Below are 56969 nucleotides of genomic sequence, written 5' to 3' on the forward strand. Positions count from 1 at the left end.
CCCTTGGCACCGTGCCAAAGACGACATAATGCCTTATTTCAATGACATCGCCCCTAAAGAGAGCGACATCACCTTTTATTTCCAATATTTTCCCCTTGGCAGCGTGCCAAGGACGACGTAATGCCTTATTCGAATGACATCGCCCCTAAAGAGGGCGACATCACCTTTTATTTCCAATATTTTCACCTTGGCACCGTGCCAAGGACGACGTAATGCCTTATTCCAATGATATCGCCCATAAAGAGGGCGACATCACCTTTTATTTCCAATATTTCCGACATCAATTAGCCATAGTTGACCCCTATGAGAATTCTCAGTAATGCTTCCTCAGTAAGTCTTCCTCATTTTATTTATTGACTCATCATAAATACAGGTTTCACATTACTTTTTTTTCATGATCTTCCTGTATATTAACATGAAAGAAGGTTTTTGCAAAAGTTCAATAGTCCTAGACATGGTTGTGATGAATCTTTTCCACGCAGCCTGGCCTATGCACTCTTTCCATGCTCAAGAGACAAACAGTGCATCAACCCCTTTATCCCTGTCCTGGGTGAGCAAAAGAGCTCCTGTGTTTCTTCCCCTCGTCCAAATACATTTCTATCCCTTTGAAATCCTTTCCTCTGGAAGAGAAACGGGGGGAAAATAGTCCCAAACAAGTCCCAAATGCATTCTACAGGGATTTCCAGCTCAACAATCTTGTTTCTGGGATCAGGTGAACGTCAGAAGGGATCCACAGGGGAAAGAATCTCTAGGTCCCATGAAATGTTTTTTCCTTTCCTTCGTCATCCAGTCCCAAAACCGGTCTCCTGTCCGTGTCTTGGCATTGCTCAGCGTTTGCGGATCAAAATATCCCAGCTATCCTTCCAGCGTAGAGCTTGTAACTCAGCTTTTGAGAGCGCCGGCTTGCCAAAGGTGAGGGGGCAGAAGGTGTGGTACGTAAGGTAGACGGACGATAGCCAGGCTGCCACTAAAGCGCTGTGCATGCTTTTCGAAAGCCTGGACCTGTGTGGAGGAAGAAGGAGAGAAGCGTAAAAAGAGATGCCGAGACTCTAAAACGAAGGCAAGAGAAAAGCAACAAGGATGATTAGGCTAAAGCATCCGAAGAAGGGCTGCAGGAATGGGGTATGTCTAGTTTAATGAAAAGATGGGCGAGGGGGGACATGATAGCAGCGTTCCAACATTTGAGGGGCTGCCCCAAAGAAGAGGGAGTCAAGCTATTCTCCAAAGCACCAGAAGGCAGGACAAGAAGCAACGGATGGAATCTAATAAAAAAAAAAGAGAAGCAACCTGGAATTAAGGAGAAACTTCCTAACAGTGAGGACAATTAATCGGTGGAAGGGCTGGCTGCTCCAGCACTGGAGGTTTTTGAGAAGAGACTGGACCGCCTGCTTGGGCAAAGGGTTGGACTAGAAGACCTCCAGGGTCCCTTTCAACTCTTGTTATTTTTGTTAGACGTGCTAAATCAAACATGAAATTAAACTTGCTTTGCGTGAAGCACAACCTCTCTGTGCCTTAAGACCTCTTTTTCTCTCCTGAGAAATGTCTTGATCAAATGCAAGCCGTCCTTGACTTACAACCACAACGGAGGCCAAAATTTCCATTGACAGTTGTTAAGTCAGCTTTGCCCCGTTTTACGACCTTTCAGTTGTTAACTGAACCAATGCAGTTGTTAACTTAAGTCGCAGGGCTGTTAAGTCAACCTGGCTTTGCTTGTCAGCGGGACGCCAAAGGGACACTGTGACCGTCATAAATACGAGTCAGTTGCCAAGGGTCTGAATTTTGACCATGCCACCTTGGGGATGCTGCAACGGTCGTTAAGTGTGAAAAACAACTGTAAGTCATTTTTTTTTAGTGCCGTTGTAAGTTCTAACGGTCACTAAACGAATGGCGGTGAGTATTTTGAGTTTTCTTCCTTTTTTTTGCTTTTCTTATCGTGTGTTTAAAAAAAAAGAAGAGAAAAAAGAAATACGGAAACGAAGAAAGAAGAGGTTGGCTCACCTGCACAGGAAGTCGCTCGTGTGCTGCAGAACGACGGGAATCAGGAGTATTTGGAAAGTAACGGCCGGCAGATAGTGGTAAAGGAAGAGGGTCTTCTCCATCAGGAAGAAAGGTAGGTAGTTCACAGCCCATCCGCCCACAAAAACCCCTCCGGCCAGAAGCCACTGCTGCCAGGTCTCTGCAGAGAAAGAGATGGGGTGGGGAAGCAGGCACATCTCTTTCTCGCCCTTGGAAAAGGCCAGAAGGGGACTTGGGGGCCAGCGGAGGCTGCCCTGGTGAGAAGGCAAAAACTCTTGCAGGAGAGAAAAACACAACAGCACAAGGCTGAAATCCCTTGGATATAAGCCCATTCTCAGCAGGGGCAGAAGGCCTCCATGAGGCGCCTACAACTGGCCTCCCCCAACTCAATTAAGGGGTCTCGGGTGGAAGGTTTGGCACCTTCAGGGATATCCTGGATATTCCGATGTCGACGTAGCAGGTACCCCAGGAACAAAACCAGGTAGACCACGGTGGCTACGTTGGCCGATGTCCAGCTGACCACGTTGCCCAGGAGGTGAATTTGAGCCTGGCCAGGAAAGATCAAGGAGATGTTTTGAGTTGTGACCAGAAAGCAAAGCCTGCTTAAGTTCTTCCTTGCTTGGCAAGGAAGAACTTGGGAATTACTAGTTATCCACATGACAGCCTTTCCATGGAAATGCCATTTGAGGGCTTACAGAAAGACGTGGTGAATTAACGCTCTGCGTGTTCTCCATTCCACAGACCATGGAATGGAGTCCTCAACTCACAACCATTCGTTTAGTGATCGTTTGACGCTTCAACGGCGCTGAAAATGTGACTTACGACTGTTTTTTCAGCCTTCTCTAGAGTCATGTCATCAAAATTCAGACGCTTGCTAGCTGACTCATATCTACGACGGTCGCAGCATCCCGGGGTCGTGTGATACCCTTTTGTGACCTTCTGCCAAGCAAAGTCAATGGGGGAAGCCAGATTCGCTTAACAACCGTGTGACTAACTTAACAACTGCAGGGATTCCCTTAACCAAAGTGGCAAGGAAGGTCGCAAAATGAGGCAAAACTCAAGCACGTTGTGTAAGTCCCGCCTGCCGGTTTCACAACTTGGAATTGTAGACTTCAGGAGACATTTTGAATTAAGGGTGGGGGGCTATAATACTTGCTTAGGAACAAAAATTTCAGGTTCAGTTGAGGACTGCCTGTATGGCTAAAAAGGCAACTGGATATGCCAAATTCTCTCTGGAACAAAGGGAGATCTGGAGATTGCCCCCATGTATTCCAGGAAACATGATTCGCCCACCTAAAAATAAAGTAAAATTACCCCTGAGCTGGAATGGAACCAGTAAGCAATGTTGGTCTCCAGAGTGATCCAATCCAATGGGGATGAGCTGTATTTATGTTCTGTGTCCTCGTTCTTCAGGGTAAGGATCTTCCACTAGAACGAAACAGAGGAATTGGGTTTCCTGAATATCAGTGCAAGCTACAGCCCCTAATTCAAAATATCCCAAGTTGTGAAACCAGTTGGCGGGATTAACAGCACAACGTGCTTAACAGTCTGATTTGTTTAGGAGCTGTATCACCCGTAGCTTGCTGTCAGTTCTTCCTGGTACATATTGGTGCCTCATAGGCATCAAGGGCTAGAAGCGAGGGAGGGGGGGAGGAAGATGGAAGGGCAATAAAGCTGAGAATTCTGGGAACTGAAGTCCACCGTATGACTTTCTCAAAGGCTGACTTTCTGGCCCCTTTCTTTCACCTGCAGTTCGGTGAACTTGGCAACGAAGGTGAGGTTCTGGCTGATGTTGATCTGAGTAGGCAGGTGCAATTCTACCTCTCTCTCTTTCTGTTCATGGCCTGGAAAAGATTAAAACCAAAGAGACTAAAAAAAAAAACCGGGCTGTTCTCACTTAGCAACATAACTCAATTGTGGTCATTAAGCCAAGGACTTCCTGCACAGGAGTGGGACTTTTAGAAAAAGTCTTTCCAGAACTTTGCAGGGAAAAAAACACCCTGGATTAATGTCCAAAGACTTCTTAAGTTTCTTAAAGACTAACTTTTTCCATATCGGTGTTCCTCCACGTTCCACAGCATGCTTTGATGGTACCCCTTGGAGATCTTCTCGCCAATCACCTCCAGTTGTCGGTACCCCCACTCAGGGAGGGAAGCTCCGCTGAGCTAGCGGTGAGAAAGAACAGAAGGGTTAAAAACAAAACAAGGAAAGAGGCTTAAAATGCCAATCAGGATTCAACAGGTTGAAGGATCTGGGAAGCCCCATCTATCTGAATCAGTGGGGTGGTGCTACATCAGCCCTTCGAGGTAGTCCAGACAAGATACACAACCGTAAATGCTAATACTTTATTGTAAGATTACATTAACAGAATCTCTCCCCTCCTTCTCTTATATTCTCTGGAAAACTAGGGGGGGTCCCTTCTGAGATGCTTCCCACACCCCTTTTCCTTCTGTGGGCTGAGCCGGGGGTTGGACTGGAAGACTTCCACGGTACCCTACATCCACCATCGGCTACAAGAAAGAGGCTGAGACCCCGAGCCCACTCACCTTTAACACGGCCGACGTGTTGACGTGGACCAGTCTGACTTCGGACAGGATCGTTTTCCAAATCTCACTATCCGAGTCGCGATTCACAATTTCCTGTGGGATTGAAAGACACGCTTCCGGATGCTGCCGTTTGGCTAATGCGCTGCCTTGGTTGTTCCTGCCACTACGAAGCGGTATATTGCTATGTTTATTTATTTTATAGTTCAGTCCAACTTTTATCAATCCCTTTAAATTCTTCAGCCTGGCACTTACCACTCTCCAGAGATTCTGAGCGGGCATGGAAATGTTGTAATCGATGTAACAGGATATTTCTTGGGCGTGTGGGCTGAGGGGCGCAGCCACGTCATGCCTGCAGCATGGAGAAAGCAACGGAAGAGAATATTTGCAGCTCTTTGGGCTTGGTGGTTTTCTTACAGACGTTTCATTACCCAACTAGATAACATCATCAGTGCTAGAAAGGAGGGAATGTATTTATTTATTTATTTATTTATTTATTTATTTTATTACATTTATATACCGCCCTTTCCCGAAGGACTCAGGGCGGTTTACAGGGTGATTAAAAAACCAAGATACAAAAGTTAAAAACAAATTTAAAAAAATTATTTAAGGCGAGGTCTTCCAGAAGACACAGAAGAAACAGCTTACGTGTTAAGGTAACGGGTGGTGATGCCATGGACCAGTTGCACAATGTTGCCGTGTCGCACAGGCCGCGGTGGGTTGCTAGCTACCAGCTGCTGCCTGTTTGGGAGAGACAGAAAAACAGAGGCAAAATGAACCAACAAAATCAAACCCATAAAAATGTTATTATTTATTCCTTTTATTATCTTCATTACTTCCCCCTTTTATTGGTGGTATTGTTGTTATTATTATTATTATTATTATTATTATCATCATCATCATCATCATCATCATCTCTGTTGCTTTGCAAATAGACTGAGTGCTTCTGTGCTGGACAAATTCCTTGGGTGTCTAATCACCCTTGGCCAAATAAAGTACACTAGTCCTTGACCAAGATTGAGCCCAAAATTCACGTTGCTAAGTGAATTCTGCCCCATTTGACGACCTTGCTTGCCACAAGACTTCCTTGTAACTTTGAACGTTCGCTAAATGAACTGTCGTAAAGCGAGGACTACCTGAAGAGGCTTACCTTCCAGGATCCTTCACGATCCACCAGTTATTCACATCCTTAAAAGGATAGCAGGTCACCTGCTGTTGATGGGAACTTCCCCGTCCATTTTCGTACCTGGGGAAGACATGGAGGAAATGGGACACAGCCACCTTGGCAGAAACGAAGGGTTCTTTTTAGGTCACAGAAAAGAGTTCTGTTTTCTCCATTTAATAGGAGAAGACACGAGATCTCAGCCCTTTGAGGGCAGCTAGAAGACAAAGAAATAGGGGTCCTTGGTGACCTCTGAGCTTGGTGGGGTTTGGCCTCAATCCCTGGGAGCCTGGCACACTTCCAAATTGGCCATCAACAGGCACAGAGACATAAACAACCTCTACATATCATTCAGAAAAAGACAGCAGAATGAGCCAAAATTATCATCACGATTAACATTAGACTAACAACCAAGAAGCAAAGCATATCCTCAATCAAGGAACTGCCAAACAAGCTAATAGTAAATTTGGTAAAATAGTAAAAATAAAGTTTGGCCATTTCTCCTCAGCACTGTGCTCTTGTCTGGCAAAAATTCTACGCCAAAGAAAACGGCATCTCCTGGAGATGGGATCCATTGTGGGACAGGCCAGGGTTGTACACCATATCTCGTGTGCCAAAAATTAAGCCCTCCCCTTCTCACCTGATGGGGTAGGTATTACGGTGAGAATGAAGCCAACACGGCAAGGGTTTGCCCAAGATATTCCTCAAAGTAATCTGGGAACCATAAGCCACTTCCAAGGGCTGGCCCTGAGTGATGCGAGAAAGTCCTCCCTAAAATAATAATAATAATAAAAAAATACACAGAGTGTTGGTTACACAATCCGGAAGCATAAAACCATCAGCCTAATTTTTTTAAATGTTTGCAGATTCTAGTGATAGCCACATCAAGAGATGATAAAATTACGACTATTATGACAATTCTGGGAAAAGGTTATTTACAACTCTTGTGATGTTCCCACAACTGCAGTGATTCGCCTAACAACGGTGGCAAGGTAAAACCCAATAAATTATAATAATAATTTAAAAAGAAAAAGAAAAGAAAGAGCAGATCTTAAAGTCCAGCAGAGGGTTGAAATAAATCAGCATTCAGCCAGCCAATGAACATTTAGAGATAAAGAACAAAAGCAGAAGTTTGAAAAGTGTGTGTGTGTGTGTGTGTGTGTGTGTGTGTGTGTGTGTGTGTGTGAAATCTTCACCCACCACAAATTCTCCCTTTTTGACCAAGATTCAGTTCGCTCTCACCTCTAAGCTAGCTTGAAAAGCGCTGCTCATGATTTGGTCGTGAGGCCCAGATCGGTATAGCAAAACCAGGTGGATGTAGAAAAAGGAGAGGTACAGCGCGACGGGAATGATCAAAAGAGCCACTCCTCGGGCTGTGAAGTGCCACACCAGGGAGAGCTGAAAAGGAAAAACCAAAGGGATTCACTTTTGCTTCTAAAACTAAAGATTGCCAGATGGGGGCTGCATCTAGCTGGGTTACAACTGTAAAGCCTAAAACTGTAATAAAGTGTGCCTCTGCGTGTCGGAGAGATTAGAATCACGGTTCCTTTTTTAAATCAACGTTTCCAACATCATTAAAATTAAATCTAGCTATCTATCATCTCCACCCATCCATCACCTACCTACCTACCTACCTATCTACCTATCTATCTATCTATCTATCTATCTATCTATCTATCTATCTATCTATCTATCTATCTATCATCTATCCATTTATCATTTATGGATAGGTCAGAGCCTCGCATCTAACTTACCAATATTTCCAATTTTACCATCAAACGGGTATGGAAAAACACACTTGTTCCAACTTTGACTGATTACGTTCCAACAAAAACTGCTGTGTCGAACCAAAACCCACAGATTCTGAAATCCAAAGTTCTCCAGAAGTCCTGGAGATCAACTCCCATCATCACCCAGAGCGACTTGACCCTCCGACTTACGTTGGACAAGGAGCGATCACCAACCAGCTGCCAGGAATGGATTCCTGCCAGGCTGAGAAGGAGGAGGTAAGTGAAGAGGCCCATGTATTTCACCCTGCGAAGCAAGCAGGAAAAGCCAGCTATATCAGGCCCATTGGAAGGAGAAGCTGGCTGCATTCGCATGTCACCTCCATTGGGGTTTAAGGTAAGCAGGAGAACACATAGAAAACCCCGGATGGGCCCAGAAAGGACAGGGGGGGCCACCAGAAGATCTAAGCAGGAGAGTCCAACCTTAGTAAGACTTGTGGACTTCAACTCCCAGGATTCCTCAGCCAGCATGGGGAATTCTGGGAGTTCAAGTCCACAAGTTTGGACATTGCCAAGACCGGACACCCATGTTCTAAGAGACCTTAGCAGACCATCAAGAGGTAAGCTTACCCAACGGCACAAGAACAGGAGATCCCAGTTAGCAACAGCCAGAGCCACCACCTTGCAGAAAAAGGGCTAAAAAAAAAAGTTAAACATATCAATCATAAAGCCAGCCTTAGACCATGCCAGACAAATGGCTGTCCAATCTCTTCTTGAAAACCTCCATCCACAACTTCTGGAGGCAAGTCGTTCCACTGATTAATTGTCAGGAAGTTCTCCTTAGTTCCAGGTTGCTTCTCTCCTTGGTTAGTTTCCATCTGTTGCTTCTTGTCCTGCCTTCAGGCGCTTTGGAGAAGAGGTTGGCCCTGTTCTCCCTTGCCTGTGGCAGGAACGGTCATAAAATGGGGCAAAATTCACCTAACAATTGTGGTCATGACCTATGATTAACCTGTATATTACATATTACAAAAAAAATCACACAAACTTTTTAAGGCCGTTTTGATTGCAGAATCCATCTCTGGCTGGTTTTGGCTATGCCCTATCACCATTTATAAATCATGTTAGGTCACAGCCACCCCTTAGCGTAAATGCAAAGACATGTTATTGCTTGGTTTGATTTGGGGGACTTCATGTTTTATTCCAAAACCAAAGGTGGAAAAATCAAAGAAATATTTTACCTTTGCTTCTGCGAGTTGTGAAACTTCAGATAAGATAAAACAGCCAACAGGATGAAAAAAATTAAAATCGACTCCAGCAACATCAACCTGGATTGAGTAATTAGTGAGTTTTCTGTTAAGACACAAAGACGAAATGAGAATTGTTTTGACTGTCTATTCCTACAGTGGTCCTATGAGCTTTTTACAGCAACTTTTACACAACTTTGGCAACTTTACATCTTGTGGACTTCAATTGCCAGAATTCCTCAGCCTGTCATGTTGCCAAGGTTGGAGACCCTGTTACAGCAAGCAATATAAAGATTTTTGCAATCAACCAATAGGGATTGGCCAGAACAAGTATTTAAAAGCTGGGGGGGAAATGTTCCAACTTCTAAAGTTGTAGCTTTTTGCTACAACTCTTCAAATGTTCTCTTCACTGCCTAACTTTATTTTATTATGAATTGGATGTATCTATGAAACAAGCAGACACACAGCAACTCATAATATCCATTCAGTACAAAGTAATAAAAAGCCTGTGGAGGGGGAAAACAGACAAATAAAATAAGGTAACATAGAAAATCTTATGCTAATATTTTTTAACAGTTGCAATCCTAGAAGCTTTGCTTGAGGACTATTTTTGTGGACAGCCTAACAACTCACAAACGTTCCTTTCAGGGATGAGATTTTAACAGGACCGCTTTGAGTGCCTTCTGCAGTTTTTCTCAAACCAAGAAAACGATATTGGAATGCATAAAAACTATCTTATGGTTTTCCAAGGAATCTCCTGTTTACCAGCAGTAAAGAAATAGATTAGCTCTGCTAAAAAAGAATTCCTCTTTCCTTTTTCTTGTTTTGACTGTATGGATCAGTTAGCAACCTAAAACAGAAGACCAACAGAATAATTTTTTACAAAAGGCTGCTCTGGGTTAAAAATATGGCTTGAGAAATAAGAATAGTGAAATATCTCAGAAAGATTCCGCTCAACGACATGACAGTGATGGCACCGATGGAGAATTTGAAAGAAACGATATCTTATTTACCGAATAAAATCAGGATTGCAGCACCCAGGGCAACAAAATGGGTGAAATGTAGTTCAGTTAATATCTGATATGCCAAGGGAACGCATAAGCCACCAGCTGTTGCAGGTATAAGCCGCAAAGCCCAAATTGGCACATTGGAGCTGTATTCTAAGACAAAATAAGAGAAAAATCAGCACAAATTATGCATGAATTGCAACTTGCTTATCTATGTCTCTGGTCAACTACAGCTTGTATCTTTAGTCTGTTGCAGCTATTTTATCTATATCTCTAGTCAATTACACCTCACTTATCTGTACAAGAAAGCCTGGACTTATAATCTTTGGTTTAGTGACCATTCAAAATTACAACAGCACTGAAAAAAGTGACTTATGACAATATATTACACTAACAACCATTGAGGCATCTGCCTGTTTATCTGTATCTCTATTGCAGCTTGCTTATCTCCTTTCTCTCTCCATTTTAGCTTGCTTTTCTACATCTCTCATCAACCCTTAGGAATAACACAAGAACAAAGATTTATATAAAATGCAGGAAGTTTCCTTTATTTCCACCCCCCCTCTAGTTTTTCCAGTTGAACAGGTGGCCAGGTCCTTGTCAATAATTAGCTGAAGGGTGAATCAGAAATCGTTTTACCTGCTCCTATCCTGTTCCATAAGAAATTTCCATCAAATCCCCCTAAATAACCTGTAAAGGAAGAGAAGAGAAGGATACGTTTTCCAGGTCACAAAACCTAAACTTAAAGTGGGATGCTGGCAAAACATCTGGATGTTAGGGAGCACCTGCTGCCGGCATCAACTTCCCTCCGCCCTGTGCGTTCCCACAGAGAGGGCCTCCTCAGGGTGCCACCGGTCAGAGAATGCCGATTGGTGGCCCCCAGGGGGAGGTCTTTCTCTGTGGGCGCCCCGGAGCTATGGAACCAGTTACCAGTTGAGCTCCGGACGGCACCCGATCTCCGCTCCTTTCGCCGCGATCTAAAAACATACTTGTTCGAACAAGCCGGCCTGGCCTGAGGGGGGATTGGGGGGGGGTTTACTGTCATTTTATTGGGGTTTTTATTATGTATTAACTGTTTTTAATGGGCATGTATTTAATTACTTTTTAACTTTTGTAATTCTGTGTTTTATTCTTGCCCTGTACACCGCCCTGAGTCCTTCGGGAGAAGGGCGGTATAGAAATATTAATAAATTAAATTAAATTAAATGTATCTATATGGTTTCCTCAGCAATACATGGATTCCCCCCCCACCCCACCCCAATTTCTCCATCTACGGTAGATACTAACAGAGTTGGAAGGTCTTCTAGTCCAACCCCCTGCTCCGGCAGGAAACCCTATACCGTTTCAGACAAATGGTTGTCCAGCCTCTTCCAGTGTTCAACTCTTTGTTATCTGAATTTAAATGTAGACTAGATGTTCAACCGCCGTGGATTTTGGGCAGCATACAACAAAACAAAAATCCATAAAAACAGCTGAAATACCACACAAACACTTCAGAGTAAAAATGACCTAACGTAAATCAAATTGAAACAAGGGTCCTAAAATATAAGAATACATCAATCTTCAGCCCAGCAGCAAAGCCAAGTCCACAAATTGTGAAATTCAGGTATTATGACTAATAAAACGGAGAGGGGAAAATAACCCTGAAGGAAAGAACAGAGTTCAATTACATAAAACAATTATGGCAGGAATGTCATGGCCTCAGGGGCTAAAGTTTTGACTATATCCTTCCTTCTGGATTGCAGCTAAGAAAATAAACTTCAAGAATCTGCAAACAAAGTAAAATCAAGGATTTTTTAAAAAAAGTATTCTGCCTGTAAGAAGGAAAAGGCTCTGCTCAGCTATTAAAAATATATGTAATTAAGCGCCCATGTTGTGCATTCAAGTGGCACCCTTTTTCCAGTTTTCTCCTTTGTGTGCAAAGGAAATTTGTGCTTAGTTTTTCCCAACATTTATTTTCATTTTTTAAATTTTATTTATTGATTTCCATCCTGCCTTTATTGTTTTTAGAAATAGCTCGAGGCGGTGAACGTATTTAATACTCCATCCTCCTCATTTTCCCCACAACAACAATCCTGCAAGGTGGGTTGGCCTAAGAGAAGGTTTGCTCCAAAGACATCCAGTCGGCTTGCGTGCCTAAGGCGGGACTAGAATTCACCGTCTCTCGGTGATCGGCCCAAAGTCACCCAGTGCAACACAGGATGAATTATTTGAAAATTTGCATACCTCCCAAAGCGAAAAGCATGTGGCCGAACGGAGGCCCGCTGTCATCTACGAAAAAGATCCGCTTCATGTACAAGGAGAGGAACTGGCCGTAGTAAACTTCATCAAAGCTGGAATAGTGCAATAAAATAAAATAAATAAAACAAAATAATGAATACAATAATAAATAAAATAATCAAATAAATAAAAAAAATAATAAAATAAAATAATAAAATTAAAATAATAATAATAAATAAAATAAATAAAAAGCTGGACTGAAGAATAGTTTATGTGTCTGGAATACAAGCTTGTAAAATGCAATGTTGGGGTTTTCCGCCAACGGTCTTTATAATATAGCAGAGAGAAAAGTTTATTTTTAATCCACGGAAGAGTCATTGTCGATATGGATACTTTAAATCTACTAAATCTTTGGCACACACTTATATGATTTACTCACACTACAGCTCTGGGATAGGACAGTGCCCACAGCCGGCTGATTAATCCAATCACAGTTAAAACCACCAGGTTTACATTGATTTCCACTGAAAAGACAATTGGCTGCTTTAAGAATCCAAGCATTTTTCAGAATGATCTGGTGGCAACTAAAAAAAAAAAGGAAAATTGGTCTCATTCAAAAATAAATAAATTCTGGCATGCTCTCAAACTGTTGGAAAACTTATGTTATTCAGACCTGTCAGCTATTATTCAGACACAGAGAGATAAACCACAGGTCCACACCATTCAAAAGACACAATAAAAAGCGAAGAAGGAAATAAAAAGAGGATTTTACATCCTCTCCAAGGCTCAGATAAGCAGAGATTAACTCCGGACAATCAAGCATATTATTATTATATTATTATTATTATATTATCCTAATTGAGGAGAAAATTCACACCCCTCCCACAATGGCAGGACAAGCTGCCGTGTATAAACAGAGAGCAAAGCCCACACTCATTGGAGCTGACGATGTAACGTCTGCAAGCTCAGAGAGCACCAAGGAGCCCCCAGTGTAACCCTGTGTGTGACCAAAATGCCAAATGCAGCCCAAACATCTGGCTGAAGCTGTGCTACAAAACCATAATAACCCTCAGCATTGGCCTTGCAAAAAGGGCAGCTGGACCTGGAATAGCTTACATCGTGTGACAATGCCTTAAACACATCAAACATCAACATTTGAGCGTGCAAACTTTCTCCAGTATTTATTCTCTTTGCTTCCACGCCCATCCATATGTTGCACCAACCCGGGTTTTTTTTTTTTTTTTTTTTTTGCACACCCTCCGTCCGTCCCGAAACGGGATATGCACGCCAGAAAATGTCTAAATCTTATAAATAATACCCGGGCTCTGCTTTAACTTTCTTTCCAATTATTTCGAGAAACTCACCCAATTCCCTCTGCTTCTCGCTCGCCCGCTTCAAATCTCCGTATTTCTCCCCCCCCCTTTTCGTGGAATGCGCTCGCCTTCGTGCCGTTGTTCAGGCGGCAGAGATGGGACGTACCAATTACAAAAAGGGAGAGAAAGGAGGAGGCGAGCATAGGATCCGTGGAGAAGGCAGGACCGACCGGAGGTGACATCACGGACCCGGACAGTTGCCATGGGAACAAAAAAAAACATAGAGGAGTCCATGTGCTATTTTTTTCCCCTCCAAACTCGCGACATCACGTGATATCGCGCAACGTATCGGAGCTTTTTCTCCCATTTCCGGAAATGGGGTGGGCGCGGTTTTGGGAATGACACGTCCGGCCCGCGGGCCGGAAGTTTGGCACTCCTGCTGGCAAACCGGTTGCTTTCCTGGGAAACTACAGTTCCCAGAATTCCTAACCAGGTGGACAGTCATTTGTCTGAAATGGTATAGGGTTTCCTGCCTTAGCAGGGGGTTGGACTAGATGACCTCCAAGGTCCCTTCCAACTTTATTTATTATTATTATTATTATTGTTGTTGTTGTTGTTATTATTATGTGCTGTGCCAATCCTTCTGGTTTAGACAACCGAAGCCACCAAAGTCATCAGTGACTTCTTGCAATATCTCGGGGCCAAAGCACCCGAAAGCAGGAGAAGAAGCCACGGAGCTTCTAAGTAAGGAGAGAAGCAAGCCTGGAACTAAGGAGGGATTTCCTGACGGTCAGTGGAACTCCTTGCCTCCAGAAGCGGTGAATGCTCCAACACTGGAAGTTTTTAAGAAGAGACTGGACAGCCGTTGGTCTGGAATGGTAGAGGGGGGCTGGACTAGAAGACCTCCAAGGTCCCTTCCAACTTTATTATTGATCATCGGACAGTCAGCCAGATGTTCAGACTGGATTTGGCATTTTTGTCTACCTATCGAGCTCTTACTGAGGAATCAGGCAAATGTTGCCAGATGTTTTACACTACATCTCCGTCTTTTGCCATTCTCCACCGCAAATCTATTTTAATTAGCCAATTTCTGTAGTTAGGCTGAGCAAATGCTCGCCTAATCAAGTGGCCCAAATTAAAATTATTTTTTCTTATGCAGGTATCACATTCACCCTAGTGAAAGCTTGCTTTATGACTAGCAAATTGCCAATTAGAGTAAAATAGGACTAGGGCACACTCAGCCCTTGAGTGGACTAGGATTCCCACCCCCACCCCCAAAAAAAAACCATTGCATTTTTTCAAAATCTCCCTTCTAGAATGAGTATGTTTGAGAAACTGGGTTAGAGTATTAATATTAATACTATTAATTCTAATGATAAATAGAAAAGCCCTTGCCTTCTAAATTTCCGTTGCTAAGTGAGACAATTAAGCAAGTTTTGTCCCATTTTTACAACCTTTCTTGCCAGTTAATCACGGTTGGCATATTTCACCTGCCTCTCTCCAAATCACATTTTTAACTCCTGCCTCTGCAAATCTGGGCAAAGAAAAGAGACAAAATAGCCTCGCTTTTATTTATTTTTTTTAATTTAAATAAGGATAATTCTTTCATATGGAAAGAGCTAATACAATCACATATTTGAAAGGAGAAACCATACAAACTGGGGGAGAAAAACAAAAACGAAATGAAAACAAACCAACAAAAAAGAGACAACCCCATAAAAGGGTGAGAGAGAACGGTCTTTTACAGGCTTCGACAGTTCTCCGAAAGATTTAAAACGTGTTGCGTGTCTGCAAGTTTATTCACTGTTCGCCCTTTCAAATATCTGCTCTACATGAAAAGACAAACACATGAGAAGCCCCCCCAAAACAAAACCAAAAAAGATTTTACTGTACAGGTTTGCAAGATTAAAACATGAACAGGTACAATACCATCTTAAAAAAAAAAAGAATGTGATTTATACAGGACGAGAGAAGAATTTTTGCTATGAACAACATCTTATTCAGCTGCTTTTGATCATCCTTGACCGACTTTAAGCAGTTTAGCCTTGTGTCAAAGACCAAGTATGTGTTAGTGCTTACGATACCCACAATTTTCAGTCTGACATCTCTGGCGAAAAATGCTCGTAAAAGCCACAAGACAAATTGAAGCAAAGCACTTTGAATCTGGCTTAGCCGTTTCAGCTCCCCCTCGGATGAAGACTAAATTTTTAAGAAAAGAAAAGTTACCTCCCACACTTTGAAGTGACATGGAAAGAGAATTTTTGCATCACACCGAAAGCTAAAGGACACCAAGAAAGAAAGAAAAATCAAATGGCATGCAAGAAAGGTCTTGTGGCTTTAAGCTGATGGTCTTTTCCATCTATAACCCTCTGAAGAAAAATAAACAAGCCAGAAAATGGTTTTTTTGCAGAAGGCAAGAAGGGAAAAGATCCATGTTAACAAAGATCAAATGTGTGTCAGTTCATCTTTAAAACTTTAGCCACCCCACTTTTCTCTCTTTCACATCCAACCCTTCAACTTCAGTTTTTAACGGGGGGGGGGGGGGGGATAGTCCAGCTTCGAAATGCGACAAGAGGACGCGGTGAAAGGCAGAATTAAAATTCTATTTACCGTAAATGCATCTGTTGCTGAGCAAAAAAACACCAGTGCAGCTGAATCCGCCGCTTTAAAAACTACAGTTTTAGAAAAAAAAAATTAAGAAGTGCTTAGCTTGTTCCTGATTTATAAATGGACTACTGTTCTTTCATTCTTCCCCCCCCCCCCCAAAACAAAACACTTCATGTGCAGAGCTGAATTGGACAGGCACAATCTTGAGAAGCAATGTGATCTCCTTTCTTTTCGGTGGGAGAAAAAAAATAAAAGTACAGCCCCTTTCGGCATTTACAAGGTTCACGCAGGAGAAAACTCCTCCTTCTCAGACACGTTGGTCGAGCACAAAATCACAGCAGCTGCATCCAGAAATAAGGTCCGAAAAGTTTTTGCTTGCATATCAAGATTCACATGTACTCCTTCACTGAAACACACACACACACACACACACAAATCTGTGGAGTTTGTAGTGAAGGAAACAGAGATGGATTTAATTTTCTTTCAGGAGTGTCACAATGTTGTGTGCTGCCGCGTTTTGGTTCCAGCAGACAGCAATAAAGCGAGAAGATTTAGCCCAAAGTTAAAAAGCCACATTTAAATGGCTCTAGGAAAAGCTTCAGAACTGAAAGTGAGTTTTGATAAACAGAAAAATCTATGGACTCTTTCTTGACCTGACCTGTGCAGAATAAATCCAGACATTATATAAATAGATCAGTGAAGTATTTTAATTCTTTTCACCTACAACATCAAATACGTATAAATAAATTCTAGTGTTTGTTTTTTTTCAAATTTTGCTGGAGTGGAGGAAAATGGCTGAAAGGCAGAACAAATTGATAATCTCTATCCTAGGAGTTGCAGTTCTGATTTAAATCCCCACCGGAAGGTTTTTATCATGCTGTTTTGCATCTATCAATCAATCTAGTTGGCTCAACAACTGAAAGACAAAATGCCACAGACTGGCCAGACAAGAAAAATAATATAAAAATATAAACCATCCCAGACGCAAAGCAGTTACGCCACTAAAGAACAAGATTGCAATCTGTTAATCTTAGCACGGAGGAAGGAAAAACTAAAGGGAAATGACAAAAATAAAAACCACTATGGGCACAAAGCAATTACGCCAGTGATGAACAAGATTGTAACCTGTTAATTTTTCCAGGGAGCTGTTCTGGGCCAAATCAACATGTTTTCAAGGCAGTTTGCGTGAAAAATTCAGCAGCTTGCAGTATTTTTTTTTTCAAGCAGAGGCATAGAAGGAAGCAAAAAAGGGAGAATTTTAGTGGGTAAAATCAAGGTTAAAAAATACACAGAAATGTTGGCAGAGTTCAGAAGGCAAATATCCAAGAATTACTAAATTCCAAGCGACTAAAACGACTACAAGCAGTAGAGTTCTGTCCCACCCCAAATTAAAATTCCATTTAAAAAAATGCCCCCTCTCCCGAGCAAAGTTTTTATTTTATTTAAAAGCCCCTCAATTTTAAACCCCTGGAAGGAATCTCGAATGCACGCCGACAAAGGGAAAGAGCATTTGCAGGAGGAAAAAAAAATATTGAAGTCCATTTTGACAGCGAGTGGAATTCGAAATTCGAACTCGCCTCTTTTTGAGAGCACCCGAGTCCAAGCCTGCCTGCTTTTGAAGTGCATTACGTTTTTGTTTTCAAAATGTGGTCTTTGGGAACTGCCAAGAGGCTGCTGGGACACCTTAGCTAAAACAGCAGATTGCAATTTTTAAAGTTGATCGAACTGTCAGCCAAAGGGAGGGTCTTGTGTGTGTTTTGACCAAACCTGTCGAGACAGGAAGACATTTGGAAGATATTAAGTTTACCAAAGATTCCAGCATCTTTTCCAACCCCCCCCTCTCTCCCAAAATGGGGAATTCCCCTATTAATCTATTTTCCAACAATGATCATGCAAAGAAGAGGGTTTGTCATTTTCAGCTTTGTAAAGCATCAGGTGTGGAAGGGGAGAGAAGTAAAATGTCAAAAGCTCTCTGCATGCTATGGTTTATTATTATTATTATTTTAAATTATCTTTGCAGGGATTTTAAAAAAAACTCCTCTATTTTTACCTCCTCTGGGTTACTACCACTCTGCAAAAACTGATTGCTGAATGCCAAACAGGAAGGGAGGGGTGAAAGTGAACTTAGAAAGAAAAACAGAATTAGCTACAGCAAGGGGAAGAATGCAGAGTAAGGATGAACTGAGGGAGGAGGAGGAGGAGGCAGGGGAGAAGTAAAATGGGAAGGAAGGAAAGAGAAAGTAGCATTTCCCCCCCCCCCATTTACTTTGGGGTTTCTCAACCTCACCAACTTTTAAGATGTGTGGATTTCAATTCCCCAACCAGCCTGCTTTAAGACGTGCAGACTTCAACTCCCAGAATTCATGCTGAAAAGCAAAGCTTTGGAAGAGAAGTACGCTGGGAACTGAAGCCCACCCCTCTTAAAGCGGTTAAGATTGAAAATCACAAAGCGCTATTTTTTAAAAAAAAAAAATCTGAGAAACTTATTTTCCCACACTTCTTGTCTGAAAATGTCACAAAAATAAATCACCTATAGAAATAAAAATGACTGCAAAACGGAGGTTTGGGGACGAGGTAAAGGGGAAATAGTTGTTCTGATTTTTCTTCTGGCTCGGCTTATTTCGAAAGCTCGGGGCTTTAGGGTAAAAAGGGGAAAAGTGTGGTTGAAAAAGCTTTCAGGTGCAGAGCTGAGGTGATCCAGGCTTGATGGAACGCCACTGTAGAAGGTAAGACACGGATGGAGATCTAGCCGAGAAGGAAATCCATCCAAAGACATGATTTTGGGGTTTGGCAAATATTTCCTTTCCAAGTGAGTAAATCAGAAGTAGGAAGAAGAAATCTAACGGAAAAATGAAGGATACAGCATTCCTGGGGGTTGCTTAGAAAAAGGAGGAGGGAATTGTTACGGTACAAAGGGAAGGGAAGAGAGAGAAGAGAGGAACAGAGGAGAAAGAGAAAGAAAGAGTGGAAGAGGAAGGAAGGAAGGAAGGGGAAACCTAGGAGGAGCAGAGCAGATAAGCTAGCATTTCCACTATGCAATGGGAAACGCTTAATGCTTTCTGCTATTTTCAGGTGGAGAAAACGAACAAACGAACAAACAAATTGGCTGTAGCCACTCCAGAATCCAAAAATTCAATAGGGAACTTTGGGTGGTTGCTGCTGAGTTTCGACGGAGCTGTCGGTCGGTCTTCTTTCAAAAAAGCAAGCAGGCCAAGGATGAAAAGAAAAAGGGGAAAGGGAAAAAAGAAAAAAAAAACACCCCATGGCGCAAGAAAACATCTCAGCGTAAAGCATCTCGGAGCATCCAGCCACAGGGAGGCTGTCCAGCGGAAGGATGTAGGTTGCAAAGCCTCTCTCTCTCTCTTTCCCCCCCCCCTTCATTCTCTTGAGCAGAAGGATTGACAGGCGGGGTGGGGTGGGGGGGGCGTGTTTCCAGAGCTCAGGCCTTGCTCTCCTCCACCTTGACCGCTTGAGGCTTGATGGCGCCTGTGCGGACCGGCTTCATCTGACCAGCCGAAGGAGGCTCCTGCAGTTTCACGGCTCCCAGGCTTTTGTTCTCGTCCACTCGCTGCTTTGCCTGTCGGTCGAGGCAGGAAGAGGAAGAGGAGGAGGAAGAGAAGAGAAAGGGAAGAAGGAAGAGTAAAGTAGAATGAAGGGAAGGAGAGAGAGAGAGAGAGAGACTGTCAGGGCAAGATTATCTTGAGTTTCCTCCTCCTGTTCTCCGTGTTCCCAGAGCTGACTTGCCATTCCTCTCCCGTGCCATTCCTTCCTTCCCCAAGGGAATCCATTTCTTTCCTAAGGTCATCTCCACAATCCTTCACAGAGCTTCAGAGAGTGCTGAGGGGTGGATGGAGAAGGACAGATTAAGTCCTGGACTTCTGCAACACCCAGGAGGTTCTCATTTCCCAGAATCCCCAGGAGGGAGACTTGAGAGGAACAAGGCCAATCCACTCTCCTCCCCACCCCCACCCCCCCACTTCTCCTATGGTCATCGCCTCACTTCGTCTGCCTCACTTTTCCTGGTGGGAAAGTCAGCTTTGATGTAGTAACCACCTCTTAGGACCCGTCTCCACTTTACCTGCTGAATGTAATGCCTTTGTACAGAGCTCATGCTGATGGCCGATCCAGAGGACTTCCCGCTGGGGGCAGCAGAACCGGGCCTGGGAAAGGAGGACAGGGGCGGAAGCAACACAACATCAACCATCGTTTAAAGTCAAGAATGGATCCAGTTGCAGCAGCTTGGTGGGAAAGCAGCCAGCCTGTCCAATAATCCTTCATTCTCTTGCACTTAACTGGATCAACCCCGCCCTGCCAGCCTCTTCTTCCCCATCAAGTAAATCCAAGAATTTTTCTCCCACCTGTAAGTATGAGAAGACGGAACGGATCCACCAGGCATGATGTTCTGCTTAGTGTCTGTGAAGGAGAATCCTTTGATTTCCATGTGAGAAGACTAGAAGACAAAAACGAAGGGGAAAGCCAAAGTATTTTACCTGCAGGGCAGGGAAAGTTAAGAGAGATATTTGGGCTACACGGGGAGTCCTCGACTTGCAAAGCATTTGTTTAGTGACTGAAGTGAACAACGGCACTGAAAAAAAAGCTTTTGCACAACCCTTGAAGCATCCCCAGGGCCACGCGATCAAACGTGGTTGTTAAGTGAATTCCCCCATTGACTTTGCCTATCAGAAGGTCGCAAAAGGGGATCACGTGACCTTCTCCACCTCCACCTCTACCCGGGATGTCATAAATGCGAGCCGGTTGCCAAGGGTCTGAATTTTGAACACGTGACCACGTGGAGGCTGCGAAGGTCGTAAGTGTGAAAAATGGTCACGGGTTGTTATAACGTCAAAAGGTCACCAAATGAATGTCAGCCAAGGACTGAGATTGATCCGCTCAACAACTGGCAGTTGTAAAATCAGACCCGGTCCTGCGGGTGCTTTGGCTTCTGCCCGTCGTGACTCCCAGTGGGAATCCTCCACTGCGGTTGTAAGTCAAGGACTACCTCAGACCCAGAGACGGGGTCCCTACTTACCTCCCTGTTGGTAACCAGGGCAGAGGGCTGGGAATTGGGAGACAGGATCCTACGGGGGGCTCCGACCGGGAGGTTCTGTGCTTGGGGCAAGTGCATGGACTGGGATAACACAAGAGGCTGCTGGCCAGATCCGTAACGGGCCATCGGAAGCTGGGATCCTGGAATTGACATGGTTAGCTGCGGATAGATAAGCAAGAAGGAGTCACTCGACTGGGCTTATATAAAATATATGTTTTCCATTCTTGAATTCTAAGGGAAAGCGTTAACACTGCTTTAACAAAGCCTTGGTTAGACCATGCCTGGTTTACCACATCCCGTTTTGGTCACCACATTCCCAAAAAGGGACGTTGGAAAGGGCGGGGAGGAGAGCAAGGAAGGTGATGAAGAGGAGTGGAGACTGAAACCTGCGAGGAACGGTTGCCATGGTCACGGGACCCCATCCTGACCTGCTGAAGCTGCGAGTCCATCATTTGCGAGGCCTGGCTGAGCTGACCCTCGTAAACCAGAGCTTGGCTGCCACCGACGGGTTGGTAAGGGGTGCCCGACTGCGTCTTCACCATCTCCAGTGGCTGCATTCCTGGGAAGGCGGAGTAGGGCGCCTTCAAGGCCGTGCCTCCTGTCAGGACCATCGTGCTGGGCTGGGATAAGCTGGGGTGCATGTAGACCTGAGACCTAGAGGAGAGAAAAGCAGCATGTCAGGGAGGGAGGGAGGGAGGGAGGGAGGGAGGGAGGGAGGGAGGGAGGGAGGGAGGGAGGAAGGAAGGAAGGAAGGAAGGAAGGAAGGAAGGAAGGAGGAGAACCTCCACTATGTGTTTCATCTTGACAATTATTCTCCTAGTGCAGGACTGGCAATGGTGAGGTTGGTGGTGAAGCCACTGAGTTACCTGAAGGGAGGGATGGAGCTGTAGATCTCCTGGGATTGTGACACTGGAAGGCCACCCCTCAACCCGAGCTGCGCCTGGGCTTGCAGTGAAGTGTGGAGGGAGAGTGGAATTTGCTGAGCAGCAGCTGCCTAAAAGAGGGAAAGAACAAAAGCACCAAGGATGAAATCGGAGCAGGAAGGACCCATCATCAAGGCCAACCTGGGATGGATGGACTTCCACACAGCTGTGACTGTGCGGGTTGAGGAATTCTGGGCAATGAAGTCCACACCCATGGAAGAGGCCTTTCAGCTCCCAGAATTCTCAGCCAAGGCCCTCCTGGTTGAGGAATTCTGGGGGTTGACGTCTACATTTGGAGAGCATCTAAAGGCCACAGGCTTAAAGGGCACTTCCCTGCAAACTTGGACCAAAATATCCCATACCTCCTCAACCTTCGTTGAATTTTTGAGTTAAAATTGGAGTAAAGTTGAATTTTTGCTCAAAACATAACCCAAAGTTGATTGGTGGAGGAGATGCAGGTCTTTACACAGGACACGCAAACACACGCAAAGCAGTGACTTGCCTGTTGGTAGCCTTGCTGCTGAGGTATTGTCGGGGGGACAAGTCGTGGCTGGCTGGCAAACACATGTCCATCTAAATACAAGGGTGTGATGTGGTTGCCTAGAAAGGGTGGGAAAAGAAGTGGGAGGTTAATCTTCTCCCTACCAGAAGACAGTTGAATACTTTGCAAATCTTGATCTACTTAAAGATGCAAAGGTCCCTCCCCAGTGTGAACATGGCAGAAGAACCAGGAGTCTCTCAGCCATAGAATCTCGTCAAATGCCCTTTGACTGATTGCACGGCCAGGGGTTCAGTAGGATCCATTGGAAACATCATAGAGACTACAACAGGAAGCTTTCAATGCAGCTTGCACAAGACCTGTTATGCTATGTGGAAATCGTACCTACAAATTCTTCCCACCGTCTACAAGTCTCAAAAAAAAAAAAAGGGACAACGCACCTGGAATGGAAGCCGAAGGTGCCACAGAGGCCACGGGCATCGGCGGGACAGAAACACCCCCAAAGGAGCTGTAGCTGACCCCACTGGAAGCCCCAATGCTGGATGTAGGCTGAATGCCCGAGCCAACACCTCCAGGGGAACTCTGTTCAGGAAGGCTGGGGGAGTTTTCCCACGCCTTTCGGGCCGACTCCATCTGCAAGAGGGGGGGGGAAGAGGAATTAGTAGTGTAGCATCCAAAGGGCAGGTCGGAAAGGTGAGCACTATGATAACATCGCATTCCTGTAGGAGAAACTGGGGGTGGAGTTAAAAGATGAATTAGCCTAGAATCCCTATGTAGTCACAAGCGAACTAAGTCCAACCCCCTTTGAATTCAGTTGACCTTTATCTAATTCTTAGCAGGGGTTAACCATGCGACAGTGGTCCATCATTGGCAGGGATACCTGTCCATCATTGGCTGCAAGCAAAATGCCCCCTCTCCTTTTGTGATTTATTTCCATCCTCAAAAACTTACTTTGAGGGTCAGATCTGCTGTAGGATAAGACATGTTTAAGCTGATGCAGCGGGGAATTTGGTGGTCTCTTCGAATAACAGGGAGGGACTGCGTGAGTCCAGGCTGTCGAGACATAAAATTGGATAAAAATTAAATATTGTTCGATTTACAGAATTCTATGCAGCCATTCATGGAAAGAAAAAGAGCCCCAGCTAATTGTCAGCAACTTATTGGTAGAGACCTAATATTACAGTCAAGCAAAGAATGGACAGAACTAACAGTAAGTAAAGGTTATAAGTTCTGGGAGATAAGTTCTTAAAGAGACCGTGAAGCAATAAAACACAGGAACTCACACAAACTGCACACACAGATCACATTTTAAGCCTAAATTTTCCTAACGACATGGAAGACCTCCACTTTATTTCCAAAAGGAGGAGGACAGGAAGATGGAGGAGGAAGTAGAGAAGCTGAAGAAGGAGAAGAATAAAATAAGAAAAGTTGAAAGAGAAAGGGGAAAAAAAAGAAAAAAAAAGGAGAAGATGAAGAAAGTGGAGGGGAAAGAAAAACGAGAGAAGAAAAAAGATGGAAAAGAGGTGGAGAAGCTGGGAAGCTGAGATAAAAGAAAATAGGAGAAATTGAAGAAGAAAACGGAGGGGAGATAAGAAAAAAACACGAAGAAAAAGATGAGAAAGAGGGAAAGAGAAGATGGGGACAAAAAAGAAGGGAGAGAGGAAGAGGTGTAGTGGAAGATGGTAAAGAAGAAAGCAGTAAAACGTGAAGGAAGAGAATTAATTTAATTTAATTTAATTTATTAATATTTCTATACCGCCCTTCTCCCGGAGGACTCAGGGCGGTGTACAGGGCAAGAATAAAACACAGAAATTTACAAAAACTAAAAGATAATTAAATGCATGCCCGATTAAAATACAATTGATACATAGTAAAAACCCCAATAAAAATGATAAAAACCCCACCAATCCCCCCTCAGGCCAGGCCGGCTTGCTCGAACAAGTATGTTTTCAGATCGCGGCGAAAGGAGCGCAGATCGGGCGCCGTCCGGAGCTCAACCGGTAACTGGTTCCATAGCTCCGGGGCGCCCACAGAGAAGGATCTCCCCCTGGGGGCCACCAGTCGGCATTCTCTGACCGGTGGCACCCTGAGGAGGCCCTCTCTGTGGGAACGCACAGGGCGCAGGGAGCTTGATGCCGGCAGCAGATGTTCCCTGAGGTACTCCGGCCCCATGCCATGGAGGGCTTTGAACACCATTACTAGCACCTTGAATCTCACCCGGAAGACAACTGGCAACCAATGCAGCTCACGGAGCAGAGGTGTCACATGGGAGTATCGGGAGACTCCCAACACAACCCTCGCGGCTGCATTCTGTACCAGTTGGAGCCTCCGGGTGGTCCTCAAGGGAAGCCCCATGTAGAGAGCGTTGCAGTAGTCTAGACGAGAGGTCACGAGCGCGTGAGTGACCGTGCATAAATCATCCCGGCTTAGATAGGGCCGCAACTGGCGCACCAGGCGAACCTGGGCGAAAGCCCCCCTAGTCACAGCCACCATGTGATCTTCCAAGGTAAGCCGCGAATCTAGGAGGACTCCCAAGTTGCGAGCCCTATCTACGGGGGGTAATAATGAAGGAGAGAGGGAAAAGATTTAGAAGGAGAAGGAAAAGCAAGAAGAGGGGAAGGAGAAGAGTGGAGAGAAGCAGAACGTCAACCACAAAATATTCTTACGTTGCTGGCCAGCACGTTGTGTAATTTCGCAACCGGGTTGGCTGGGGTGCCAGGAGCCGAGCCAGGAGGCAGACTGAAGTCGGAATCCTGCAAGAAATTTGTCTCTTTTATCAACCAACCCTCCACCCTGCAACCGGAAAGCAAGGATGGTTAAATCTCCTAGAGCCGTGGTGGCGAACCTATGGCATGCATGTCACAGGTGGCACGCAGAGCCCTCTCTGTTGAGACGCACGCCGTCGCCCCAGTCCTAGGCCTTCAGCTGGGTTTTATAGAATCTTTAGGCCTCCGCCACCGTGTGCCAAAAAAATTAAAATAAATAAATGGCGATGTCCATTTAGCTCTATGAGTTCACGGTGACCTAACGCTAACCCTAAGTGGAATTTTCCTCCTATGGGATTTCCCCATGTATTTTACCAGGAAACATAGGAAGGGCAGCCTAGAAAGGTAAGTGCCCTCCTAACCATACCCAAGCACTCCGAGTTTGTTGGCGATGTCCATTTTGCTCTATGAGTTCACGGTGACCTAACGCTAACCCTAAGTGGAATTTTCCTATGGGATTTTCCCATGTATTTTACCAGGAAACATAGATATTAATTAATTGATTGAACCTTTTAGTCCCACCCACCCAATGGGCCACACTCAACCAATGGGCCACACCCACGCCCATTGGGTCGCAGTTTGGGCACTCGGTCTCTCAAAGGTTCGCCATCATTGTGCTAGAGTGAGAGGTGCAAATGCACCTTTGATTTGTGGGTCCTTCGCCCACCCGCTCCTTTCTTAGGGAGCAAAAAGGCAGGGGAGGAGAATTGGGGAGGGGGCTGGACCCCCCAACGAAACCCCAAAGAAGGGACGTGTGGCTGCAGGCCCTTCTCTGCTGAAGAACGGAGGAGCAATTCAGAGAGAGGTGCAAGAAAAGGAAGAAGCGAGCGCAAACCATTCTCACTTTAGGATTCACTCCGAATTCAATGGGCGGCACAGGAAGAACCGGGTCCACGTGAATCTCCACCCCGTTGACGGGGGCGCCGTTGCCCTCCAGGCGCTCAGCCCCTTCCGAGCCTTTCCGGTTCTTCAAGGAGCGCTCGTTCCCGATAGGCCCCGGTTTGTGGTCCTTGGCTGGAGTCAGGGCTTGTTCCGAATCCTGGGCGAGAGAACAGAGAGGCTGAGATGGAGGGAGGGAGGAAAAAAGAGGGAATAGGAAAAAAAGGAAAGTGAGAAAGGAGGGAAGGGAAAAAAGAAGGGAGAGAGCAACAGGTGGAAAAAGAAGAGTGGGAAAGGGAAGGGAGGGAGGAATGGGAAAAAGAGGAAAGGGAAGGGAGGCAGGGATAAAGAGAAAAAAGGAAGGAAGGTGAAAAGAGGAAAGGGATAAAGAGAGAAGGAAGGAAAGAAGCAGAGGAAGGAATAAAAGGAAATAAGGGAAGGAAGCTACTTTTTGCTTGATTGTTAAGACAGCCAACAGGACCCCACACCTCCGTTAGCTCTGCTTCCATCCTCAACTTCCACCTGTCCCCAATTTTAGAGAAACGCCTTTCGAATGCTCAAAAAAAAATGGCACGGGGTTTTAGGGTCATTTGGTTCAGATAGAGCTTCCCCCCCCAAGAAGGCCGGCACTGCACCTGAACCAGAGGGTCTCCCACCAGAGATCCAGTAAGCCCAAGCCCCCTCCTCAATGCCTGCCCCGCAACAACGAGAGCCAAACTCTGCTACACAAGGACTAGAAACGTGGTTACCTTTTTATCCAACTGCTTTGGAGCTGGTTCCTTCGGTCCGTCTCCCTTGGCCTCCCCCAGCCCGCTTCCGCTCATCTCCTCCGGTTTGAGGGTGCCGTACGGAGAGCTGCGCTGGGAGGAGGTGGCCGAGGATTCCCGCGACTCCGCGCTCAGGTCGATGCCGCTGTCCCCCTGGCTGCCTTTGAAGCCCTGCGGGAAAGTGAGCGGGCAGAGTGAGACCCACAAAGCTACGTTCGCCTTAAGCGGCTAAATTTAAAATGCCCGCCCATTTTCAATTGTTTACAGTTTAAATTAAAAGCCAAAACTGAATTTTAAATCAAGATTTAAAAAGGTTAAAATCTCCATTCTACGGGAAGTCCTTGACTTACAGGAGTTCGTCTAGTGATTGTTTTTTCACACTTTACGACCATTGCAGCATTCCCCCCCCCCCTGGTCATGGGATCAAAATTCAGACGCTCGGCAACTGGCTCATATTTATTTATTTTACTTATTTTATTTTATTGGATTTGTATACCGCCCTATTCCCGTAGGACTTTATGACGGTCGCGGCGTCCCGGGGGGGGTGGGGGTATCACAAGATCCCCCTTTTGAGAACTTCTGACAAGCAAAGTCAACGGGGAAGCCGGATTCATTTAACGACTGTGTTACTAAGTTAACAGCAATGCTTTGCTCAACAACTGTGGCGAGAAAGGTCATAAAATGTGGGGGGGGGGAATCATGCTTAGCAACAGAAAATTGGGGCTCATTTTTAGGTTTTAAGCTGAGGACTATCTGTAGAAGCAAAATCTGAAAACGTTATCTAATTTCTGGCCCCTTTTTAATGGGTTTTAGTGAGCCGACTCGTGTGATGCTGCTGCAAAAAAGGCAAAGGCGATCTCTGAGCCAATGAAGAATTAAGCTTCGAAGGCTGAGATCAGCTGAGCAAGACCCTTGTGCCAATCACTATGAATCCTCAACTCCCCTTGGCATGGGAGCATGTTGGGTTGGGTGCCACTGACCTCCGCAGAGCTGGGCTCGTTACCGATGAACGTGCCGATGGGTTTGTTCCAGGAATCGGGAGTGGAGGACTGAACGGACAGCGCTGTCGGAAAAGGAGAGACAGAAGGTGTAAGTTATTTTCTTGCAGATGTTTCATTAAGTAACATCATCAGTGTTAGGAGGGAGGGGTGTGTGAGGAGGAGGAGGAGGAGGAGAAGATGATGATGATGATCATCATCCTTTATTAAAATCTTTCCAGCTGTTAAAAGGGAAGAAGGATAGGAAGAGAAGGTCAACCGTGGGGTCTGAGATTTTCTTGCAGACAAACGTAACCCATCAGAAAGATCTGATCGTTTGCACAGCGGCATCCGAGTTCAAATGCCAAACGGCAGGAAGAGCCCCGTCTTGGGCTTCACCTGCGCTGTTGGTCTCCCAAATCTCCGTCCCCAAGGTGTTCCGAGGCACCGAGACGTCCCCCTGTTCAAGGCACAGGCTGTTCTGTTTTTTGGCAAAGCGAGGTGGGATGCGCGACTGAAGGATGCGGCCTTTCGCCGGCGCCTAGAAAACGAGAAAGAAAGAAAAGGAAAAAAAACCCCGCCAGAGTTAAGATCCTTCCCACATGCTGCTCCTCTTCGTTCGGAGCAGCCTGTGCCTAAATCCTCCTGGTTCCGGGACTCACCTGGGCAGCCTGCTCTTTCTTTCTCCGTTCCTCTTCCAGCAACCGTCGCTGTTTCTTCGTCAGGACCTCAATGAAGCCTTCGCTGTTCATTGGCCCAACTTGGGTGTCCTCCCCGGATCCCGGCCCACGGCTCTCCATCACACCGTCTGCACAACGGCACAACAAGCATTTGGACCAAGACTTACTAAGTTTTTTCCCGCTTTCCCCCCAAATCCGGAAAATAGGAAGAGGGTGCATGTGTTCCGATACGTTCACCACCTTATTTATAAAAATAAGGAAGGCCGGATACAAGTCAACAAAATGATAAAGGAAAAAATTATAATAATAACAAAGCACCAACAGAACCTTGCAAGTCTGAAGTTTCCTTCTGCAAAAAGGAGTACCGTTTTCTTCCCAGCAGCTCCCTGCAAGGGACTTACTTCCGTAGCTCAGCTGAAAGGGACTCAAGGTCTCTCCCGCCTGGCTGGCTTGAGAGACTGAAGACTTCAGATCTTTCTCCGCCCTCTTCTCCAGGTTTTCGGCCCCGTTCAGGTTGGAGTGAGACCCGTAAGCGGAACGGTTTCGTCCAGGGCTGCCGTTATCAAGAACGCCGTTTTCTTCCGGAGATCTGCAAGAAACAGTGGACTGGTTTCCGATTCAATGCAAAATTATTTCGCTGGGCGGACTCCTGCCGCAAGCAGGGAAGATCAGCCTGGCAGAAATAGGCCAAAAAGGGTAGCCCCTAGGGCAGGGGTAGGCAACCTCAGCTGACTCAGGAATTCTGGGAGTTGAAGTCCATGAGTCATAAAAGAGCCGAGGTTGCCTACCCCTGCCCTAGGCCAAAGGGGCAGAAGCATTTTTTAAAAGTGACATTGGGAGTCCTTGAGTTATGACTGTAGCGGTTGCAAATCACGGCAACTGTAAATCGACAAGTTAGACCAGTGGTTCTCAACCTGAGCCATTTTTAAGATGGGCGAACTTCAACTCCCAGAGTTCCCTAGTCAGAAGAATTCTGGGGACTTCTGGGAGCTGAAGTCCATGCAATCTAAAGGTTGAGAGAGATTGGGCTGAACTACGAGGTCCACTCTGTATTAAAATGGTTACTGAAGGAGGACCAGTGCTTCTCAAAACTTAGTAACTTTGATATAGGTGGACTTCAATTCCCAGAATTCCCTAGCCAGGCTATGCTAGCTGGGGACGTCTGGGAGCTGACGTCCACACCGTCTAAAGGTTGAGAAAGACTGGGTGACGAGGCCCACTCCGTATTCGAATACTATCTCTCTTTTCTTAAGGGGGACCCCAGTGCTTCTCAATCTGAGCAACTTTTAAGAGGTGTGGACTTCAACTCCCAGAATTTCTCAGCTAGATCATGCTGGCCCGGGAATGCTGGGAGCTGAAGTCCACACCATCTCAAGGTTGAAAAAGACTGAGCTGGACCAACGAGGTCCACTCTGTATCCAAATACTGTCTCTCTTTTCTTAAGAAGGGGCAGACGATTACCTTTTGCCCTTCATCTGTAGCCCGTTCTGCTGATTCTCATAGTAGGACGCTGGTCGGTTCCCACCAGCTCTCACAGCTTTCTCCCCAAATCCCATGGGCTCAGATTTCCGGCTTTGCCGATCTACCACAGGCCTCTGGCTGGAGAAGCTCCTCTTGGCCAGGTCTCTCTTCTCCCCCGAGCTGCTCCCGGGCACCCCGCCATCCAATGGCGCCTCGTTCTCCGAGTTCCCCCCAGCGCTACCACCACCCCTCCTCTCCCGCCTCTCGCTGAAGTCGCTGCTTTCCGAGGCCGTCTCCCACTCTTCGTTGGCGTGATCCGAGGAATTCTGATAGGGCACTTCCGGAGATCTTCGGCTGGAGGGACCGTTAGAATCGGTCGTGATCAGTTGGGCTCTCCTGGGCCACTGGCAAGCGGCAAGGTTGGCTCCACCCTCTTCGGGCGCCCACTGACCCACGGACTCACGCTCCTGCCTCAAGCGCCTGAATCGGGGGGGTTTGTCTTGACGAGGCGGACGCCGCCGACGGAACGGCCGGTTCTCCACGTTTTCGGGATCGCCTCCATAGTCCTCTTCCAAGGCCCGTCGGCTAAACGAGTCCACAGCCTTGTAAGACTCTTGGCTGTAATCCCTCTCGGTTGAACGCCTGATGCCAAAGGCATCCGGAGGGGCATTGTGGCCGTAGTCTTGCCACGTATTTACACCATTCCTGCCCTGCCATTGGGAAGACTCCTTAGAAACGAATCCTCGTCGCCCATAAGTGGAGTTGCTCAATCTCGGGGGTAGCGATCGGCCGAAAGCTCGCGGGTTCCTCAACTTGGCATCCTGATCATCTGTATAGATCTTATTGGATCTCCAGGAGTCACGGAAATCCCCTTTCTTGAGGTCGCCCTCTTCTCTTTCTGCCAGGGAGCCTTCGTTATTATTCTCAGAGGCCCTCTGGCGCCGGCGCTTTGGCAGTTCCTCGTACTCGGAGCCTTCGCTGTGTGTTTCGCTTGCAATCCGGCGCCTGGGCTTTCCCCGGGGGAACTCCTCCACCTGACTGAACTCTCTCAAGGCTCGTCCTCGGCTACTTCTTGGAGGACCACTGACGTTGCTGCTGTTGTAACCGCCTCTGAGATTCCCACCACCACTAGTAGGAGCCGCACCTCCACACCCCACAGGGTTGCTACGGCCTCGGAACGTGAATTCTCGGAAGCCGCGTCCACGGCCTCGTCCTTGCCCCCGTCCACCGAAGGCCTGTTCCTCATCAATGAAGATCCAGTTGTTTCTTTTAGTTGGGGGAAGCTCAGCAGACTCCCTTGACTGATTCTTGCCCTCCCAGTCCTTGACCATCTTCTCGTTCTCTTTGCTATCGTCCTCGTCGTCTTCGCGAGGTCTCTCGTCCTGGACAGTAGTTTGTGGGGAGCATTTTTCGTCCCACGAGCGGTAGCGAGCAGAGTGGACAAGCCCTCCAGGATTGGTCTCCTCTGACGCCTTCAGTGCAGGGGCCTTTTCTTTAACTGGATGAGAAGTCTCTCTGCTCTCGACCTTCACCTTTTCCAGTTCTTTCTCCTTCTCCTCCACCTTGAGAGCCTTCAGGACCGGCTTCTTAATTGGACCAGATCGACGAGTTCTGCTCGTTTGCTCTTGCTGCTGTGGTGGCTGACCGTCGCCGTTTCGGTTCTCGGCAGTCGTCCATCCAGTTCCAGGGTTGGCTTGCTTACTGGCAGATTCTTCCTTCTTCCACATCTCAGAGCCAAACAACGAGTCCTCCTGGAACATCTCTTCTTTCCCTGAAGATGAGGACTCTTCCAAGGGTTTGGAAAAATGGCTGATCTCCCAACCGTTGTATTCAGACTTCTTTTCATCCGGAACGGAACCTGACTCCAAGGGAGAATTCAACAGGCTCCTATCACAAGGATCAGAAAGGTCAGAGCCACACTCTGGGGGGTTAAAAATGCGTTCTTGGGGTGCCCTTTGAGCGGGACTGAGGCATCGGTCAAAATTTCCCTGGGGTTTCTTCTCAAAGGAGCTCAAGTAGTCTTCTCCAACTTCTTCAAAGTAGTCACGTTGGGTGTTCAGCCCTGATGGCGCAGAGTAAGAATTCTCAGCCCTGCAAAAAGGACCCCCAAAAGAAGGAATTCCATGTAAGGTAATGGAAATACATATACATGTAATTTTATTTTGGCAGCAAGATCGCCAATAAAATAGTTCGCTTCATGATTTATACTGCTGATTTATAAGGCAACACAACTCAACCCTGATTCCAAACCACCTGCCACTTAAAAATAATAATAATCAAGGAATAAAATTGATGGCAGCCCCATGATTTGGTCTAGCAAATGCCTCGTTTAGTGACCTCATGCAGTTTTGTAGGGATGAAAAAGTCACTTCATGACCAATCCTCATTTTTAATGACCTTTGCAGGTCTTTAGAGCAAAGGAAAGCTGAAGCAAGGTAATAAACAAGGGCGGTTTCACTTAGCAACTGCTTCATTTCATGACCAAGTTTTCAATCCCCAACATGGTCGTTAAATAAGGACTACTTACATTTAGCACCTTAAACTCGCACCTTGGTGGGCCTGCACTTACCTGGTATGTAATCCTTCCTCTGTCACACACTCTGTTTGCCTTGGCTGGGAAACAGAACAGTTTTTGCTCGGCAAGGAGACAAAACTTTCCGGACCCCAGATGGGAGGAGCCACTTCCCCTTTTCTCTCCTGCGCCCCCCCAGATTGGCAGCTCTGCTCCTCCAATGGGCAGCTCCCCCCATTCACGGAATCTGGTTGCAGGGCCGGCTTCATAATCCCTAGTCGGGTTAAGAGAGAAAATATAAATCAGATTGTGCTCAACAATGCTTAATCTTTAAGAAAGAAGAGATTCTCTCTCTTCATTGACACAGAAGCCGAGTCAAATCAAGCTGGGTTTTATTACAATTTTAAAGCAGTAAAGAAGCCGAAGGATGGATGGGATAGGAGAAAGACATGGATGGATGGAGGATATTAATATGAGATTGTGAAAGACACACAGAGATGGAGAGAGAGGGGGGGGCATGGACTGATGCATTAGATAAATGACATGAATGGGTGGATGGATGGATGGATGGAGATCAAGGGATGGCTAGATGGATGGATGGATGGATGGATAAAATGCCTAGACAGACAGGTAGAGAAGATGGAGACACAGAGACAGAAGACATGGATTGATGTATGGATGGACAAAAGATGGCTGGATTGATAAATGATACGAGATAGATGATAGATAAATATGCTCTCTGAGATGAAGAGAGAGATAAAGACTTTGATGGATGGGTGGGTGGGTGCGTGAAGACATAAGTGGATGGATGGACATATAAGCCTTAATGAAAAAAGGAAAAGACGAATAAAAAAAATAGGAAAAAAATGAAAATAAAAGATTAGGAACGAATAGGCAATGTGCAAGCATCGTACAATTAAAACTTTCCATATTTCATATATGCTTTACCTGATGGATGAAGGGATGAAGGGTAGAAATCCACGGGGGGGCGTCCTGGGGTGACCCGAGGGTCCATGTAAGAAGGCATCATCAACCACCGAGGATCGAACCCCAACATCTGTGGGTGGGCCGGGTAGAAAGTCCGCTGAGGATGGGAAGATGGCGGATAGACCTGGGAAGGTGGCCAGTTTTGCATTTTGTAGAGCTGGTCCTGAAAAGAAACGTGGTAATTAACCTTCCAGCTCTATGATTAGACAACTAAATTTAAATCAATAAAAGCAAACAATTGCCGCACGGCTGAAAATTCAGGCTGTCTGACCTCAGAGGCTGCTCAGCTCAACTGCAACTCCCCAGTAGCTGTGTCAAACGCCCCAAAGGACTGACAAAAGTGGTAGGAGAAAAGTTATCTGGTTATTGAAACAAACGGCGTGTTGTTTCTCTTACTTGCTGCTTTCTCTGGAATCGCGGCGGCAGCAGCTTAGGAAATTTGCCAAATTCCTGCATGGGGGAGACGTCTTCGCGCAGCTCCTCCTCGCTGCTACTCCGGAGGGCTGCTGAGGCAACTGTTGGGGTCTCCTCATCCACATAAGCAGAAGGGGGGTCCTGGGTATGATGAGCCTCAGGGGCCGCTAAGGAGGAGATAAAGGAGAAGGCGGAAATTGGAACGCTCCCTAAAACAAGTAGGCCAGGCAGGAAACACAACAGATAAAGGTATGTTTGCTTTCAGTTTGCAAGTGGTGACAGTCGTAGCGTGGACCATTATGACGTGTCGCAAAATGGGTCATTATGATCGCTCAGGATTTGATGAGCTGTTTCACAGCGGTCGCAAAGTGAGCACAAGGGTCGTTAAGCGAACACTGTGGTCAGTAAGCAGACTAATTTTTCACTGCGGGATGTTTTTGCTGAAAACTGGAAGTAAATGTGTGTGTTTGTGGCGGGGGGGGGGGGGTTATTTTTACAAAAACGTCATAAATCAGTCCTGTGTGACCGTGGAGTCAAGTGAGTAATTAGCCTGGAGTTCCTGCCCAATCCTTCTTAAAATTCTGCTAAATCTTCTCTCCTGCTAACAGTTGACTAGACGAGCAAATGAATTATCTTAACTGGAGCTTAGTGAGCAGTCCTAACACAACGGGACCTACACTCAATATTTCATTGCGGCTTCTTTCTGGCTAAGAGGTTTGTGGTTTCCGAGTTCTCTCTGCACACCCTTACCTCGCCAGGCTGCGTGGCCGTTCTCCGAGACGGTGTTCTTCTCCGAGGCCGAGGCTCGGGGCTCGTCACTCTCAGGCTGCTTGTGACCCTCTCCGGCTTTCTGAGCGAGCTTGCACTTCTGATCCAGCTCCTTCAGCTTCGCCGCGCAGGCGGCCAGGCGCTCTTCCCGCGCTCTGCGCTCTTCCTCTTCCCGTCGCCGCCTCGCCCGCTCCACGGCTTCCGACATTTCCGAGTAGACAAACTTCTGTCTCAAAGGCAGCTTCTCTTCTTTCTCTTCCGAACACTGTTGCCGCAGACACGACAGCGGGGGTTTCTGGTCAAGGATTAAGAAACCAACATCAAACCAGCATCACCACAAAAGGTGAGATGAGGATGCAGAAATCCACACAGCTTTCTCTGTGTGTGTGTGTGGGGAGGGGAATTCCAAATTTTAGACTTCCCCTCCCAAAAAAAATTACTAGCAAAACCAGAGAAAGGTGCATCCATTCACAAGCAGTTTGGGGCCCCAGTTCGAAATACCTGATATTCTGGAAGAGGGGTCCAGCCGTTCAGCTTCCTCGAGGTTGGCAAACTTTCTGACACTTTGTGCATGGACCGAGATAGGCTGGCTGAGTCGTTCCAAGTCTTGGAGTCCTCCGAGGGGTGCCTGGCATCGGTGTTTTCCGCCGAGCTCAACAAAGGCAACCTTCGGGGATCCCAGTTGTTCCTGCCAATGGAGACACGGAGCCCTTTTTATATCTCACTGCTATTATTTTTATAAATAAGCATACCTAATACTTCTTCCTCCTCCTATTTTCCCCAGAGCAGGTGGGCTGGGCCCAAAGCAGAGCAGGGAGGGACTGGCCCAAAGTCACCCAGCTAAGGTGCCTAAGGTGGTACTGGAACTCCCAAGGTCACCCAGCTGGCTTTCATGCCTAAGGAGATGACTAGAACTTTCCATCTCCTGGTGATTATCCCAAAGTCAGCCAACTGGCTTTCATGCCCAAGGTGAGACTAAAACTCCTGGTGACTGGGGCAAACTCACCCAGATTTTTTTTCTACCTGAGACACAGTAACCCACGACAGGTGGGTCTCTTTCCATTTACCATTTCTGCCTTCCGTCCTTGGGGTTTTCTTCCTCCTCCTCATCCTCGCTGAACTTCAGTTTTTCGGAATAATCCACTTCATCGTGAATTCCTAGAAAAGCAAGGGACCGAACGAGGAGCAGCAAAGCCAACATTCGGTGCTAATTCATTGTGGTGTAAGTACCCACCAAACAAGGAATCTGTTTGTTAATCTCCTTTGCAGAAAACTAAACCCAAAAGCTATTGGTTTCTAAGTCTAGTCTAGCTTTAAGCCATTTGTTTCCAAGTGCAGCGCGGCTAATCCTAATCCTGAATCTAAGACTAATTCCTAACTTTGGTAATTCATTTTTAAGTCTAGCTTAGCGTGTAGTCCAGAGTCCGCAGAACAAGACCCAAATGTGGGCATGGAGGAGCTTACCTGCCCAGCCGTCCTCGGTGTCATTGTCCAGTTCATCCAGACCTTTCAGATTCTCTGCATTGATGATGGTCGGTCTGGGGACTCGCTCCCCCGGCGGCCGGACTGGACGAGCTGGACGTGGAACCCCAAGTCGCTTCTCTTTTCTATTAATGGAAGAGTTTGGGAAACCGTTTTGGTGGAGAGAGTGCAAAACCTCTAGGTTGGGACCACAAGCAGCAGAGGCCAAGCTAAGACGGGGCTGATGCTGTTCAGCCTTATCTCCAAGAAAGATCTCAAAATCTTTGGCGACCCAATGACTCTGCTTGTCAGAGGAGGATCATGTGACCCCCGGGACCGTCATAAATACGAGACAGTTGTCAAGAGCCAGTTTTGAGCACGTGACCTCGAGGAGGCTGCAGCGTCCTTAAGTGTGAAAGACGGTCACAAGTCATTGTTTTTCCAGTGGCGTCGTAACTTCGAACCATCACTAAACAAGCCATACTTCTTTTACACCAACACAACACACAACTGCGGAACGTGAAAGGCCCTCGCTCTAAGACTGCAAAAAGTTCTTAGCAACAGTGCTTGGAAGTTGCAAACCAGACAACCCAGCAATCGGTGTGGCTAGGTTGACAAAAATCTGGTGCAACGCTATAGCGTGTGTCGACTTACCCGTCTTGGTCACTGGGCTGGTGTTGTCTGAAGGGGACGCGGGGTTCCAGGCAGAAGGAGGGGAGAGGAAAGGACGCCCGTTCAGGCAAGCTGGGGGTCTCGGCTGGTGGATTTGAACACATCTGAGATGGGGGGGGGGGGAGATAAAAAACAAGTGTTAGAAATGGTTAAGCCCTCCCGTTTTCTTTCTTTACTGGGAAGACCACATTCAGGGTGTAAAATGTTACAGCCTTCTTTTGAATTAGTTTGTGTGTGTGTGTGTGTGTATGGCATTTTTGTGTATGGCATTTGTGTATATGGCAAAGTTTGTAACTGTTTGCGAACCTGTTGTGTAAGCAGAAGAGATACATTGGAATTTTGAGTCCTTGATTTACAGCAGTTTATTTAGTGAAGTTACCATGACACTGAAGAAAGTGACTTACGACCATTTTTCACACTTATGACCGTTGCAGCGTCCCCATTCACGTGATTTACCTTTGGACGCTTGACAACTGACCCGCATGACCCTGGGGACACTGCGACCGTCATAAATTATGAGTTAAGTCGCCAAGCGGCTGAATTTCGATCACGTGGCCACGAGGATTTTTAATTTTATTTTTATTTTAATTCCATTTATATCCCGCCCTTCTCCGAAGAAGACTCAGGGCAGCTTACAAGCTTAGCAGTAGCTGGAAGGATCACTAAACAAACTGTTGTAAGTCGAGGACTACCTGTATTTAACCTGTAGAAAGTCCACAGGCAGTTTCCGGTCTCTTGTAACGCGGCCGGTCAATTTTGAAGGCGTTCAAGAACTTACGAATGCGGGCAGCATATCGTGGTAGGTGGGTGGCTGGTACGTGTTTGCCATAAACTGAGACGCTCCTTTGCGAGGAGGCAGAGAAGGACAAGGAGCCGGCTCCTTCGGATTGGCACCGCTTGCTGAGGTCGGAGCATCTTCTCCTGCACTGGAGCTCTTGGTAGCCAGGTCAGTTGGGAAGGGGGACAGAGAGGTGGACAAGGTGCTGCTTCTACCACCACCTTCCCTCCAACTTGTGACATCTGAGAGAAAGGGAGGGAGGGGAAGGAAGGAAGGAAGGAAGGAAGGAAGGAAGGAAGGAAGGAAGGAAGGAAGGAAGGAAGGAAGGAAGGAAGAAAGAAAGAAAGAAAGAAAGAAAGAAAGAAAGAAAGAAAGAAAGAAAGAAAGAAAGAGGGAAGGAAGGAAGGAAGGAAGGAAGGAAGGAAGGAAGGAAGGAAGGAAGGAAGGAAGGAAGGAAGGAAAAAGAAAGGCAAGCAGTTAAAAAAAAGACCTAACATTTAAAACTCTGGCGTGCTCAAAAGATTCCTAAACAAATCCACATGGGGAGCTAAACATAGAAAAGAATTTCTATGGTTTGGATCAGCTTTTGTTTTATGAGTGATTTCCCCCCCTCTCCTTTTCATCAGCCTGGAAAGAGGATTAAGACCTTGACCTCGAAGGGAAGAAAGCAGCAGGCTAAGAAAGAAAGATGCTTGTCTTTTTTTTTGGGGGGGGGGAAGGGGGATCCCTCCCACAAAGAAACGGTTGACAGGCTGTGTGAAATGCTGAAATGGGTCTTTGGTCTGAGTTCTGAAAAATGGAACCGCCTTGGGAAAACCGAAACGGTTATCCGAGACCTGAAATGGGCTGTTTGGAAACCAAACGATCCAAAGCTTTTGATAGTCTAGTGATATGGAAATGCTGATCCAGAATTATTTGGACCCCCCGAGAAAGCTAACGTGGAATCAGACCGGGTCAAAACATCTGGAGGAATCTTCTTTCCACCCCTGGCTTCTCATCCTGCCCTCCGATGCTTTGGAGAATAGGCTGACCCCCTCATCTTTGGGGCAGCCCCCCTCAGTTTTAGTGGCGAGAACTCTTCAGCAGCGAAATCACGGCAGTTAACTCCTCAGAAACTATGATTACAATACTGTCAGTTGCTGAGCGCACCAGAAATTTAGCTGAGTCTCGTGTATTGGGGGTTTTAAACCCCCATTCCACCCATTTGGTCCAGCTCTCGATAAAAGTTTCTCCTAGCTTGGTTACAACTTGCTTCCGCATCTTCCTGTCCAAGGCACAACCAAGTCTTTTCTGGTCCCTGGACCGAGTCCCATCTCCATCACCTAGCAACAAGCCTTGGATACCACCTCCATCGACATGGCAACAAAACAATCATACTTCTTTTCCCTCCGGAGCTTTTGGTCTTCTGTAGAAATGAACCCAAGTGGATTCCAGGACATTTCTCTCTTTTTTTTTTCTTCATCTAAAGGCACAATTCTCAATATGGATAGATCTTTTGCCTGGGGAGACACATATTTTGCGAACTGCAAACTTAGCATGAGATGGTCATTGTAAGACCGCAGATCATGGGCTATTCAGGCTTGGGACTCATAGTTGAGGGATGAGACACCGACCATCAAGCTCAGAGCTGCTACAGGGAGCAAGCCACACTCAGTGGCACTGATGTTGTCACCTAGTTGGGTAATGAAACATCTGCAAGAAGGCCACCAAGCTCAGAGTTAGCTATAGAATCAGGGAGCAAGCCATGCTAACACTGATGATGTTACCTAGCTGGGTCACAAAACGTCTGCAAGAAAACAACCACGTTCAGAGCTACTGTATATCAACCAAGAGCAAGCCACTCTCACTAGCACTGGTGACGTTCCCTAGTTGGGTGATGAAATGTCTGTAAAAAAGCAACTAAGCTCGGAGAGCGCCAAGGATAGCACTGTTCAACCTCGAGCAACAAACAAGTCTCTTCTGTGAGTAAACTATTTGCAATTCAGCAGTGAAGCTGAAGTGGGAAGCGCTGGGGAGAGTTAAGAAACGTTGAGAAGCAGAAGACTGCAGCTTATTTCATCATCAAAGAGGCCACTTCCTTCACACACAAATACACACATGGCATTTTCCAGGGAGTTACATACTCTGGGGGCGGAGGCTTGGTCCGGGCCCATACGACGGATCTAAGACGCCCTTTTCTTTGCCAGACCTGTCCTGCTCTCCAGCTGCTTTCAACGTTGGAAAATCCTCGGGAGAGAAGGATAACAGTCGGTTTGAGACCCTTGAACCTGTCAGAGAGAAAGAGGGCGCCAGGGATCAGGCTGGTGCCATCCACGAGGCTCATCCTTCCAGCCTGGGACCTGCCTAAACACGGGTGATACCCACCACTGTCTGGTCTGGCTGGCTTTCCATTCAGCTGCGCCCATGATTTTATGCCACCGGGTGCTGAATTTGTACTCTGTGGAAAAATTAAGAAAAATAGGAGCGTTGACCATAACCAAGTCCAAAATTTCCATCGCTTAAGCAAAGACACTTGTTAACCGAGCTCGGTCCCCATTTAACGACCTTCTTCGCCCCAGCCAGCCATCTTCGACCTACCCACCTCCTGGCTGATTGACGGGGTCCGCTTCTGTAAATTGGAGACAGACTTCTGTGAATCCTGCTGCGGCAGCGACTCCTGCGGCTGTGTGGCTGTGCAATTGGAACTGACACAAACAGAAGGAGAGAATGACACACCTGGATGGGTTCAGAGGCTGGACAGGTTCCTGCGAGCGTCACAAAGCGGCGTGTTTTTTTGTGTTTTTTTTTTTGTAAACCTTGGTTGATCTCAAAAAGTTGAAAAAAAAAAAGTTGGATTATGCCCACAATGGCTGCAGAAGTTGATGGGCGTCGGCAGAGATGGCTATAAATCGACTGCTTTAATCAAGGAAAGAGAGGCAATTAATTTTGTTTCTACTTGGAAACCGCTTCTGGTGTTGGGGGGGAAATGACTAAACTCTTCAGATTGTTTTTAATCACTGGGATGAAGGAGGAACATCTTTTAGATGTTTCTTTTTATACTTTTATACTTTTTTTTTGCATTTCTATACACCTTGCAGTTTGCATTTGGTGTTTTTTTTCTTTTGACTTGGAATTCTTAATCAAACTATTTTTTGGCGGGGGGGGGGAGGGAAACAGGGAAAAGATTCTGTGGTCATAACCTCCCTTGACAACATTCGCTCCTGAAGCATCTCACTCCTGACCTGGCCTACCTCGAAGGGCTGGTCCTTCCAAAGCAGGAAGGGCTCACCTCTTTTGCGCTGGAGGCTCCTGCTTGTTTGCCCATCCTGTTCCGTCCTTGGGCACGATGATGATATTGGGGTTGTTTCCTTTATGCTCCGATTTCAGACTTGGCAAGTTGGCAGGGGGGGGCATTCGCCGCGCAGACGCAACTTTCCCGAGACTCTGCAAGCCATGTCGAGGAATAACTAGCAAGAATGGGACAGAGCAGAGTAACAGAGTGAAAAGGGGACCTGTGAGGTGGTCTAGCCCAACCCCCTGGGCTCAGGCAGGAAACCTCACACAGTAACATTTCAGACAGAGGGAGAGCATGGCAATAATCCATCCGGACCTATTGTTGCTATTGATTTATTAAATTTGTATGTTGGCCGTCTCCCCCTCAAGGGGACTCTGGGCAGCCTATAAATTTCAGGTAGTCCTCGGCTTACGACCACAAGTCAATAGGGGAAGATCCACTTAACAACTGTGTCACTAACCTAAGAACTGAGATGATTCAGTTAACAATTGTGGCAAGAAATGTTGTAAAACGGGACAAAAATTCACTTAACAAATGCCTCACTTAGCCACAGAAATTTTGGGCTCCATTGTGGTCGTAAGTCGAGGACTGCCTGTATTTATAAGAAAGTTGAAGAACTATATCCTCCTCAGTTTCATCCCAAGTGCAACCCAATCAGATCCGTTGCACCCAAAAGCATTTTTAAAAAAAATCTCCAGCAGGATCACCTAGTGGTGCCCCATCCATCTCATAACCAGCTTCCCTTCCAAATCCAGATTGGCAGGTGCAAATAATATCGAAAGACGGCTGATTTAAATGCACAATCTCCTCCCACCCGCCCAGAGTTCCCAATTCTTTCCACGCTGCTTACCGCTGCTTCTAACTGTTTCTACTGACTTTCCTTTATATTTATCAAACAGGCTGAATGTCGTGTACTTGGTTTTCCCATCCTTTCCCTTGGTTGTTGGCCCCGAACGATCGGACATCTCGATGAAATGTCATCGAGTAAGGAAATTTCTCTGCACCGCTCCTGATCTGCCTGCAAGAAAAGATGACAAAAATAAATAGGAAGGGAGGGAGGGAGGGAGGGAGGGAGGGAGGGAGGGAGGAAGGAAGGAAGGAAGGAAGGAAGGAAGGAAGGAAGGAAGGAAGGAAGGAAGGAAGGAAGGTTTTTTCTCATTTTACAGACAATGCAACTCTTCATGTCAGCAAACAGCCTCCAAAAAAGGAATTTCACCTTCTCAACTGAGGTAGCACCTCTACCTCCAAAACACCCCATCAAAAATCTGGACAAAGCTATACAGATCTTCTGTCTGAGGACAGACTTGGGGACAACCTTACATGCCAATTCTGCACACTCAAGGTGGTTTAAAACAAACCCCAACACAACTTTTTTTTTTAAAAAAAATAATAACAGATTATCCATTTTAATAGGACTGTGCATGATTTTTCAAGTTGACTTGGCTCAAGCACCAAAGCTTTCTCTTTGGGCGTGCAAAATCAACCGATTCGATTCAGGAAATGTTTTGAGCCCCAAACGGAAATGTAATTTTTTTTTTAAAAAAAAAACACATTTAACATGGGACTGAAATTCTGATCGCTGAGAGAAGCGAAGTATCAAGGAAAAGTGCCTGCTGAAGTTAACCTGATCTGGATTCGGTTTACACAGTCCTGGAGGGTTAAGGAAACTTACCAAGCAGGTTAAATTTCAACCTGCCTTAAGTTCCTAAAATGGAAAGAAGGGCCCAGGGCACAAGAGATAGATAGATAGATAGATAGATAGATAGATAGATAGATAGATAGATAGATAGATGGATGGATGGATGGATGGATGGATGATAGATAGATAGATAGATAGATAGATAGATAGATAGATAGATAGATAGATAGATAGATAGATGAAGGAAGGAAGGAAGGAAGGAAGGAAGGAAGGAAGGCTATAAGAAAAAAAATATCCCTCAAATCCATTTTTTATTTCTTAGGCCAAAAGGTACATTAGAAAATGTACCTTGCCGGCCACAAATTTCAGAGAATGATAGAGCATATGGTTTGGAAGGGACACCAGAGAGCATCTAGTCCGCCCCTCTTTCCAAGGGTGGGTATCTTCAGCAAATCGATTTTATTTCCTGAAATGTTTCCCAATTGGATTCACTCTGAATCTGTCTGATACACGTTCGCCTCTGTTTCTATTTGACAAGCATCTGGCATGTTAAACCCATTCTTTGCAAGATTCCAGCCTTGGTTTTTTTCCAGCTTTTGTGCAGAGAAAAATGATTGCACGGCCCCAACCTCTGATTCTTGATTCATAAATTTCAGAGCTGGCTTTATTGTTTATACCGGGATGAGAAAGTGTCACCTGAACAGGAATTACAGTTTAACACGTAATTCCAGTTTGTGTAGCTTTTCTAGTAAAGCAGAGCTAAACAGATCTCTCTCGACACAATATGTCAATCAATATTAACCTTCAGAGCCACCAAGAGTCAACTTGCAGGAAGATGAATGGCAAATAAATTTAATAAACGCTAAATAAATTAAATACAGGTAATCCTCCCCTTACCACCACAACAGAACCCAAAATTTCTGTTGCTAAAGACTACGCAACGTACAAAAAGTGCCCATCCTCTACAAACGGTGAACACCTCTACGTACTTCTTCCCAGTCTGATGAAGAGCTCTGTAGAAGCCAAAAGGTTTGCACTCTTTTTATGGCAAGTCTAATTACAGTTTTAATTTACTTTTTTCCCCTCCCCACAATGGATCAGTATGTCAATGTTGGTTTTTCCAGCATAGCATCCCACAACAATCTCTAATATTTGTCATGACAGAGGAAAACTAAGATGGATATTCATCTAAACCTACCAGAAATATCTCTGCATTGCATGGCAAATAACACCTGACAAATCCCAGCCTTTTGGCGTGAGGTAGCAACATTATATTTATCAGCTCCTTTTCCACCAACGTGTACACGCAGGCATGCTGCATCCAGAAAACCATTTTTAAAAGTAGCTTATTTAATTTGGGGTTATAGGACTGGGAAAAAACAAGGCAGTGGTGCACGGCCTGATTTATGAGAAACCCATGAGATACCAAATCAAATTTAGTTTAATCAACCAAAGGTGGGCCAGGGTCCACTTTGAGAAATCAAAATAGGAAACAATGAAAAATCAAAGATAACCCAAATAAGAAACTGCATGTTAAAACTTACAAAACAAAAAAAAATCGCAAGACAACACAAACTGCAAGCTGGGGAAAAAAACAGTAGGGGCAGAGAAAACCTTGTAGACAGGCCAGTTTGAAAACACAGTGCAAAAATGCGCACACGCACACACACAAACACACCAGACTTTTGGCCTCTCAAGAGACTGCTACAAATATTAAACCATAAACTTTGGGGAACCACAAACAAACATGTTGCAACAGGGAGATTAATCAGAGGAGAGCCACACTTAGCAAACATAAACATAAACCCTGTGTTGCTACAATCCTTTCTTTCTTTGGTTTGTTTTGCATCCTCTCTTTCAGGGGAAATGACAAATAAACAAAGAAAAAGCAACAAAGATTTGGTTTTGTCTTTGCTACACACCAATTCTCTGCAGGGCCAAGCTGGGCCTGGATCTGCCTGGTTTTTAATCCACAAGATCCAACAAAACCTGCAAAAGGGGGTGGGTTGTGGGTTTGTTTTTTTTTTACAAGATCTAAGGTTAAAAAACCCATAAATCCCATCACAACATTGCATACAATTTTCCTGAAAGCAACCTTTGAATTCAACTTCCTCCCAAACATCTTGTGTGTCACCAGTTTTGGACAACACCCCCACCCCCGTTTTTTAAAATAAAATAAAATAAAATAAAATAATAAACAAGCCTGGCTGGATCTCCTGAATTCCAACATCCCCAATCCAGGTAAAAGGAGAGGCTTTTTTGCGTTTAAAGCAGAAAACGAACAAATCTAGCCCAAAGAGAGGCGCACACTGGGAAACCCTTCCATGTTTATCACCCACACCACTAATGCACTTGCGGCATGTCTCCAAACCAGACGCCCGCCTTTCCCACCACCATCCCACGAAAAACGCAACCTAAAACCTGGCAAAAAAATGCAAATTTTGCCATGGCTCCCTCCCCCCCAAATAATAAAGATTGTTTTTAAACATTGGCTCTCCTCTCTTCGCATTGGCAGCGCATGAAGAAGGAAGGAAGAAAAAAAAAGGAGATGGAAGCCATTGCTTGCTCTGCTTGGGAACACCAGGTGTGTCGTAGCGAAAAATGGATGCTTTTTGCAAAACGCACCAGGAAAATCCAGATTTGCGTCGCCTGATGTCCACCCAGGTAGCCCAGCGGGCAGTTCTGGTAGCCAGCCTGGGCACGGATGATGTGGGGAGGGGGGGCCAGCATCGCCCAAGGCCTGGCTGGCAGGCGACACCCGCAACCAAAACAATGGAAACGCTAACCCTGGTGGGAGAAAGCAGCAGCAGGCACAGCAGCACAAAATGGCAACACAACCACACACCGACCCCCCTTCCCGGGGGGGGGGGACCTCAAAAGGCCAGTTCAGTTCAGATCCAGGAAAGAGGAGAAGGAGAAGGGGGGGGGAAAGGAGGAGGGAGGGAAAAAAAATAAAGATGCCATTAAGCCAGGATTAAATTTGTGTTTAAATCGGGTGCAAAGAGTCGTCTGCAAGAGGGGCGGCTCCAGCCCTGTTTTCAAGAAATGCACAAAAATAAATAAGTCAGAGGGTGGGTGGGAGGCAGAAGCCGCCAGGAAAAAGGGGAGGGGGCTTCAGACAGGCCTTGCCAGCCCAGGAACGACCTCCAAAGCTCCCCCTCCCCAGGTTCCGACGGGGTCTGCGTGGAAGAGTCTTCTGCAAAAAAATAAACACCCCAAATAAAGACTTGGGGACCGGGGGGAGGAGAAAGGGGGAGCGCCCCCTCCCATGCAACGTCCTGGCACCCATTGCAAAAAAAAGCCCCCCTCCACCGAAATGCACCCCTCCCCTTTGCAAAACACCCCCCTTTTTTGCAATGGGGGGGAGCAAAAGCAGAGGGGAGGATGCTTTGCTTGGCTTTTCATTGCGCTGGGAAGGGAGGCCGGCGAGCCAGGCCGGGCCTGCTGCGTCTCCATCTTACGGCCCGCGGCAGAGCCCCCAGCCCCGCGCCCGCCGCCCGAGGCCCACCTGTGGTGCTTGCGGGGAGCCCGGGGCGCCTGGGGAGCCGGCTGGCGGGCGGGCGGGGCGCCTGGGGGCGGCGGATGGCGGCGGATGGTTCGGCGCGGCGGCGGCGGCTGCTGCTGCTGCTGCTGCCTCGGCGTCTCTTCGACTGGCCCTCCGCCTCTCGCCGCCGCCTCCTCCGCCTCCTCCTCCTCCGCCTCCGCCTCCTCAGCGAGGCCTACCAGTCCCCGGGCTGGAGTGAGCAGCTCAGCCCGCCGCGGCCCGGCTGGCGGAAGGGGACAGCGGCGCCTGCAGGGCCCGCCGGGGAGAGCAAGGGGGAAAGTGGGGAAGGCAGGCAGGCAGGGAAATGAAGAAGAGAAAGAAGGAAAGAAAAAAAAGGAGGGAGGGAGGAAAGAAAGAAAATAAGGGGGGGGAGGGAAGAAAGGGAAGGAGAACGAGAAAGGGAAGGAAGGAAGGTGAAGAAGGGAAAAATGTGAAAGGAGAAAGGAAGGGAAAAAAGAAAGGAAAAAGGAGGAAAAGGAAAAAAGGGAGGGAGGGAAATGAGGAATGGAAGGAGAAGAAAAGGGAAAAGGAGAAGGGAGGAAAGTAGGAAGAAAAAAGAAGGAAAGTAACAAAATGTTGCCTACCTGTCTAGGACACAGGTAGGCAACCTCGGCTCTTTTATGACTCATGGACTTCAACTCCCAGAATTCCTGAGTCAGCTGGCTCAGGAATTCTGGGAGTTGAAGTCCATGAGTCATAAAAGAGCCGAGGTTGCCTACCCCTGATATAGATAGAAGACGGAAGGCTAATAACTCCAGATTTTCTCCATTTGTTGCTTTAGCCAACAAACTTATGGTTAATCCCATCCTGGATTTTTCTTTTCTACAATATACACTGTCCGGGATGGAAGAAGCTCTTGAAGATAGATCACAAACAGCAATTACAGAGAATCAGATCCTTTATCTTGACACTAGGAATTAGTTTACGCACATCTCCCAGCCAGTTACTATAAATGCCAGATTCTCCAGAGATCTATATATCTCCAAGGCAACCCATCAAACTCAAGAGAACAAATATACCTAATATTTTTTGCAAACACTTAGAAGAGTGAACGAGGGGAGGTGCACACCAGAAAACAATTTTTAAAATGTGCATTTTTTATATGCCGTGTGTGTATATAGATAATATTAGTACGTTGCCCAGAGGAGTTTGTTTTGTGAGATGGACAGCTATATAATTTTGATAAATAATAAATAAATACTTAAATAATACGGTATTTGAGTAATATTTAAATAGCCTGTGTACAATACAGACTTTAGCAATGTATAATTGAAATAATATTCAGATTGTGTGTATATAATATACACTTCAACAATATAGAATTTGAATATTTAAATAGTGTGTATATTACATACTTTAACAATATGCAATTTGAGTAATATTTAAATAGTATGTGTATTACGTACTTTTAACAATACAGAATTTCAATATTTAAATAATGTGCATATAATACATAACAATACACAGTTTAGATGTTAAGTCTGTAATGCACTCTTTAACAATGTACAATTTAAATATATAAAGAATACCTATGTACAATATACTTTTAACGATCCATATATACTATTAAAGAGAGTGTACATCACAATTTCACCATCTGTTTAATATGCGTATTCATTTAAAGCTGGGTCCTTCCAAGCAGCAGAAGAAAAATGGGATAATCAAGTATCTCCACAAGATGGAGTCCTTGGAAAGCCGACGAGCCTATATTAAGGAAACCAATGAAATAATTGTCCAAGGATTTAGGATGCAAAGTTTATATAAAATAATCATAGAGTTGGAAGGGACCTTGGAGGTCTTCTAGTCCAACTCCCTGTTTGAATGAGACACCATCCCAGAGAAATGGCTTTCCAATCTCTCTAGTCATGGAGCACCCACAACTTCTGGAGGCAAGCTGTTCCACTGATGATTTGTTCCCACAATCAGGAAATTTCTCCTTAGATCTAGGTTGGGTGTCTCTTTGATGAGTTTTCATCTTGTCCTGCCTTCAGGGGCTTTGGAGAATAGGTCGACCCCCTCTTCTCTGTGACAGCCCCTCAAATATTGGAAGACGGCTATCATGTCACCCCTTCATTAGGCAAACCTAGTTAACCATTCATCATACGATTCAGCCTCCAGACCTGTTGTCATCTTTGTTGCTCTTCTTTGCACACTTTCTAAGATCTCGGCGTCTTTTTTGTTATCACGGAGACTGGAACTAGACACACAATTCCAATTCCACTGGTGGCCTCACCAGTGCAGTATAAAATGGTGCTGTCACTTCACTTCACTTATCCCTCTGTTGATGCAGCCCAGGACTACGCCTCCACATTCAGAATAACAAAAAAAAACCGATTAAGAGGACTCTATATCGTATTTCTCTTTGTACGTTCCTCTCTGTAGGAAGCTTCTTGGTTGTCTCCTGCCCATCGCCATAATTTCTCAGATGCTTCCAAAATTCAGTTCCAGTTTTGTGCTGATTCAGGCAGAGAATTGTTCCTCACTCAGCTGGCTAGAAACTTCTGCCCTTTTGCCAACCACTTCCTCCTTAATCGGCAGCTGAAGCAAACCATCATCTTATACCGCTTCACCCAACGTGTTTTTTCGGCCAGCTTGGCATCTGTGCTGGCTGAAAGGACACTGGTCAAGGAGGTCGACTGCATTGCAGGAGCTGTCACCTTAATTTCTGCCTGTTTGCAGATCCCGTCCATACATTAGTCCTCAACTTACCATCACATCACATGAGCCCCAAATTTCTGATCTACTTAACAGCCACGTTACTGACTTAACAACTGTGGTAAAATGGGGCAAAATTCACTTAATAACTATTTCCCTTAGCAACAAAAATTTGGGGCTCAATTGTGTCGTAAGTCGAGGACTACCTGTACAGTGTAAGGGCTGTAACAGTCATTATGCAGGACGAACAGGTAGAAGACTAGAGGTTGCGCTCAACAAATCCCTGCCTTGGAGATGCATAGCACTCCTGAGTTTCGCAAAGGCAGCTACACAATTCTTTTGGAGCCCATCAAGATAAAATCAAAAGGCATCCAATACATTTTTTTCCCCCAAAGCATTGCACTCCCTTCTCTGGTGCCTGAATTTTCTTACCGGGGATCCTTTGAAAGAAAGATCAAGAAATGTATATGGAGTCTGTAATGGATGTTGGTTCTTTTAAATCAAATTATGCAGGAGATTTTTGTCATCGTCGCTTTTCAACTCAGCGGTGTGCTTCGTATCCAGGCTAATGGCTGGAGAGGAAGAAAAAGCATGAGGCGCTAATTAAAGTATTAAAATGCAACCATCCAAAAGCTCATTAAATAAGAACGCATTAGTAAGGAGTAACCGCGTCTATTAGATTTTGATTTCAGCCCGTAGCTTGTCAGGCAAAGCAAGCAACATTGGATCCAATTCAGAATTCCCAGCTTGAACTGGTCAGCCGCTGTCCAAGGTGCTACTTCACTGGACATTAAGTGGATCTTGCCTTATTTTCCAAAACTAGGATTAAATTCTCATTTAGGTCATGGGTGGGAAACCTCCTGAATGCCGATGAACTGAAACTCCCAGAATTTATCAAATATCAAATCAGAACACAAATTAAATCTCAAATCAAATCAAAAGTCAACTCAACTCAAATCTTTATTTAAGATCATAAACCAGCATAACCTGTCAAGAGCAGTGTGGAGAGCTTAGGGCTCTCCAGTTAATTGGCTGGAGGGCTATGCAGAGATGATAAAAGTCCCAATTCAATTTGATTTAATTCCATTACTTTTATTCAATTTGCTGAGGATATTCCCCCTTCCCAAACGCAGGGTCCACAGAAAATTCAGATGCTCTTAGACAGAGCTTTCAAATTCATCAACTCTGATGGTAAAAGAATTATAATAGAGGATTATCCTTCCATCTGCAACGGTTGCTATGGAGATGGAAGCAAAATCCTTCCCTTTTGGAGGTAAAGTTGTGTGGACCCACTGCATCTCCCTGAGGCTTCAAACTTGTGAAAAGCACCTCCAGGCCACCTCCAGGCCACCATTCATCGTTCTACAACTAAGCTCTTTTCCTGAGTATAAGAAGGAACAAACAAGACCAAACTTGTCAGACCCTTTATTACAAATTAAATTCCAGTTTTATCGAGCGATAAGGATTCCAAAGATCATTAGAAGATCCCCAAGATGTTTTCTCTTCTAGATCATCCAGTGTAGTGGACAGGGGAAACAGCCATATTTATCTGTAAGTCATCCTTTCATTGTTCTCCGTGAGGTTGGGGATAGTTGGCTTCCCCCATTGCACTAAACTGTGGTTTGAATAAGCAAGCCGTAGAGGCCTCATTTGCATAAATTATGCACTGCATGAACCTGATCAAAAAACTTTCATTTGCTTAAAGGAATCCTAAGTCAAGGTTCCTTCAACCAATATTACCACATAAACCACAGCTTATTCATTTGACATATCTCTTGGTTGTAAAGTAGGGTTTGCAATGTTCTTCATCCGATTCAAGGCTTAGCTTAGTTTCAATTATATCACCTCAGCCATTGTTGCTCTGGTTTACGGCTTACCATGAACTTGATCACCAATGATGCAACAAACCACATTTAAGCATTACATGGCAGGTCAACTTTTCCCTGAGCTCAGACGTCTCTCTAAGTCAAGGTTCCTCAACCTTGGACTTCCTCTCCCAGAGTTTCACCATCAGCCTAGCCATTGCTGAGAATTCTGGGAGTTGTAGTCCACCTTGAAGTTGCTACGATTGGGGAACATTGCTGTAAATCATAGGTTAGTGGGTTTGATTTCTCTTCTGCATAATAGGTGAATCCAGCCACTTTATTTTGCAAATCAATGTTTACATTGGGGGAATCCATTGTGTGTGAACTTGGCTGCAGACTTGTAAACTTGGCAAATGATGCTTTGAACTCGATTATGATTGCCACCTTAGTCCACTACCCTAACCTGGCTCTCTTAAAGGTTCCTGAATTTTGCTTGGCTAGAAAACTGGCAATAAAACAAGGAAAAATGTCTAAGAGATACACAACACTCTTGTATCATTAGCAATAATTTATAAGGCATGGTGTAAGTTTTTCCCCATAGTAGGTTGTCCAAATGCATTAATTTCATCTTCTAGAATTCACAACCTGGAAGCTGAAATCCACCTTTCTGGAGGGGGCCCTTGAGATCCCAGAATTCTCAGTGTTGGCCAGGTGCTGGTGGGGAATTCTGGGAAATGAAGTCTATCCTTGTTGCTGATGCCCATCCTCTGTCACAATTCTCATCAGTGACCATTCTAACTATGGAATTCTGGAAAGTGAAGTCCACACTATGAAGGATGCTGTTCACCTCCCACAATTCTTAGCAAGTGACCATACTAACTAAAGAATTCTGAGAACTGAAGTTCACCCATCTGGATGATGTCCAAGTTGGGAAAGAAGGCAGAGAAGCTGGGATGTCCAAGAACGAGAGTCGCAACACAACTGGTGGACACCTCAACTTGGGCAAGGAAGCTCCTCCTGTATTTCTCAACTGCCATTAAATTCTACGATTGTCCCCAGATTAAAAAGCAAGAGCTACGAGATGTCTCAACAGCCAGATAGCAAGAGAAAGCAACGTTGTCCCTGATCCTTGGATTTGCTTTCTGGTTGGAATCACGGAAAAAAACAGCCAAAGATCAATCAATCAATCAAAAATCAGTCTCAATGATTCCCAGATGAGGTTGCTACATGAGACAGGGCGGTCTCTTTAAGCTTCCTGAGGAGGTTCAGCTCCATCTCTCAGAAGGACAAACTTCTAAGAAGAAGTTTGAAGAACTTCTAGAAGAACTCTTAAAAGAGCAAGCTTCATGGCTCTTTTGTCTCTGGCCTTGTCCGTGTCTTCAAACAGAAAATGAAAGAAAGCTGAGGTCATCACTCCTCTTCACCACATAGAAATCAGCATCTGGCACGTGTTGGAAGACATCCAGAGAATCTCCACCAGTCGGAATTGGATGTAACCAAAGGCAAACCCAGACAGGACATCAGTGACATGGTGACGTCCCACCATGACCCGAGAGAGTCCCACTAAGAAGGCCCAAAGGACAAGAAGAATACGGAGAGGGACAGCTAGAACCAGATGGTTGAGGAAGAACTTGGACACCATTGCAGCTCGGCTGGCGTGACCAGCAGGGAAGGCGTAGATATCCATCGTCAGATAGTCCAAAATGCCTGGAGTGATATCATAAGGACCTTTCCGCTTTGCTATTTTCTGTAACCCGGCTACAACGATGATGTCCAGGAGCAGAGCTAGAGGATGGAAGAGAAAGAGAGAAAGAGAAAGAAAGAAGGAAAGAAAGAGAGAGGGGGGGGGAAGGAAGGAAGGAAGGAAGGAAGGAAGGAAGGAAGGAAGGAAGGAAGGAAGGAGAGAGAGAGAGAAAGGGGCATGAGCACAAAGTTAATAATTATATACAAATTATTATTATTATTATTATTATTATTATTATTATTATTATTATTATTATTATTATTATTTAAACTTTATATTTAATGAATATAAATTTCATAGTTAAATAAAAAATGTGTCCTAATGCAATGAGGGGATTGGCTCAAAGTCTCTCAGCCACTATTCAAGTCTGACATGACTACAATTCGGCGTCTCCTGGTAAAGTCACCCAGTTGGCTTTCATGCCTAAGGCAGGACTAGAACTCACCGTCTCCTGGTTTCTAGCCTGTTGCCTCAACCACTAGACCATACTGCTAAAAAAAATGATTAAAAATTTGGGAGTCGGGCAGGCAAAATGTGAGAAAAAGAAAGCTGATTTATGAACACACACTGCAGAAAATATTCTTCTGGGTAAATCAAGGAGAAGGCATCCAACCTCTCTTGTCCAAAAACTAGAGTTGTCAGTTTCACCACAATCTGGCCAGGGATTGTCCCTTCCACCTGAGTGCCATGTCCTTGAGGGAAAACAAACAAACAAACCAGTTTGTATATCTGAACCAGATACCGTAGTGTGGCTTCTGCCCAGGTTTCAGGAACATTCATCCAGGCAAACTTGTGCCAAGAAAAGATCACATTGCAAATAAGTTGGTTTCCTGCAGAGCATTCTCAGTTCAGCTCCAATTTGGAAATTCCTGGGAACCCAGAATAGCCTCCTCAGGATTCATGGTATGATTGCATCATAAGCCTCGGAGAGGGAGGGAGACCAAACAGAATTATTGGGACATTCACAAAGTTGTTTCTTTGCTTCTTTATTTATTATCTGGTAACCTTCAGGAGGGGTTATGTGTGTCTTCATATGATTGTTTTATCTGTCAAACTATCTATAATCTCTATTTCTCTATCATCCATCCATCCATCCATTTCTCTCTAATCTCCATCTATCTACTCTCCATTCATCTATCACTTTCTCTAATCTCTCTCTCTATCATTCCATCGATCCCTCTTAATCTCTCATTCTCTAGTCTCCATCCTTCCATCCATCCACTCTCTCTAATATATATATTTTTTGGCTTGCTAACAAAGATGGCCTTGGGCTAGGCTGAAACAGGAAATAAGATTTGTCCCGTCTCTGGGACTAAGCAAGTGTATTCTGAATGCTTAACAAACATTTAACACACACACACACACACACACACACATATATATATATATATATATATATATATATATATATATATATATATATATATATATATATATATATAATCATTTATCCTTTCTTCTCTCTCTCTCTCTCTAATCTATCTATCTATCTATCTATCTATCTATCTATCTATCTATCTATCTATCTATCTATCTATCTATCTATCTATCTATCTACTTCTTTTTGTCTGTTTATCGATCTAATTTGTATCGACATATCTCTCTATCATTCTGAAGGAACAATAGTAAGAACTACTAGTATGAAGCAAAGTGCAATGAAGTCAAAGAAAAAAGCTAAAACTACCAAAATGGGGAAGAAAACTAGAAAAGAGAAGGCATAAGAAAAGATACAAAGAAGTGGCTTCCGATTTTCTTCTGAGCAATTATAAGTAGACTGATATTTTAACTTCCCCCTCCCGTAGCTTACATCCTGACTCTCCTCTTTCTATCATCTATCCTGTGCAGTCATCCAAACCATAAATTGCGTTATTTTTTTCTTTTTCACCCAAAAGGTCTAAAGGGATTCCCAGTCATTGATTGTTTCTAATCAGACAAATCAGCTTAGCCATTTCAGCAAATTTTGTCATCTTGACCGGTCAGTCCTTCACTGTAGATATTGCCAAATTGTCCTGCATAGATAATTTTGCTGCAGTTATCATATATATAAAAAAGCCTTGACTGTATTTTTTTTTCTCTCAGAAGGCTGTTGTAAATTCAAACGGAGCCAAAACAGAATTCTTTGCAAAACAGGAAACACTTTGTTCATGTAAAGTGAGATGTGAACCCCATCGCACTTCTTACTGGGGAAATTCTCTACTTACATTGTGCTTGGCTAGAAAAAGATTAGTCACCCCATGCAAAAATTGTTGCAACCTCTAACCTTCAAGAATCTCTTGCTTATCTTTTTTTTTTAAGATAGGAAGGGTGAGTCAAAGGCCTTCTTACACATTGCTCAAAGACACACACACACACACACACACACACATTTGCAGAAAACAAGCTGTGTCCTGAAATATTCATAGGCGAGGTCGCCCAGCTATGGAAGAATATTTAATTTTTGAGCAACTTAGCCTCAAATCTTGCAACAAAAAACCCTCTCCCCGTCCTTCGAGGCCTTGAGTTGTTTTCAAGAAACATCTTGAAAATATTCACTGCTTTTTTCCCCCCCCTCCATCTTTCTGACCATGTGTTGGTTTAGATGAGAGAGGAGGAACTCATCAGAACAGAGTGCTCTCCCCTTGGTATGTTCACAATCCTTTCCCCACCAGGATACTATCCATTCCTTCGTCCCCAGGAGGACTTCCTTTCCAGGGTCGGAAAGGAGGAAATATGGAGACCTGGAAGATAACAGAGAGGCAGTTTGGTCTGGGGGCTAAGGCACCCGGCTACAAACCAGGAGACGGTGAGTTCTAGTTTGGTTATATCCAGAGGCTCTTCCCGAGGGAGATGGGTGATGAAGAAACATGACATATAATTCGAGTGAACTCAATGCAAAGTCAACTTTAGATGGAACTCAAAAAGGTAGAAGCGGAGTGGATACAACAGAGGTAAGTCCTCGGCTTGTGATCATTCATTTAGTGACCATTCAAAGTTACAACGGCTCTGAAAAAAGTCATTCGTGACCGGTTTTCCTCCTCGTGGTCACGTGAAGAAATTTCAGACACTTGCTAACTAGCTCGTTCTTATGATGGTTGCACTGTCCCGGGATCACGGGATCACTCTTTGTCATCCTCCCAGCCGGCTTCTGACAAGCCAAGTAAATGGAGGAAACCATAATGACCTCAAAGATTAGCAACGGAAATTGTGGGCTTAATTGCAGTCATAAGTCAAGGACTGCCTGTACATCCAATGGGCTTTCTTAGCACAATAAGGAGGTGAGGGAATCTGGTATGCTATCCCTGAAAATGGAGGCTCTACTGACTTATCCCTATCAGTACTTGTCGATAAACCAACGTTCTCTTCGGCAAAACGAATTTCAGCCTTCTGTGGCCGTGAACCGTATTTAAACCAATGTCTTCCCACCTGCTCTGGGGGCTTGCCTCGATCCCCCACAGCCGGGCCTAGTTGCTGACGAGGCCCATAAATGGATTTATTTGGAAGATGCAGGATTGTGGGAGATGAACATGAGTTTGTTCCACAAACATCGAATTGTATTCCCTTGGACTTTCTTTGGTCTCTAGCGGAACTTGACTACAAAATGAACCTTGGCTTTCTTCTGACTTTGCTAGGGATCTCTGCTTTCGACGATTCAGTTTGATTAGTATGCCCATTTCCCAGATGAAGGGCTGAGTTTGAAAATCAAGAGTGCAGCGGAAGAAAATAAGGGAGTAAGGAAATTGGAAAAGAAGGAGGACTACGGACAGCGAGACTCCAGGACTCTCCCTGTGTTGTGTTAAATAGGAAAACAATGAGATTATGGAATCTCGTAGCATAGGATTAATTGAGTAAAATAAATAGGAAAACAGGGTTAATTGAGTAGGATAAACAGGAATACAAGATGATGGAATTTCAACCTGTAGGATTGAGTAGGATAAATGGGAAAACATTGAGGAATATGGAATTCCACGCAATAGGATTCATTGAATGGAATAGGAAAACAGGGAGAATGATGGGATTTCATTCTATAGAATGAGTTGAGTAACAGGAAAGCAGGGAGAATTATGGGGTCTGGGGGTGTTCGGAGCAGAGGGAGAAGAGCAAAAGACTCACCTAAGAGCAGGTTGAGGAGAACTTCCTGCCCAGCCAAGGTGCTGCTTTTGACCAAGCAGATGAGGGTGCCCCCGATCCAGGGAATGCCGTGCCCGGTGATGCCAATGAGGTTGACCATGGAGCGGGCATTGCCCCAGGCCGCAGCGTTGCTGGCACAGACCCCCAGCCATTTGGAGAAGGAGATGTCAATGGCCAGCAAGGAATTGTAGGCGATGCCTTTGAAAGTGGGGTTCAGCTGCATGCGGTCTTCTTCCGGCAGCTGCTGAGACGGGCGCTGCTCCTTGGAGCCCTCGCTCTGGGCCGGGGCAGGCCCCCCTTGGCTGTTCAGCCTCCGTGGGAGACTCCGAGACTCCTGGCCACTTTTCAAGGGCTGGTTGAGGGAGAGGAACTCGGTTCGGTTCAAGACGTTCCTCTCCCGGGCCCTGGCTCGGTTGGAAACAGCGGGCATGGTGGCACGTTGTCTCTAAAGAGAGGGGGGGAGGAAAATTCAGCCGTGGAGGAGAGGTGGACGGCAGAGCTAGCCCCCCCTCCCTCCCTCTCTCGCTTCTCTCCTGCTTAAGCCCGGGACAGCCTTGACACCCCCCTCCTCAAAAGTCATAAGCCTGGGAAGCTGTCCCAAACTCTAAATATAGACGCCTCCGGAGGGGGAACCCGCCGATGGCCATAAACATTGACTTTCCAAGCCCACCAAGCTTGGAAACAAGAGGAGGAGGAGGAGGAGGAGGAGGGAATCACTGACAGCCAAATTAGCCAGTCTGGCACCTGAGAAAGGCATGAGCATCCAATGGGT

The 56969-nt window shown here is 45.5% G+C and overlaps 3 protein-coding genes across 9 annotated transcripts; all 3 read right to left on the reverse strand.

Moving 5' to 3' along the window:
- Positions 1-337: 337 nt before the first annotated feature.
- Positions 338-13518, reverse strand: POMT1 (protein O-mannosyltransferase 1). 2 transcript variants are annotated; one of them, XM_081339867.1, is made up of 20 exons: positions 13284-13518; positions 12359-12503; positions 11926-12032; positions 10339-10389; positions 9706-9852; positions 8687-8798; positions 8079-8144; positions 7662-7755; positions 6964-7119; positions 6362-6492; positions 5710-5805; positions 5208-5300; positions 4815-4911; positions 4563-4655; positions 4061-4181; positions 3763-3860; positions 3331-3444; positions 2437-2563; positions 1999-2176; positions 338-1002 (listed from the first exon to the last, which is right to left on the reverse strand). In XM_081339867.1, the coding sequence occupies exons 2-20, from the start codon at positions 12478-12480 to the stop codon at positions 828-830; spliced, it is 2178 nt and encodes a 725-aa protein (XP_081195993.1). In that variant the 5' UTR covers positions 12481-12503; positions 13284-13518; the 3' UTR covers positions 338-827. The 2 variants fall into 2 exon arrangements, with proteins under 2 accessions (XP_081195993.1, XP_081195994.1); XM_081339868.1 differs by lacking the exon at positions 8079-8144.
- A 1280-nt stretch (positions 13519-14798) lies between these two features.
- Positions 14799-46472, reverse strand: PRRC2B (proline rich coiled-coil 2B). Of its 6 annotated transcripts, XR_014028027.1 has the most exons (34): positions 45851-46472; positions 41554-41721; positions 40698-40875; positions 40011-40113; positions 39794-39866; positions 39553-39696; positions 37430-37671; positions 36634-36755; positions 35983-36125; positions 35586-35676; positions 35020-35206; positions 34501-34813; positions 33733-33917; positions 33298-33499; positions 32407-32623; positions 29838-31928; positions 28778-28965; positions 28359-28504; positions 28096-28237; positions 27700-27782; positions 26702-26890; positions 25918-26112; positions 24975-25061; positions 23260-23361; positions 22749-22941; positions 22308-22409; positions 21753-21876; positions 21315-21540; positions 20869-21045; positions 20198-20289; positions 19918-19999; positions 16965-19416; positions 15843-15904; positions 14799-15431 (listed from the first exon to the last, which is right to left on the reverse strand). XR_014028027.1 is itself a non-coding variant. In XM_081339944.1 (32 exons), exons 2-32 carry the CDS (start codon positions 41666-41668, stop codon positions 19279-19281), a joined length of 6672 nt encoding a protein of 2223 aa, XP_081196070.1. In that variant the 5' UTR covers positions 41669-41721; positions 45851-46472; the 3' UTR covers positions 14799-19278. The 6 variants fall into 6 exon arrangements, 2 of the variants coding, with proteins under 2 accessions (XP_081196070.1, XP_081196071.1); XR_014028028.1 differs by having other exon boundaries at positions 14799-15904; XR_014028029.1 differs by having other exon boundaries at positions 15843-19416.
- Positions 46473-49493: 3021 nt separating this feature from the next.
- On the reverse strand, positions 49494-56731 carry PLPP7 (phospholipid phosphatase 7 (inactive)). The gene is made up of 2 exons (XM_081339701.1): positions 56180-56731; positions 49494-52131 (listed from the first exon to the last, which is right to left on the reverse strand). Exons 1-2 carry the CDS (start codon positions 56625-56627, stop codon positions 51767-51769), a joined length of 813 nt encoding a protein of 270 aa, XP_081195827.1. The 5' UTR covers positions 56628-56731; the 3' UTR covers positions 49494-51766.
- Positions 56732-56969: the final 238 nt, after the last annotated feature.

This window comes from Vipera berus (genome assembly GCF_964194415.1).
Source record: "Vipera berus genome assembly, chromosome: 15".
NCBI classification, from domain to species: Eukaryota; Metazoa; Chordata; class Lepidosauria; order Squamata; family Viperidae; genus Vipera; species Vipera berus.

Coding starts and splice junctions, on each gene's coding strand:
- POMT1 (XM_081339867.1), bottom strand. CDS start 12,480: ATGCTTGGATTCTTAAAGCAGCCAATTGTCTTTTCAGTGGAAATCAAT. Junction 10,390..11,925: donor CATGCTTTTCGCTTTGGGAG/GTATGCAAATTT, acceptor CTTCCTTTACAG/GTTATTTAGGGGGATTTGAT. Junction 7,120..7,661: donor GTGATCGCTCCTTGTCCAAC/GTAAGTCGGAGG, acceptor TTTCCTTTTCAG/CTCTCCCTGGTGTGGCACTT.
- PRRC2B (XM_081339944.1), bottom strand. CDS start 41,668: ATGTCCGATCGTTCGGGGCCAACAACCAAGGGAAAGGATGGGAAAACC. Junction 37,672..39,552: donor ACCAAGCCTCCGCCCCCAGA/GTATGTAACTCC, acceptor CCTTTCTCTCAG/ATGTCACAAGTTGGAGGGAA. Junction 21,877..22,307: donor GCAAGGCTACCAACAGGCAA/GTCACTGCTTTG, acceptor TCTTTTAGGCAG/CTGCTGCTCAGCAAATTCCA.
- PLPP7 (XM_081339701.1), bottom strand. CDS start 56,627: ATGCCCGCTGTTTCCAACCGAGCCAGGGCCCGGGAGAGGAACGTCTTG. Junction 52,132..56,179: donor TCTCCTCAACCTGCTCTTAG/GTGAGTCTTTTG, acceptor TCCATCCTCTAG/CTCTGCTCCTGGACATCATC.